The sequence below is a fragment of the Echiichthys vipera genome (assembly GCF_963691815.1).
Source record: "Echiichthys vipera genome assembly, chromosome: 7".
Taxonomy (NCBI): Eukaryota; Metazoa; Chordata; class Actinopteri; order Perciformes; family Trachinidae; genus Echiichthys; species Echiichthys vipera.
Window position 1 is genome coordinate 6578021 of NC_139832.1, and position 72089 is coordinate 6650109.

General features: G+C 42.2%; 1 protein-coding gene across 1 annotated transcript; it reads right to left on the reverse strand.

Moving 5' to 3' along the window:
* Window positions 1-5968: 5968 nt before the first annotated feature.
* map1ab (microtubule-associated protein 1Ab) lies at window positions 5969-24981 on the reverse strand. Its single transcript, XM_083916640.1, has 5 exons — window positions 24904-24981; window positions 24354-24491; window positions 12404-23957; window positions 11228-11460; window positions 5969-10236 (listed from the first exon to the last, which is right to left on the reverse strand). Exons 3-5 carry the CDS (start codon window positions 23802-23804, stop codon window positions 10081-10083), a joined length of 11790 nt encoding a protein of 3929 aa, XP_083772766.1. The 5' UTR covers window positions 23805-23957; window positions 24354-24491; window positions 24904-24981; the 3' UTR covers window positions 5969-10080.
* Window positions 24982-72089: the final 47108 nt, after the last annotated feature.

Consider the following 72089-nt stretch of genomic DNA (forward strand, 5'->3'; position numbering starts at 1 on the left):
TGTCTCCTCTCCTTGTCTTATTTACCTTCTTGTCTCATCTCCCCACCTCTCCTCTCCTCTCCTCTCCTTGTCTCCTCTCCTTGTTTCCCTTTTCTCCTCCTCTTCCTCTCATCACCCCCCCTCTCAGCCTTGTCTCCTCTCCTTGTCTCCTCTGCTTGTTTCCCTTTTCTCCTCTTCCTCTCATCGTTTCCTCCCCTCCCTCTGCCTTGTCTCCTCTACTCTCTTTGTTTTTCATCCAACACCAGAGGCCAAACTTCTTCCTCTGTCTTTTTTTCCTTGTCTCATCTCCTCACCTCTCCTCTCCTTGTTTCCTCTCCTTGTTTCCCTTTTCTCATCCATTTCCTCTCATTGTTTCCTCCCCTCTCTTGGCCTTGTCTCCTCTCGTCTCATCTCCTCACCTCTCCTCTCCTTGTTTCCTCTCCTTGTTTCCCTTTTCTCCTCCTCTTCCTCTCCTTGTTCCTCCCCTCTCTTGGCCTTGTCTCCTCTCCTTGTCTCATTTCTTCTCCTTGTTTCCTCTCCTCATTTCCCTTTTCTCCTCCTCTTCCTCTCCTCTCACCCCCCTCTCTTGTCCTTGTCTCCTCTCCTAATCTCATCTCCTCACCTCTCCTCTCCTTGTTTCCTCCCCTCGTTTCCCTTTTCTCCTCCTCCTCCTCTCATCGTTCTCCTCCCTTCTCTTGGCCTTGTCTCATCTACTCTTTTTCATCCAAGTTGAGGAGGACTGCCAACACCAGAGGCCAAACTTCCTCCTCTGTCTTTTTATTTTTCACTTTTTTTATTCCTTCCTTTGTGCAGAAAGAAGAACAGAGCGAGGTTCGACACACTGTTGGTCCGCTGATACTGGACCATCACAGATTTATCTCTTATCTGTTTATAGTTTACACACTTAAAAATGCTCTAAATGCACCGCACGCTGGAGAGGAAACAGTTACAGTGCAGAAAAGTACGCTTGGGATGATTTTGAAATGGTGTCATAAAACTATTTCTATTTATTTTATTTTTCAAATGATTATCATGTGAAGCACTTTGGGGTCTTGTCTGTAAAAAAATCAATTACACTTAATATTATCATTATTATAATAAATGTGTTAAATATGAAGCAATTGGCCAATACAGACCATCTGTTTGAACAGCTGTTTCAACGGGAATGTCCAATTTAATTTCTATTTTCCTCCAAATAGTGGGCGGCAGTATCTCAGTCCATAGGTGACTCGGCTGGGAACCGGAGGGTCGCCGGTTCGAGTCCCTGTATGGAGCGTAGACTGGTGGCTGGAGAGGTGCCAGTTCATCTCTTGGGCACTGCCGAGGTGCTTTTGAGTAAGGCACTGAACCCCCAACGGCTCGGGATGCCTATCCATTATAGCAGCCCCATAGCTCTGACATCTCTCCATTAATTGCATGTAGATAGGGCCTGTTTGTGCATGTGTGTGAACTTCGGGCGTGTGTGTGTGTGTGTGTGTGTGTGAGACCTGCGGGATTAATAAAGTAATTCTTCTTCTTCTATTCCAGCTCATTTTTTTTTAACTGTCAGCTGTGACTTTGGTAATCTGAGAACTGTTCCCCTCTGAAATCATTATCGGTCTGAAGACACCCTCATCTCCCTCATGTGTCCTGACGCCGCGGGGAGAAGTGGGACGAGAGAGGGAGATAAAAGAGGAGCCGTGCATCACCTGCTGTCATATATGCAGACTGTGTTACAGCATCAGGCGCAGCTGTGGATCCATCGAGGCTGGTTCTGGAGCCCGGATTGATGATTGAGACTTCCTTTAGTGGATAAATCCAGATAAATAAATGAGCAGAGCGACGTGTTGTCTCCAATAGTGACGACTCACGTCCCAGATTTACTGCAGACTCAGCACTGGGCGTTTCTTTTATAGGGTAGAGGTGGGGTTTCTAACCCCCGCCTGCTCAAACAGTCGGTGTTTTTAGACTTTTTATGGTTGTGTTTTAAAGTTTTTTCAACTGTGCGACTGTTTGTTTAAATGTTTTGTTTCAGATGAAACTGTGAGAGAAAATAGAGCCACTGTATCTTTAACTGTTCCCACTCAGTAACACTTTGAATGAAGACCACATCTGTGTACGTTATGATGACTATGACTTATTTTATTCACTATCTATGACACATGACTTTTTAAAAACGTTTTCAACACACTATACTTTGATGTTTTTGGGGGTTTCAACATGAAAAACAAGACTTTTTAGACCTTTTTTTAAACACATTTTTAGCGTTTTTTGACCTTTTTCGACTGTACTATGAGTTATTTGGCAGGTCTGTCAATATAGTGCGATGTCGCAGCTTCCCTGGTGGTCTAGTGGTTAGGATTCGGCGCTCTCACCGCCGCGGCCCGGGTTCGATTCCCGGTCAGGGAACTAGATTTTTGGAGTAGTCTGCTGGAGCAGCAGCGTATCAGCTGCATACAGGAGGAGGTTGGCTCCAATCTTGGATGCTGCCTCTGGTGGACTCAGTGCAGGTGGTGGGAGAGAGCAGGATGATGGACAAGCTGTCATCCCTGCTGGTGCAGGAGTCCCACCCCCTGCAGGTCACTCTCACAGCACTGATTCACCCTAAGTGTGTGAAGGAGAGAGGTACCGCAGGACCTTCTTTCCTGCTGCTGTCACACTTTACAATCAGCACTATTGACCTCATCCTGTACCCTGCACTGTGCAACATGTCTGTACTACGGTCACTTTTGTTTTTGCACTATTTGGTCATATTTAATCATATTTAATCATATTTAATCATATTTATTCATATTTATTTATTCCATACTATATTATTATAAAACAAACAAATCTATTTCTATCTCTTCCCTTTTAGTTCAATTTTATTACTTATTTTTGCTATTTTTTTTTATCTTATTTTGAAATATTCTGTTATCTTTTATCTTATTTTATCTTATTTTGTAATATTCTGTTTGTCTGATTCTGCTTCTCACATGTTTTCGGACTTTTTTCGACACAGTTTTTTGTTTTTTTCAAACATAAAAAAATCTGACTTTTCTTGACTTTTCCAGCAAACTCTGCTTTAACCTTGCTTTGATATATTTTGACCGACTTTCACAGTTTTTTCAACATATTTTGACGTTTTTTGACGTTTTTTGACAAATGTTACTGTGACTTTAATTTTCTTTCTATGACCATACTATGACTTTTTTTTTTTTTTACTTCTATCACTTTTCTTGACCTTCAGCAAAACTGTGCTTTAAATGATTTTCACGTTTTTTCCAACAAATTTAAAATTTGACGTTTTCTGACAAACTTACTTTCTTTTCAACCTTACAAAAATCTGACTTTTCTTTTTCTTTTCTTCAGAAAAAAATGCTGTTATTTCTCTATTTTTGACTATAATCTGACTTTTCTTGACTTTTCTCAGCAAACTGCTAAAACTGATCCAGACTCGTTATATTTTGACCGATTCTCAAGTTTTTTCCAACATATTGAATTTTACATGTTTTTACCTTTTCAACAAACTTTACTTTTTAGAGCAAACCAAAACATTTTAACTTTCTTTGGACACTTGATTTTTCAGCAGACTGTGCTGTAACGTTTTTAGACTCGCTTCATTTTGACTGATTTTCACATTTTTTCAACATATTTTGACGTTTTTTGACTTTTTTTGACAAACTTCACCATGACTTTCATTTTCTTTCTCTGAAACACCAAACTGTGACTTTTTAAAAACGTTTTTCAACAAACTATTTTATGATGTTTTGGGGTTTTTTTCAACACAAAAAAAGACTTTTCTTGACTTTTCTATGCTTTGACCTTTTTAGACCTTTTTTCCAACATATTTTGACATTTTTAGACCCTCGACATCCAAATTTTCAACTTGATATGGCCACCACAGGGTCCCTGGTGGTCTAGTGGTTAGGATTCGGCGCTCTCACCGCTACGGTCACTTTTGTTTTTGCACTATTTGGTCATATTTAATCATATTTAATCATATTTAATCATATTTATTCATATTTATTTATTCCATACTATATTATTATAAAACAAACAAATCTATTTCTATCTCTTCCCTTTTAGTTAAATTTTATTACTTATTTTTGCTATTTTTTTATCTTATTTTGAAATATTCTGTTATCTTTTATCTTATTTTATCTTATTTTGTAATATTCTGTTTGTCTGATTCTGATTCTCACATTTATCAACATATTAAATTTAGATGCTTTTTGACTTTTTTCGACACGGTTTTTAGTTTTTTTTTACATAAAAAATCTGACTTTTCTTGACTTTTATCAGCAAACTCTGCTTTAACCTTGCTTTGATATATTTTGACCGACTTTCACAGTTTTTTCAACATATTTTGACGTTTTTTGACTTTTTTTGACAAACTTTACTGTGACTTTAATTTTCTTTCTATGACACAGCGTACTGTGACTTTTTTTTTTTTTTTACTTCTTTCACTTTTCTTGACCTTCAGCAAACTGTGCTTTAAATGATTTTCACGTTTTTTCCAACAAATTTAAAATTCGACGTTTTCTGACAAACTTTTTTTTTTTTCAACCTTACAAAAATTTGACTTTTCTTTTTCTTTTCTTCAGAAAACAATGATGTTATTTCTCTATTTTTGACTAAAATCTGACTTTTCTTGACTTTTTCAGCAAACTGCTAAAACTGGTCCAGACTCGTTATATTTTGACCGATTCTCAAGTTTTTTCCAACATATTGAATTTTACACGTTTTGAACTTTTCGACAAACTTTAATTTTTAGAGCAAACCAAAACATTTTAACTTTCTTTGGACACTTGATTTTTCAGCAGACTGTGCTGTAACGTTTTTAGACTCGCTTCATTTTGACTGATTTTCACATTTTTTCAACATATTTTGACGTTTTTTGACTTTTTTTGACAAACTTCACCATGACTTTCATTTTCTTTCTCTGTAACACCAAACTGTGACTTTTTAAAAACGTTTTTCAACAAACTATTTTATGATGTTTTGGGTTTTTTTCAACACAAAAAAATTATTTTCTTGACTTTTCTATGCTTTGACCTTTTTAGACCTTTTTCTCAACATATTTTGACACTTTTAGACCCTCGAAATTCTTCACTGTGGCTATTTTGTCTAAATTTTCAGCGTGATTCCGCACCACAGGGTCCCTGGTGGTCTAGTGGTTAGGATTCGGCGCTCTCACCGCCGCGGCCCGGGTTCGATTCCCGGTCAGGGAACTAGAGTTTTGGTGTGGTCTGCTGGAGCAGCAGCATATCAGCTGCAGGCAGGAGGAGGTTGGCTCCATCCTGGGATGCTGCCCTGTGGACTCAGTGCAGGTGGTGGGAGAGAGCAGGATGCTGGACACGCTTTCATCACTGCTGGGATATTATACTTTTATTTTTTTGACTCTTCCATCAAACTGTTAGAACTGTTTTAGACACGTTGCATTAGGACAGATCTTCACATATTTTTTATATGTTTTTTAACTTGTTTTTTACATACAGAAAAGTCTTTCCTTTCCTTTTTTCTTCAGCAAACATTGCTACTATCTTTCTATTTTTGACTATACCATAACTTTTCTTTACATTTACAGCAAACAATGTGATAACTGTTTTAGACATATGTTCACATTTTATTACACTTGAACCTTTTTTGGACATACTGTACTTTGACTATTTTGCCATTCTCTTCTTTGCATTTTATGGCTTTTTAAACTTTTTATCACACACTTTACTATGACTTTCCTTTTCTGTTCATGACATACTATACGATCGACCTTTTGGGACATTTCTTATGATTTACTGTACTGAAATTGTTTTGAACTGTTTCATTTAAGTATGTAGTTACTCTCTAGCACCAACACACACTCTTGATTTATAGACAAATAAATAAGTAAAGAGACAAAAGAGACACTTTTAGATTTAAATGTACTTTAATTGATGATCACCAGGCTGTTTCCCTTTTACAATGAATCTGCAGTATTTCTAGTTTTACCAGTTAGATTTAAAGAGACAGAGAGATATTGAATATTGCGCTGAGGAAGAAAAACATAACTAAGATTAATACAATGCAAAAAGAGAGAGAGAGAGAGAGAGGGAGAGAGAGAGAGAGAGGAAGAGAGAGAGAGAGAATCAAACAGAACTACCAATACAGCGTCTTCTTAACAACATGTTCATAGGGCAAACGATAAAAGCACAGCCCAGTATTATATTACTGTAAGTCGTTTCAGTACCAGCTAAGACAATTAGCTTTTTTTTTTTTTTTTCAAATATACCTCTTTAAAATAGCGTTGTATTTTTTTTATTCATTTATTATTTCCATGTTAAACAATTACATTCAGGATTATAACTAAATAAATCACATGCAGAGAGTAGATGGACGGATGACACCATGTTGTGATCGAACGATATCTTCACTTCGATGTCGGCGCGGTGATGAATTTTAACCGAAAGATGCTTTTTTTTTTTCCGTTCTGTGTCTCGTCGAGCATTTTGTGTAGTTGTCTTGGTTCGAGGAGTAGTTAGTTAGCCGCTTTTTATCGTACTTTCACTAAAACCAGTTAAAATGAACAGGTACCGCAAGAAGGATCGTTTGTTAGAGCGCTCAGATTTGTTCTCCGCGGAGGAACGTGGACAAATCTGTGCCCGGTACGTACATGTACGCGTGGCTTTTGTTCAATTCCATCGATGGTTTTTGAGTCTGCATGTGTTTCAAGTCATTTTCAGGAAAAGGAAAAAGTTGCAGCTGCAGTTAGTACTATGTCTGTGTTACTGTTATTGTTTGTTTGTTTGTTTGTTTGTTTGTGACGGGACCTTTGTTGCTTTCTGTCACGTCTGAAACCAGACTCCTCTCCTCTGGAGCAGAACCGTACTCGAAATGACCGTTTTGTCAGTGTTGCTTTCATTCAGCTCTCCCTAAAGTGTATTTCTGTCCAGGCTGGTGTGAGTTTGTTTTGTTTTGTTTCTATTTTTATTGTTTTTTTTTCTCTATTGTTTCGATCCAGCAGCATTCGCGTGGTAGTACCAACTCTACATTCAGAAAAATAGATCTCCTCTATAGTGCATTCTGTACCTCGATACAGTTCAGTAGTGAGCGATTCACAGCGTTCGACTGAAGCCTCGACGATCTCAAGGCTGGGTATTTGGGATGTGCCAACTTAAAACATTATTCAAAGACAGAAACGCGTATCCTGGCTTTTTGGATCAGCCTCAGACAGCGTCGGAGAGCGGGGGGGCTTTTTGCTTGGGCGACATTTCGAACCTTCTCTGTCCCCTTGGTGTGCACGCTTTAAAGTGCCCTTCAGTAAATCATCTGCCTCCAGACTAGACTGCGTACTTGTGCGTGCACAGCTGTTTAATATACAATCTGCATCAAACTTAGATTCTCCCCAGTGGGATAAAAACAACAACAACAACAAAAAAGGTCGTCTGACTCATGAATCCTCCCAAGCATGAGATGCATCAAAGGCTTACACAGTGCATAATGGACATGTTTAATGTTGAGGGACGCCGGGTAGAGGGAAGAGCAACGGAGGAGGCTTTGGAAGATGAGGTATAAGTGTGAGCATTATGAGTTTTACAGATAAAGAAAATGGCACCGGTCCCAGGCTAGCACCAGCTGACAACACGCTCTAGCCTTCTGTGGAGTTTGTCCCAAATTTTCGGATCAGATTGAGAGAAAGAATTGAGTGACATTAAAACTCAGCAAGCGGAGGATCCTCCCTGCTTTTAGTTGGCAACGTTTTCACGATCGATCCGTCGTCAATAGAAATCCAAGCCTCCTCTCTTGTCATCACCCCGGTCCGACCCGTCCCCCGTGTCATATCAGCCCTCACAAAAACAAAACGAAAGTGTGTGATGAGCCATCTTGGCAGAAATTTCAAAACATGAACACAAAATAATCAGATTTGAGGAAAACTAAACCAGCTGTTGCTCTCAAAATAAAGAAATGAACGTATTCTACTCATTACTCGGTGAATTCATTGCGAGCACGTGACCGACTCCAACGAGCAGAAAGACTATTCGTACTGAGCCCGCTGGAAAGTCGCTCCCTACATCGCCGTCTGAAACGAACCGCGCCGCTTTATAAAAACAGCTACTCAGTGTGTGTCGTATATTCACACACACACACACACACATAAAACTACATCATGAGACGGTCCTACTTTTATATCCGCGTCCAGTGCAATCATAATCATCGCATTCATGCTCATTCTATAAATATTACTCTGGGATTAACATTAGGTAGTTGCTTCATAGTAAAGATGCCCCTCAGTCTGGAGGAACGTCATGTACATTGTTTTATAATACAATTAAAAGTTATTGTCTGCTACCACACTCACTCTCTGTGCTTCAACTACAAACAAAACTGTGACTCAGCTAAACGCTCAGAAAAGTACATTCCTATTTGGTGCAATACGTTGCTCGAAGACATTCATATTTGTTTGAAAAGTGGCTTTTCGGAGTGCGGAGTTGATCCTGAATTGGACGGCGGAACTCCAAAGTTATTTAGTGTACTATTTTAGCATGTGGATAAAGTTTGTGCGTGTACTGTATGAACTGATTGGTCCTCTACGTCATAGTCGTGTACTTGGTTTCTTTGTTTTACCCTGGTTTTTCTGACTCTGCTTCAAAAATGGCTGACATGTCCTTAAAACATCCCCCTCTCTCTCCGAAACCACAAGCTAAAGGCACATGAAAGAAGCCTCCTGTAACACCGTTCACACTCGCTTTGTTTCTCCTGTAAAACAACCCCCGATAATAAATATAAATATTGCAGGTCGCACTGGCGTAACGCTCCCTCTGAAGGGACAAGCCTCCATTGCTACATTTGTCACAGGTCGCTGCTTGTTTTGTTTTTTTCCTCCCCGTAGCTTCGTGATATTAACAGACGGTAAAAATGTAGCTGAAAAGGAGAAAAATGACGGATAATTAAACCTTCTTCTCAAATGCATGATCAAAAAAAAACGCTGCATTTGCCTCATAATTTGCTGCATCATCACAAAATATATAATTTATTTTAACATAACCTCTGTATTGATATAGAAACATTTACCCTATATGTATACTGGAGCACATACGACCAACAAAGAGCGTGATAACGACTTAAAGAGGAGGCGTTACACCCAGCAGAGATATGATTAGTGTACAAACAACGTCCTTCTGCCTGGCTGGCGCTTTTGAATTCACTCGAGCATAGACAGCCAAACGGTGTAGCAGCTATCTACACTATACCGCATTAACCCTGTGCGGTTCTGAAAGAGTCCGAGCTAAAACGCAAGCATCATGCACCAGCGAAGCCGTGAAAGCCGAGAAGAACGATTTCAAAACAGTCAACTTCAGGCACCTCCTAAGACTTCACGACAAATGACACTTTTTTTTTTTTTTTTTGCCTTTTTTATAACATCAATTTGTGTCATTCTTGAGTTAATCCAAAAGCTACTGTAGCGTGATCGGAACCGCGAATGATGACGGAAAAGTAAACTGAGAAAACGTTCTGCTTTTCTAAAAAAAAAACACTGTGCGTACGATCTAAACTTAAATTATTGATCACTGATTCATTTAGCAGTCATTTTGGAGAAGTTAACTAATATCAACTTCTGTTTTAACAGTGTTTTGGCACTTGTTTTTGGACCTTTGGGTGAGAAATCAGCCACTTAGGAGTCTTAAATGTCCGAGTTGCGATTTGAGCCGAACAGTTTACTACACCGTACCAATCTATAGTTTAACTGTGGCATTATGTGGGATAATGATGTCCATACGTCTGTGAGAGACAAGGCAAAGAAAGCGCGATCATGAAAATGTTTTTGAATTCTCTACCACGATTGTAAGTGCTAATACAAGAGGTATGGGTTAGGGCAGACGGTAAACCCACGGAAGCAAACAAACACAAAGGTATGTCGATATTTGCATGATAACCCCACTGTCACAGAGAGCGTAACCCCAGAGTTTTGACTTTGATTTCATCTAACAGAATCTAGTGTTTCTAGCTGCAGCAAATGCATTTGAGAATGGTACCGTGAGAGCAGGAAGCTTTGAAGAAGCAGAGAGAGCTGTTCCCTCTTTACCTCCAGTGTGAACAGATGACAGGGAGGGGGAGGATGGGAGGGGGGGATGGGAGGGGTGGGCACAGGGGGGCGTGTGAAGCTCAGAACTCGATCTTGCAGGCAGGGAAGGACTCGTCCTGCATGACTACGGTGCTGCTGGATGCCAGAACCATGATGTTCAGGTCCTGCTGCCTCTCGTGGGTCTGCTGGTACCAGTCCCGGGTCACCTCTGTGTCGTGGGTTGGGATTAGAGTCACCTGTGGGGGACACAAGGAAATAAAATCAGAGGGGAGATCGTTAGGAGCTAAATTCAAGGATTATAGCATTTCTTACCGTTCCTGCATGTCTCAGAGTGATTGCCTCCAAAGTCCCACCCTCTTCCCCCTGCCTGACCTTCGACGCTCCCCCGACACGTGCGCTGAGAGAAAAGCTGTGTTCGAGTGCAATGGGAAGTCCGAAGTTTCGGACCTACAACTAGCTCCAAGTGCACTGGAATGCCTGTCAAAGTGGAACCTCCTACTAGCGAATTCGGGGAATACTGACCTACCTAAAATTTGCAAGTAAGGGGTTCCACTTTCCACATTTCAGTGCACTTTGCACAGTTGGATTTCGGAAACTTCGGACTTCCTATGGCACTCGAGCGCAGCATGAGCAGCGCAAGTGAGACGGAGCGACAGATGACAGGCAAGAAGTTTGGCAAATCATTTTATTCGGACAGAATAAAATGATTGGTTAGAGTTTTATCAGAAATACATGAAAACTGAATATAAGTTTCAACACCTGGTGGATTTATGTTACATTTTAGTGCCAAACGCTTATTACGGGCATTTTAAGACTACAAAAGAAAAGTGTAAAAATGCCACAAAGGTAAGAATTGCCTTAAAAGAAAGGTTTGACATTTTTGGAAATTTCTACTCTCACAGGGAGAATGGATGAAGAAGTGCAAGCTAGTTACGCCCGCTCCATCACTCTTTAGACCTGTCAATGAGAAGAACAGCAAAAAAAACAAGACAATTTCCTCGCATCAGTGCAGCAGAAAAGCTGTCATTACACATGATTGCTGTGCACAGCTGTGGCTATCTATAGCGCTCATACTTCTACTTTATTACACCTACCTGCAAAGTTTACTTTCACTTTTCAGGACAAACTATATTATGACTTTTTCTGTCTTTTTACGACAAACACTGTGGGCTCACCTTGCAATGCAGATAATCTGAGAAACGAAAAAACACTGATGAAGGTGAATACCTGTAAATTGGAGCCCCACTGAGCTTTGCCCTCCAGCAGGGCATCCAGGACTCCACGGCTGGGCTCTCCGCTGCCTGGGTCGTTCCCGCTCACCACATAGTACGAAGCTCGCACTCTTTTGAAGAATTCCTGGTCCACGTTCTTGGCACTGCAGTGGTTGGGCACGTAGGCCAGGTCCACATAGACGGGGGGTCCAGGGGGGACAGCTGAGCTAGTTTTCTGGGTGTTGTTACCTAGAGGTGAGCAGATATATATATATAAAACAGTTTTGGAGGTGAAAATATCACTTGCACTGCAGTAGTAAACTTTCTATTCTCAACAGAACAAATTAGATTCTGTTCACTTATTTATTTATACAAATCAATTAAAATATTTCAACCGTAATGTATCATTGGACCTGTACAGAATAATGTCTGTACTGCACATCCATCACTATAATGTGCTCCTACTTCCTTTTCAAGTTATACTATAGAAAGAAAGAAAGAACGAGAGAAAGAAATTAACCGGTCAACAAGTGACATTGGCGTAAAATCAACCAAAAAGCACGTACTCCTGATGTGAGTTTAACACTTTAATATAAATAGGTGTATTTCAATAAAGAGCTTAATCTCATTTATATAATTGGAGTGAATTCAAAAACAGTATGTAGTTGTTTAGATTGCATTATGATTCAGGGCTTTTACACCTTTTCCTTGGTCAAATTCAAGCACTTTCAAGGTCCTTTTACCAAGCTTTTCCAGCACCTTACAGCTGTTCTACGAATACATACATACAGTACTAAAAATTATTAGTTCATGTTTTTCATTTCAGGCGCTGACTTATTCTATTTCTACTTGATGTGAGAGACGTGAAAGAATTGCAGATACAATTTCAAGCATTTTCAAGCACTTGATCCAAAATTCAAGCACTTTTCAAACCTTGAAAAAACAACATTAAAATTTCAAGCACCTGTTCGGACAGGTGATTTCTAATGTGTGTAAATGTGGCTAATGGCTCAAATTCAATTGGATCTTTGGGTCTACTAATGCAGCTGCTTCTAACTATTTATTTAGAAAAGTATCCAATATCAGTTATTTTTATCAGTATCTTAAAAAAGATTTTAGTTTAAATCGAACCAGGACTCATTTTGGGGGTAAATTCATGTTAATGTTGCAGTATGTGAAGATGCTAACACACCTGAACTGCTCTTGACACCATTAACCAGGCCTTTTCCCGGGTTGAGGATCTCGCTCCTGGAGCCTTGGGTCTCAGACATCTTGATCAGCCTGGAGCTTCGGTCTGTGTCCTTCCTCCTGAGGGAGGCTGATCGAGGTGAGGCGGAGTCCTTGGAAGTCTGCTTAACTGGAGTAGAGGATCTCTTCCTGACTTCCCCCTTACGAGCTGGGGAGGCCGACTTGGGTTTGCCCTTTCTGAGGCCCTTGGTGGTCTTGTGCTCCTTTTTAGTAAGTTTTTCTGCGTGGTCGTTGAGTAGAGCCTCTGGATCTACCATGCACACGTCTCGGTGCGGAGGGTGGGGATGAGGGTCCTTCATCGGGGTAGGTGGGGGGTCATGAGTCTTCTGAGCTGACCTTGGCGATGGGGGATGGTGACCACCCCCAGCTCCAGATAATTTGTCCACTGGCAGATGTTCAGCGTCTTCATCCGAGTCCAGGTTTCCTTCTGCTGTTATGGACGGACACTCTTCCGTTTCTGGGGGAACGTCAGAATCAGACTGCGAAGGCAACGACTCGCTCGCTGATGTCGGAGGTGTTTCCTCTCCTCCGGCTAACGTCACAGCCAAACCAGACGACATGCCGCCGGGCGGCTGGTAGGGCCCCTTTCCAGCGTCTCCCTGGTAACTCTGAGTGTGGGGGCGCCTCTGCTTGTGCGACCTTCTTTTCACAGAGTGTTGCTCCTGATCGTCCTCGTCCCCTTCCTGGGAGTGGTCACTGCGGCCGCCCTCGCCCTCCTCGCCCTCGTCACTGGAGAGGTGATGAGGGCTCGGGTTGATGAACGATGGAGAGAGATCTCCTTTGCGATGTTTGTATTCGCAGGAGGAGTAGCCTGGATGGGAGGCAGAGGGGGAGGAAGTGGCTCCGGTGTCCAAGTCAGAGGGACGATCGGCCCTTTCGGCTCCTTTGCTAGATGTTTCTTTTGAGGAGGACGTAGAGGTACTGTGGACACCGGTCATCCACTCCATTGCTTCCATTGCTTCCTCTTCCTCCTCTTCCTCATCATCATCGCCATAACCTGGAGGAGGGGCACTTGGGCAGTCGTCAGGCTTCTGTAGTAGCTCCCAATCCGATATACTGCTCCTTCTCCTCATCTCTAATCTCTCTGGTGGCGTCTCCAACAAGCTTTTCTCCTCAACTCTTTCTGCCTCTCCTTTCTTACCATCTTCTGCTTTCTCACACATCTGTGGATCAGCTGTTGTCTTCTTCTCCTCTGTACTGTCTTTACATGTCTTTTCCTCAAGTTTCTTTTCCGTGGCCTCACTCGTTTGCTCTTTTACCTCCGGTGTTTTCTCCCTTTTCTCTTTCTCCTCCTCTGTTTTGGACACGTCTGTTGTGGCACATGTGGTTTTGCTAGCTCCACTATAACTGAGTGAAGTAAGTGAGGCTATCTGCTGAGTTGTTTCCATCACCACGTCAAGTTTGGACACAACAGTCATAGAGGTGACGGTGACTGTCTTCGTCTCTGTGGACTGTGTGGTACTTTCTACCACATGGGACTCAGATAATGATGAAAAAGTCTCACTTTGCTCAGCTACTTTGATTTTTTGACATTCAATACGACATGGTAGGGTGCTGTCCTCCATTTCAAGTGTAACAGGCTCCTCGTCTTCTGATGACTCCAGGGAAACCTTGTCAGAGGAGTCAGCCCTTTGGAGGGGAGAGACATGAAAGCAAGCTTCTGATGTGGAAAAACTCTCTGGCACCATTACTGGTTCGGTGCTTTGTAAAGACGGGGCTGCAGAGGATGTTGTACTCTTAGTTTCTAGCATGTAAAAACTATCAGTGCTTGACCCTGTTTCCATTTCAGGCTTTGCAGAAATGCTTTGGCCCTCAGTCTGTTTGGCAGTGGTAGACAAGACTGGAGATGGTGGTTTGGTCTCATCAGACTGGCTGGGTAAAGACACTTGTGTTGCAGGTTTCGTCGTCACCTCCATGTACTCATCTCTCTGAAACCCTCCGTAGCAGGAGCTTTTAGTCTTGAACGACGGCTCTTCTTTAGCTAGAGGTACTGCAGAGCTCGACATCGTGAAGGTTTTGCCTTCATCTCCAGACTTTTGGCCCAAAGGGGCAGACGTTGAGGCTGACGACGAATAACTGTACGACGTGGAAGAGTATGTTGAAGTAGAGTATGTTAAGGTGGTGTATGTGCAAGGCGATGAGGCGGTTTCCTCATGTTTTGTGGTGATATCTAGGGTCTGCCTCTCATCTAGACTTTCTTCTTGGACGTCTCTTTGGCTGTAATATTTATCATCACTTGGCTTGAATAACTGTGTTTCTTTCCTCTCTTCCTTCAATCCTACTTGACTCTCCTCACTGTAAAAATGCTCAGAATAACCTCCAGATCTACTCTGTCCGATGTCGGCGTAGCTAGCACTTAGAGGAGGGGAGGGACTAGATGTAGCCTTGGCTGTGGACTCTGAAAGGTCAGGTGGCAAAAAGCTGCCTGTCAGGCTGCTTGTGGACATTGGATGAAAAGTGTCCTTTCCCAAAAAGCTTGGCGATAGAGACACTTTGTCGTCATCTTTTTTGGTGAAATCCTCTGCCGATGACAACCTTCTCTTAGTGGTTGATTCAGGCGATAAATGCTTTTTGTCTGTGCCCTCATCTTTTATTGTTTCAGGAAGTTTTGGAGCGTCTGATGTAGAGAAACTGCCTTCGTCCATTCTGGGAGCACTTGGTTCTGGTGACGGAGTAGTTTTACCTACATCTTCACTTCTTGTTTCAGGAAGTTTGGATGTTGTTGCATCATCTTCTTTGAGTGGTTTTGTTTCAGGAGATGGTGTTCTTTTACTCACGTCCTGCTTGTCTGAAGCCGAGGCCTCATCAGAGGTTGGTTTACAGACTGTTTCCAGTTTAAGGACGCTTGATTCAGGCAGCTGAGACTTTTTATTTGAGTCCTCTACCTCTGCTAAAGGAGCACTATCACCAGAGCTACGTCTGCACATTTCTTTTTCAGATAGCTCTCTTGCACCTTTTTCCATATCTACATCACTTAACTCCTCATCTTCCTCATCCTCATCCTCATCTTCATCATCATCAACAGTGAAATCTTCCCCTTCTACGAGTAACCTTTTGTCTATCAGGCTCTCTTTTCCACCAGGGAAGTCTAACATGGATTTACAAGAGGCAGAGCCGCTAAGTTGACTATTGTCAGATGCCAAAACATTATCGTCTATTTCGTGTCCTGAAAATGTGGCAGCAGATGCAGTCCTTGAATCACTTGGAGTTTCTTCTTTCTCTAAAGGTGAAGCTTGAGGTAAAATGTCTTTTTCTGCAGGTGAATGCCGACCAGATGGAGATCCCTCTCTGTCGTGAGCAGAGGACTCCAGTTTCTCTTTGAGTGTCTCGGCAGATTTCTCTTTCTCCTTTTCAGTTTCTCTCTTTTCTGTGAATTCTCCAAAAGCTACGGGAGGAGCGCAAACTTGGGTACCGAGTTCTGATTGGCTCCATGAGGGAGAGGGTGTTTCCTGTCTTACGCCTGCTGATTGAACAGCAGCACTAGTAGAAAACGTACCACTTTCTCCTGTCGTTTGAAAAGCTGCTGCTGCAGCACCTTCCTTCGTATCCTCTTTCTCTTTCTCTGATTTCTCAGGTTTATCCTCTTTGGGACTGAAAGAGAAAGACTCAGCGGCCTGGGACATTTTGTTATCATGCACGTCTGCGGATGAAAAGCTCTTGTCAACATAAGGTGTATCTGGTCTTTCTTCTCTCTCACTCTCTTCCTCTTGGCCTTTCTCTCTGTCTTCATATCTAGGTGAGGCACTTTGACTGTGGTGGCTGCTTCTTTCACTCTCTGTGAGGGAAACTGGGCTGTAGTCGACTCTACTAAAGGACAGAGGCTCTTCTTTGTACTGATCATCCAGGAGGAACATGGCTCCTCCAACCTCTGTCTGGCTCGTTCTTCTGTTATCATCTATACCCATATCAGAGGCGTGATCGAAATCTAAAGAAACCTCACTTTCTTCTCTAGAGTCCAAGTCATGATCCTTTGGAATTGGCTTTTCATACGGATCGTACTTGGACGCAACAAAGGTTTGCTTTTCATCGCTGAGGCTTCCACTGACCGCTTCCTTCTCTGAGGTTGTTTTTGCAGCGTCTGATTTTACAACTTCAGCGCGGCCGGCATCCTCCGAATCCAACATAAAATATGAACAAGGCTGCGATAGTCCTGGAGAAGCCACCTCTCGCTCTCCTTCCATCTCCCTCTCTGCTTCCTTTCCTGGTTTATCATCTAGCTTTGCCTTTCCAGCTGCACTGACCCCTGAGCTGGTCGGTGACGGTGTTTGTTTCTCTTGTTGAGGTGGTTCCTCCACACTCGATTGGCTCTCAGTGCTCGAGAGAGTAGAGCTCCTGGGTTGACTGTCAGTGCTAGATACTGTCGACAACGCGGCCTTTTTCTCAGTTGAGTCTGACGCTGGTTCTGCTTTAGCTGCCGGGATATCAGAAGCCTTTTCTTGTTTCGTAAGAGAGGTCGTCTCCTCCTTTGATGTGACCAAATCAAAGGGCTCCGGCTTGGCAAGTGGTGCAGCTGTGGTTTCTGTTTTCACAACATCTTTGCCTGCTTCAAGTGAAAGTCTAGGTTCCTCTTTGCCAAACTCTTTAGGGTCTTCATCAATAGAAGGCTCCTGCATCGTAAGTGTTGGTATGATCATTGTGGGCTGCACTGATACTGGCGCTTTAGTTTGGTCACTTGTCTGCTGTGTTTGTGAGGAGGGCAGACCCGCAGATGAGATGTCATGTTCTGATTTTCTCGGCTCCACTGACAAAGGTCTGGAGCCTGCTCCTCCCATGCAAATGTCCTCCTCCTCTTCTTCCTCCCTGTCTTCGTCGGAGGAGTGAACCACAAATGCAGGTTTGAAATCTGACTTGGATGCCATTGCTGTTTCTGCTAATACTGTCTGTGCAGGTTGTTTGGGTTTGTCCAGATCTTTCTCCTGTAACTCCTCCCTCTCCCATTTCTCCTCTTTAGCGTGGTCTGCATCAGAGGAGTCTTTCTCAGTTATCTGATGTGACTTTGTGTCGGTAGCATCCTTTTTTGTCATCAATTTTTCATCCTCGTCCGGTTTTGTCTTATCATCTTTGTCAGTCTCATAGGTGTATTCTTTCTCTTGTTCCTTTTCCATTTTCTGTTCCTTGCTCAGTTCTGCAACATGTGTGTCGTCTTTTTCTTTCTCCATCTTCTCTTCTTGATGAGTAGTGACCTTTGTTTCTACATCTTGCTCTTTTTTCTCCTCTTGGATGTGACTGGGAGATACACAAATGTCATCTATCACGGGTTTCAGGTGTTCACTTGATGTAGTTACATAAGTGTCTTGCTGCATCTCTGTCGATGTAGCTCCAGCAAGCTGACCAGAGGCTTCCTCATGTATATGTTTATCACTAACGTCACAAATATCATCCTTTTCAGTTATCTCGTCTTGCAAGGTCTGAGACACGGTAAGATCTACCTGTTTTTTATCATCCTTCTTAGATTCAGACTCAAAAGGAAAATCATCTTTCTCTTTTTTCTCATCTTTGGCACTGAATGTTGGATTGTGCATCTCCTTCTCTGTCTCCTGTTTAACTTCCACTGGGATGGTTTCAACTTTAGATAACTCTTTCTCTTTTGCGTCCTTGGATCCCTCCACACTGGAATCTGTTTCTTTCTCCTTTTTTGTGTCATCTTTTTCAGTTTCTTTATCTTTACTTTCCTCCAAAATGGGTTTGTGGTCAGAGATATCAGCCTTCTCCTGCTCTTTAACCTCCTGTTTGTCAGAAATGTCACTTTGTTCTTCCTCTTTGTCATCCTTTGTAGTTTTGACAGAAGTATCATCCTTCTGCTCCTTCACAGATACAAAATCAGAACTCTTTCCTTTTTCCATTTCATCCTCTTTGACTATAATTTCCTTATGAATCTCATCCTCTTGGATTTCTTTGGCCTCCTCCTTGGATTCAACATCAGATGTAACATCTTTCAACTCGACTTTCGTCTCCTCATCTGCAGGGGATTTTACACCAGCAGTGTCTTTGCTTTCCTCCTCCTTGGTAGATTTGATAGCAGAGATTGTATCCTTAATGATCACTGTATCTTTTTCTTCTTTGATGGGTTTGATAGCAACGCTATGATCTTGAACTGACACCTCTTCCGCAGTGACAATTTCCTCATCTGCTGCTTTCTCTGTTTTTTCTTCTATCGTTGATTTGATTTCTTTCTCCTTTTCGTCTTGCATGGCGGGTTTAGCAGCAAATTCGTCCTTGGATGTTTTGACAGTGGAAATATCTTCGCTCGTCATTACATCCTTTTCCTCCATCTTGACTGGTTTGACAGCAGAAGTGGCATCTTTATCTTTATCCGTTTCTTGCCCCTTTTCGTCCTCTGTGACTGGTTTGACAGCGTCCTTGAGGGTCTCTTTTGCTTCTACCTTGGTTAACGCAGCAGATAATTGATCATCTTTACATACTTTTGAATGCTCCTCCTCCATCTTGGTACATTTTATGGCAGCAGTATCGTCTTTACTTTCCTCTTGTTCCTTTTCTTCTCCAAGTGTTGGTTTAACAGCAGAAGTATCTTCCTTACTTTGCAGTTGATCCTTTTCTTCTGCCTTGGTAAGCTTTACATCAGTAGTATCGCCTTTACTCGTGTCTTGCTTCTTGTCTTCTTCTGTTGTGGGTTTAAAGATGTCGGAGTCATCTTTGCTTGTTGTCACATCTTTGTCGAGCTCCTTGGAAAGTTTGGTGTCAGAACTATCATCTTTACTCGTCTCTTTCTCTACTTCTTGCTCTGCGGTTTGCTTGGCAGCAGGAATTATATCTTTGCTCACCGTTGCATCCTTTTCCTCCACTGTGGTTAGGCTGACGGGTGAAATAACATCTTTACAAATCTCTTGCCCATTTTCTTCTTTCATGGTTACATCAACAGTGATGTCACCCATGTCTTTGTCCTTTTCCCTCTGCTCATCTGTAAAGGGCTTAGAGGCAGAAGCATCTAACTTTTCCATATCTTTCTTTTCCTCAATCACTTTGATATCTGATGTTTCCGTCTCCTTTTTCTTCTCATCCATAGCAGGCTCAATAATGGGCATGTCATCCTTCTTTACTTCTTTCTCCATCTCATCTTTAACAGGTTTGATATCTGGGGTTTGGACCTTTTCAATCTCTTTCGATTCGGTCTTTATTGAGCTATTATCAGAAAGATCACCCTTTTCTGTCTCTTTCTTCTCTTCCTCTTTCAAAATCTCACTATCAGGCACATCATCCTTTTTAAGCTCAGTTTCTTTAACCTCACCTTTGGTTTTGAGGTCAAAATCATCATCTTTCTGCTGCTGCTCCTCTTTGATGAGTTTGACCTGAGAAGCAACAGCTTCCATCGTTTCTTCTTTAGTAGTTTTGACATCAGGACGGTGGTCTCTTTCTGGCTCTTTCTGTTCCTCTTTAATGGCTCTATCAACAGTGAAAACCTCCTTTGCAATTTGCTCTTCTTTGATGGGTTTAATATCAGAGGTATCAACCTTTACTGCCGCTTTTTCCTGCTGAATGGACATAACTGCGCAAACATCTTCCTGGATGACAGATTTCTGTTTTAGCTCATCCTTGATTTGTATGACATCGGCGGCGTCCTCCTTTTCTTTCTCCTGTTCCGCTTTAAAGGTTTTTACTGCAGATTTATCTTCATGATCATCATCATCGTCTTTCTTGTTATCATCATTATCATCATCATCATCCAAGAAATGACTCTCCCTCTCTGTGAATTGACCTGTGACAGGCGCTTTAGGTTCTTTCTCTTTAAGCTTTTTGTCAACCTCTTCATCACGCTGTCCAGACGGCTGAACTTCTGTTAAAGACGCAGCAACAACAGGGATCGTTTCCGGCAGTTTGCCTTCATCTTTTGTCACTGGTGAAGCGTCTTTTACGGACTCCTTCATCACTGCAACCTCTTTTATGTCCTCCTCAAATGATTCGTCTAAAGATGTTGAAACTTCTGATTCCTTCTGATCAGCTTTCTGTTTGTCAACATCTTTTTGTGGTTCCACGTCGTCTGTCTTTTTAGTTTTGTCTTCAGCTGCTGTGACGACATGGAGGAGCTCCTCTTGCTTTTCCAGCTCCAAATCGGGAAAGACCTTCATCTTGTCTTCCACTGGTGACTGACGAAGAGGAGAGTGAGCTGCACTCGCTGGTCCGGACTGTGGAGGGGAGGCCATTTTCACAGTGATATCATCCGGGCTGAAGCAGCGGTCTTCACTCTCTGAAGTCACTGAGTCTGATCCGAAAGGTCTAGTCGGCACAACGGATGAAATATCTTTAGCTGGAACAGCATCTATATTTTCCTCTTCAACTGGTAGGTGGACTGGTTTGGTGTCTTGTATAGAAACTGGAGACACTGAGACAGCAGGCTTTTCGATATCTGCCTCCTTACTCTTTAATAATTGGGAGGAAGCGTAGCCCTCTTGAAGTTTTTCAAGTGAAATGTCAACATTAGGAGTTTGGTCTTCTTCCTCCTCTTCTTCTTCTTCTTCCTCCTCTTCAGCCTGAGCTTCAGGAGCTTGAGCTGCTGTCTTCACTTCCGTAACAGGAAGCTGTAAGTCATCTGACGGAGACTTGGATTGTTTGTCTTCTTCTAAAGAAGGTGGTGAAAGAGTTCCCGCAGAAAGGGGCTGCTCTTTGCCTTGGCTGGTGTCAGGCAGGGTTGGGAGGGTAACGGGGCTTTTGGGCGGTTCCTCAGCCGGAGGTGCTGCGACTGATGCCACAGATTGGTCTTCGGCGATAGAAGTCGGGAAGGAGGACACTTTGTCGTACTCTGTGATGGACGTTGCAGAAGACACATGCTCCTCTTCAGCCAGAGGAGCAGTGATGATGTTGGTGAACGCTGATACCTGCTCCTGCACACCTGGGATTAAACTTTTCTCGGACATAGCCGCGGCTTGTATCTCCCTCATGCCGTGGATGTTTACAAAGGACTCTGTCTGATCTGGAACGGAGATGTCGTAGTTACCGACGTCGTACTGAAGGTGCGGTATCCTCTCCTCCGCCTCCTCGTGGATCTCCTCGTCAGAGATGGTCTGCTCCGTCTCAGAGTAGCCGGGGATGGTCTCGTCTTGGATGTAGGAGATGGGTTCGGCTGCAGCGGCTCCTTGAACGACTGAGGTTATCGGAGCTGTGGCCCCTCCTACGTGTGACAGGTAGCCCTCCTCCTCCTCCTCTTCTTCTTCAGCTGTAGTCAGAATTTCAGTATTTTTTCTTTCAGTGATTATTTCTTCTTCAGCTGCATCTTCAGGTTTGATCTCTTCATCTGCTATTGCATCCAAATCTTCTACCTCCTCCAGTTCAGCTTTCTCCACTGCTTCCTCCTCCTCTTCCTCCTCTTCCTCCATTTGTAGCTCCTCTTTTGTCAAAACCTTAGCTGACAGGTTTTCTGATTTCTCCATTTCTTCTAATTCATGTTTCCTGTCAAGCCCATCGTCCTTCCATTTTGCTTCGTCTTCCTCTTCACCTATTCCCATATCTTCCTCCTCCTCCTCCTCTATTGTTTTCTTTTCAGCAGCGGGGGCCTCTTCTTCCTCCTCTTCATCTTCCTCATCCTGAGTGGCCGCTCCTTCGTCCTCAAACTTCTGAGCCTCTTCCATTTCTCTCTGTCTCTCGTCTTTAACTTCAGCTTTTGCTTCCGACGCCTCCTTTTCTGGAGACTTTGCGCCGGCTGGAACGTCAGGTACAGTTTCTTGTGCTTCCTGCTTGTCTTGGGAAAGGCTTTGTGCTGTCGGCTCACAACTGTCTGGAGGCTCCGCCGACACAGCCACAACTTCAGCTTTTTTCATAGCTTCAAAATCCTTGGTGAGGTCTTCAGGGGTCGAAGACACAGACGTGCCCTCAACCCCTCCGTTCACTATTGGTTCAGGTTGAATAGTTTCCTGTTTTGGCTCCTCGGGCTTCGGCTCAGCAGGTGAAGCCTTTGCTGCTTTGACTTTTCCAGTCTTTGCTTTACTTGACGCTTTAGCTTTGTGTAATGTCTTTCTGACTTCTGGTGTAAACGGTTTCAGGTCAGGCTTTGTAATTTTTCTCAGCTCTGGTTTGGATGCGTCCTTTTTTTTGTCCTCTTTGGACTTAACATCTTTCTTTTCATCCTTTTTAGCCGAATCATCTTTCTTTACTTTCTTGATCTCTTTCTTCTCCTTGTCCTTTTTCTCGTCCATTTTTGACACCCTTTCCTTCGAGTGCTTTTTTAAGGATTTTTCTTTGAGGAGTTTTTTCTTTTCTGGCACATCACTTTTAGATTTGATAGTTTTAGTAGGCTTTTTCTCCTCTTTTTTCTCCGATATATTTTCCTTGACAGAGTCACTCTTTGCCTCTGTGGCGGCTGACGTATCATCTTGTCCTTCAGTGTCTTTCTTTGAGGCCTTTGCGGTAGTCTTCGGGGACGACTTGAGACTCTCTTTGCTGTCTGTTCTTTGTTTTAGCTTGGTTTGTTTTATAACAGAGGGAGGAGCTCCGGAGGCAATGTCCTTTTGTGTGGCTACAGGATAGCGCAAGAAGTCAAGGTGCTTTAATTTTTCCAGCCCCTCCAGGATCTTGTTTTGTGGTGCATTCCCGGGGAACAGCACTCTGATAATTTTTTCTGCAGGGTTGGCAGGAAGCCAGACGACTAAGGCTGTAACTGATGTCAGGTAGGGCACAGATATTTCTCCTTCTTTCCCGTTGGGCAGCACAATACCAGTTTTGGCCTTGCTGTTGCCAGCCCACTTCTGCATTAAAAACTGCATCTCTTTGCTATCTTTGACAGGGTTGAGAATATACATGTCTAACCTGCCCACTCCCATCTTGTGGAACAGAGTAATTGGCTCAATGGTGTTGCTCACCACTCGACAGAGAGGCTCTGGTTTGATTCCTAGTTTGTTAAGGTACTGCAAAGTCAGGGAGGCTTCTTCGATGCTGCGTTTCACTTTAAGATTAGATTCGGACATACGCAGCTTCTCCGGCACGTTGAAGAATACCACCCCGAGTTCAGGAGAGATCAGGTTCTTCATCCAGTCGCTGTAGTTGATGGAGCCTTGGGACTGCTCCTCATCCTGTTCTGCTATCTTCCTCTGAAGCAGCCCGTTGATACCGGGGAGATTGTCAGCGCCGATGTGTGTGAGCAGAATTGAGTCAATGCGGTCCAAGTGACGAACCAGCTTCCAGAAGCACGACTTGCGTTCAGAGCCGCCATCCACCAAGATGTTGAAGCCGTTCACAGCAAAGAGAGCAGAGTCTCCTCGTCCGCCGGGAAAGATGTAGCAACACGGCTTGGACAGTTTCAGGAAGCCTCCGGACGTGGGTGGCTCCAGGAGGTCAAAAGACGAAGGGACGTCGACCGTCTCAGAGACGTACTCTGTGAACTCGGTGACGCCCTCCATCTTGGGAAGGACAGACTCAGGGTTTAGTTTGTATTCCAGAAACTCCCGCAGGGTCTGCTGCTGTCCCAGGGAGCTCCAGCCCACCTCCCCGCGGCAGGACACAGTAAGTGTAGCCTGCTGCTTGGGGGCTGTTGTGCCCAGTAATTCACTGACCTGCAGGAGGGACACACCAGGACACACCAGTCAGTGATGGATGCATACATGTGGGAGACTTACGTTGGTAAGATATGCAAGAAATACATAAAAATGAATAAAATATTCAACTTGCAGACCTTTATGTCAAGTATTGTATGTGTTAAAAATGTTTTCAAGAACCAAACAAAGATACATTTCATTGGAAGTTGAGAAAGTTGGGGACTGAATACTCTCCTTTGTGTATTTCTGTCCAAATCCGGTTGTTTTTGCCCACAGGAACAATAAAAATGCTAATAATGTATCACTGCATGTGTCTATCCTTTCATATTCAACTATTTTAAAAGTCAAAGCCATTCATGAATGTACAGCACCCATTTTTCATGAGATTGTTAGAGGACAGTAGATTTGACTCACCCCAGGATCAGCAAAGACACGCAAAAAGGTCTGGTAGGTGAAAACCCCAGTTTGAAGAAGAAGGCCACCGTGATCTGAGCTCTGACCGCTCAAGACCAGAAGCTTGTGTCCGGCTGAGTCTGTGACTAAAGACTGGATCTGGGACACAGAAAGAGGGAGAGGGAAGAGGACAGTTAAAGGAGAGACAGAGATTCCAAGACAGAGAGAGAGTCACTGGCAAAAGATGCACTTTAATTGTGTCAAGGTTGAGAAAATGTGGCAATTCATTCTGAAAAAAAATAAAAGAATGGAACGGAAGACGACCCACTCTGCAACCCACTCTTCCACTGAGCCACAGTCACCCCAAATATTGATGTCGGTTGCAAAAATCAAGTATCGGTTGAGCTATAGATAAAAACAATAATGACCAGCCTTGTAAGGAATTAACGGGTAAATGTGTCAGTCAAAGAGACGTACTTCAAGGTACCCTTTTATCAAATATGCCACACCATTGATATGTAAGTACATGCAACCAGTAGCGTCCCGTCGCTCAGAATACGTTGACATTTACCTCTGCTACGATGGTGTCTTCTGAAGGGTTGACAAGGACAACGGTCTCTAGGACATCACTTCTGTGGTGCAGAGTTCTTTGTCCTGAAGGAAATTGAAAACATCACGTTAGCATCTTTTATGAATAAAGCACTTTAGGTTTATTAGGTTCTCCATCAAGGCCCCAAGACTGGACGAGGTTAACAAGCTGACGACTTACAGACCCGACGTGGTAAACATCTTTAAGAGGTTTATGCTGCATTGTGCATCGTATTTGGGGCAATCACTGTATAGAGACAGGCAACCCACTTGTGCGTAAATGCAAGAACAAAAGTTGGAACAGGAAATAGGTCACTGATGAGTGAAGTTAACGTATTTTTAAAAAGCCATTTTTTACCCTTCATATAAGGTATCACACCTGGTTTCTTGTTCTGCAGTTTGTCCTTGTTTGGAGGATTGAAATCCACACACAAAAACAAAGGTAATATCACAGGATGCACTTCATTGTTTCCCATACATTCTTATGAATATTCATCATAATTATGCATCAGCACTTAATTCCTCTCAGGGGTGATGTTAAGCTTCTAATTCCCCTTTGTTTCAGCACAGATGCAGGCACTAATATTAGAGAGGTCTAATAATAGGGGGATCTCGGTGACTCCACAATCCACCGGGATCTTCAGAGCGTCCCTTGAGTTTGCGGTTCTTCGCCATTTTTTTTTTTTCAGGATCCGTGCCGTCAACATGTGTTTTCTGTGGAAAAAACCCCTCATCCTCGGCCTCAGATGCTTTGTTTTATAAAGAGACATTAAGACATTATGAAATTACAAAGGAGGATCATTAACAGCCAAGATGCATGAGTTTGAATGAAATTGATAAGAAAAGTAATTTCATACAATGAGGAAGAAACTCAGCTTCTATATCGAGGAGGTAATCAGTGCCGTATTTAAAAGTCTAGACCGTCTGTGAGTCAGAGGAACAAGCGCCCAATAAGTCGCTGTTATGTTACAGATCGCAATCACAGCCCTATTATCCGCCCTGAGCTCAAGATTGTATTTGACGCTTTCTTATTCCTCATCGAGCTAAAAGCCGCTAACGTTGTAACAGTGATCAAAAAACATGAGCTTAATTGAACGGTTTTAAGTTCCATCACATTTTCCTCTTATCTAGCAAATAGCCATCTGTGACATTCTCATATGAGCAAATGTCAGGAGTTTTTTATTTTTATCTTCTCTCTAAATTCAGATCATGAAAGCTTTGAGCTTTTTTGGGGGGTAAATGAGTCTGGTCTAAAAGTTGCATTTCACATTTTCAGCAGACACAACAATGATTTACGCGTAGAAACCAACAAGCTAATCCATAAATTCATCTCGAGCTGGTTATTATTATTCTATTCTATTATTCTTAATAAATATACTTTCTTAACGGGGGGTGGCACGGTGGTGTGGTGGTTAGCACTGTCGCCTCACAGCAAGATGAGGGTTTCCTGGTTTGAATCCGTAATGGGGCCCTTCTGTGTGGAGTTTGCACGTTCTCCCTGTGTCTCCGGGTTCTCCGGTTTCCTCCCACAGTCCAAATACATGCAGGTGACTCTGAATTGCCCATAGGTAAAATGGTTGTCCGTCTCTATGTGCCCTACGCTAGACTGGTGTCCTGTCCAGGGTGTACCCCGCCTCAGCTCGAGCTCCAGCCCTACGCAACCCCATCAGGGAAGAGCGTTGCATAGTAGTATTTTGTGCTTCTCCTAGAAAATGTTCAAAAAACACATCATTTTTTTTAAATGCTGCATTTCAGTGCCTTTCTCTTTCACACAAAACTGGCTGGGTTGTCTTATTTCACAGTCTGTAGGTTGGTGGGCACTCCAGATACTTTTAAACAAACATTTGGTTGGGCTTTCCAGGATGCACCCCTTTTAATACTGCCTTGTGTTTCTACAAAGTCCCCGGTTTATGTCTCATGTAAGGCAATTCCCTTCATCTTATCCTGTTTAAATTCATGACAGGCGCTGCAGCATACAAATACAATCCCTTTGTGAATATGAGCAGAAAGAACCGCAGCTGAACAGACGATGAGTGAAAAAACAGAAGGTCAGATGTAACAATAACAATTCAGCATCAGTGTTAAAAAAAACCCTGCAGATTTAAGTCAATTCCAACTGTCGCACACTTCACTCCATAAATGTCAAACAAACATTCAGAAAGCTTCACTTAAACAAACTAGAGGATGTGGCTCCCTCTGTTGATGTTGCCATAGCAACGCAGTGATGGCCATATGTTTTTGTCATGCTGCAGACACACCGCCGCAGTTCTCATCACTAATGTGGGGTAAAAAAAACCAAAGGTATTTTTACTCGGTTGCCCCTTAATGCAGCGAGCGAAGGAGAGGACAGTGATGGATTTTGTTGTTGATGGACAGAGATCGATGATACCCGTCACCGACCAAACGAACGCGCTGGTGCAGCAGTCAGGAGGAGTTCTAACACTTCAGCAGGTCTGCCCACAGGCGCGTCCGGTTTCACAGCGCGGTGACTAAGCTGCGAGGGCGACCGATGATTTGAATTGTTTTTTTTGCTTTCATACTTCTAACGCTGAGAAGAGCAACCTAGTCGATACAGATACTGGCGCCAGGGTAGGAATTTATAAATCCACTTTCAGAAGAATGAAGCGTCCCTTTGACCTCCCGCTGTGCTTTCCCCGGGTAAAACGGAGGAGAAGAGAGTGCATTAGCTGCGGTTGATGGCTGCCTGCGGGGCGACTGCTCGCTGACACTGCAGACTGTTACGACGTGATACTACAACAACAAAGACACTCTAAGTCAGACTGAAACGCTGCGGTTTCTCCCTGGGGTCGGTCAGGGAACATTAACGGTGCAGAGCGTCTGAGAGGACTGTCGCTGCCACTGCAGGCTGGAGGCCTCTGGGATCAGGTTCACTTTCACCCCCCGAACACAGCAAATGGACAGGAAGCTGTGGAGGTGACATTGGTGCACAGAGACTGTAAAAGGCCGTTAAATACTCAGATTTGTTTTCAGGATAGAAACATTGTTTGTCATGATGTTTGACAAAGGTGTTTTATTTAGCAATCATGCTTTAATTCTGCAGCTGCAACGATTAGTCAGTGAATCGATTAGTTGATCGCCAGACAATCAATCAGCAACCAATCTCTAACCCATCGGCTATGTGTCTCACTACAGTTTAGCCTCAGGGGATAACGGCAAATATTTCAGGCTTTGTCATTGGTCCGATTAGAAACTTGAGATGCGATAACAGAGTTGATGTGCATATGAGTGCAGATAAATAATAACAAAAAGCTGATGAAGAGCTAAATCGTCGTCAGACAAAAGCCAATGGATTCCATGACTGCACTTTTGCCGATGCGCTCCACCTCGTTTGCTCTCCACGCGGACTGGACTTTTTACCTGCATGCAACCAAAGCCTGTTTAAACGTGATTGTTTGATACTTCTCAAACTACAAACGCAAACCAGACCTCTTCCCCTTCCTAAATCTCGCCTACAGAGTCTGTTTATAGTGATTAATCAGCAACTATTACAAAAATAGACTCATCTTTGAAGTCATTTTTAAGTTAAAGTAAAGTGTGGATTATTGTAAATTTAATATTTTTGGGGCGAGCAAAACAAAACATCTGATCTATCACTTATAGCCTGAACCAACAGGCAGTGTGAATGGGGCTTTAGATTAGCTCAATTTAGCATTATTAGCTTAGTTTAGTTACTTGCTTGACTTAGTTATGCTTTGAAAATCAAAAAAGTTTGCAGCCTTAGATCCATGCTCGAGTCTCTCTTAACTGTTCCAAGGCCGAGGCTCAAAACCAGAGGTGACTGTACCGACGCTGTCGGAGCGCCTCGGCTTTGGAACGACCTGCTTGAGGCTTGAATCAGTGTCCTGTTTGAAATCACTTCTTAAAACGCATGTTTATAGACTTGCCTTCCTGTGATGCCGTCTCTTTATCCTTTCACCTCATTGCTCTTCTTTCTTTGCAAGCAACTTACATTAATCATCTAATACGCTAAAAAGATTTTCCTTTGTCCGATGCTGCTCCATCTCCCCCTCTTTTTCTATTACATGATGTGTAAATATGGTTTGTTGTATATGTTGTATCTTCTTGGCTTTTAATACAAATTATTTGTTTTGTTTATACGGTAAATATATGTTTGTATTTTGGTTTGTGTTATATCAGAGCACTTTGTAAACAGCTGCTTTTAAAGGTGATATACAAATCAAGCTATAATTATTATTACTATCATTATTATCATTATTATAATTATTATTATTATTATTATCATCATCATCTCTTTGGGCTTGAGGGAAGTGTGATGAGCATTTTAAAAGAGATATTTTGCAGCCGATCTCTGACGCTCTGATCCACGGGGACTTCTGCCGAGGTGACGGGCCAAACGCGTTGCCATGACACAGACCTGGATTAAAATGGGTAAAGTATCCTTTTAACTGTTTCATGAGGTCAAAGAGACCAAACACCCTCTGTGTGACAGTGGCATACGTCACACTGACACACACAGTTTGGTTTCTTACTTACACAAATATGATAAATGAGCTCATCCTAAAGAAAGCTGTCACACGGGGAAGACGGATGGATCTTTTGATGACTGGAGTCAAGGTGGGAATCGACTTTTCTCTGCAGTGCACCAGACACGCCTTGATGAGATACATCTCCACCTCCTACAGCCTTTTTTTTCTGCCTGTATTCAGAATATTAACCTTTGGTCTCAAAAACTATCAAGGATACTAGTTACAGGCGTATTTCAAGGAAGGTCTTCTGCAGCAGAACGACGTTTATTACACAATAAATAACACAGTCAGTGTCACTGTTGGGTAACACGAAGACAACTGTGGTATTCATGATAAAACTTCCATCATCGCAGCAGTCGTTTAACCCAAGAATCAGGCTTCCTACACATTTTCCATTTCTAGATCCCAGACTTTTCCAGACTCAAATTTCCAGACTTCTCTGAGGATTTTTTTAAGTCAGTCTTAAAACACCTGAATACCAATAGTTAGATGCTTATAATGTAAATGAATTCAATTCAATTCAATTTTATATAACAAAAGTTATCTCAGGACACTTTACAGAGCAGGTATGGTCACACACTCTATGACTTATTCATGATTTACATAGACCCAACAATTCCCCCGTAGAGTACAGTGGCAACGAAAACCTTCCCTATAACAGACAGGAACGTCAGATAGACCCAGCTCTGTGGAGGACGGACATCTGTCTGCACCGGAGAGAGGAAGGAAAGGAGAGAGAGAGAGAGAAAAGACAGACAGAGATAGACAAAGACAGACACACTTCCAGAGATGCAAGCAACTAAAGCGTAACAGTAACTATAATAATATCTATAGTAATGTGAATATTACTTACATGTTATGGCAGTTAATACAGCAGAATAGTAGAAACAGACACATCTAAGGTGATAGAACATGAAAATGATAATAATTATGGTGGCAAACATGATCAATGATGAGTAGGGGCAATAGCATCTACGATTCAGCAAGACACACCACTGATGGTGTTTTTATGGTTAAAAAAATAGTTTATAGTTTATTAAACTAGTGATAGTATATATGAGTAAAAGTGATAATAGCAGCAGGAGCACGGCAGCAGGCACCACCACGATCAGCAGAGACCTGATGGTTTTAAAATCCAGCTTTTAACACGTATGTTCAATTCTGACTGTATGCTATAGGTTTCAAAGTAATTACAAGGCCTTTTTTACCTACGTATTGTAGCTCATATAAGTGAATGAACTTCAAACTGAGACGTGTTCAACGCACAGCATTTTATTCAAGCTAAATGCTAAAAGAGTGAACTTAATAACTGTGAACCTGCGACACTACAGACAGGAACTGCGTGCTGTCTTATTGTGGTCTTGTTTTTATTGTGTTGCATGCATTCTGTATTTGTGTTTCTGCTTTGAACGCTGTGGTGTGATGTGTCCTGCGTCTTGAATGATGTTTTCCAAATTGATGTTATATATGCTATTTTGTCATGTTTGTTAACTGCTGTGCATGTTTTGTAGATTGCCCAGGCGAGTAACTTTGTAATTTTAATCAAATTTTTTCTATATTCTATATTCTGTTCTGTGTTTAGGGTGACTTTAACATCTGTCTAGGGACTACAGATGAAAAATAGCCTCTTGGCTAATTCTGGCGCATTTACAGTAATGTTATTAATGTGCACTGTCCCTGTTTTCAAATGAACTGAACTTCAAACAAAAGAAAAGTACAAGTCAAACATAAGTCTTTGCTTCACTGGCTTTTAGATGGAGTAAACATACTTGTAGACAAATAAAATTATTATATATTAAAATAAATCGTGAATAAAACGTAGACGACACTTATGGAAAAAATTAAATTAATGAGAATCGCAGTTGCACGGTAACCATGGTAACCTGACACCGTTCCACAGACACATTGATTAGTTTCATATCATCTACAGGTCGGCTCTGTTGCGTTAGTAAAACTTGTTTTGATTTGAAGAAGAAACTGTTTTTCAGCATATATATATATATATATATATCGATCTGGGATCGATGGCTGATCAGATAATATCATACTGGTCAATATTGTATTTTGAATTGGTCATAAACACAAAGAGAAAACATGTATTTTTTATAGGCATCATATAAATGGTATTATTAAAGTATTTTTCTGCTGCGACGCTTTCGCTGTGACAAAATCTGGCTGAAGACGGACAAACAGAAACACAAACTAAACAAAATACTCTCAATGACCTCTGTGGTAGTCCCCGCTACAGTCTACCAGCATTGCGCCTGGTCAACTTATAGAAATACGGCCAGCCTGACTGTTAATGTGGCATCTTTATTTATGATGTGCGACGTGCCAGGATATGGATTTAAGGCCGTGTTGTGGGAATTTTGTATATTTGTAATTCATAATCATAGTTTTGTCAGGTCAGACACAGATCAGTGTCTCCTCTGTCTCACCTTCTCAATGGATAATGCAAATAACTGCCTCATGATGATATAATGGCATATTTGTGCATCTGTGTTAGAGACCTTGTGATGAGAGAGGTTCAGAATGTTCAGAATTGTAATGTCTAAGGCATGTTTTTGATTGGTCTAAAGACGTCACCCAACCAAGGCTATTCGCGTCCTGTCTCTTCCCCTAAAAGACGAGATTTGGCTCATCGTCATTCCTGCTAGACTAACTTTGTGAGGACGCAGGGGTGAACGTATTTTTGTCTGCAGAGGAAAATGCTTTGGCAAAATAAACCACGGAGAAAAAAGCTGATCCTGTTTGTTGATCTTTATTGAAGAATCCATTTCCACAACAACCATAAATGTGAACTTGACCTGTTTATATGTCCAAAAAAGTCTTTATGATTCCAACCGCCCACAGAAATACTGAGTAATGCGTAATCCAGCAGAGGTCTTTGTATGAACTGACATCACACGTCTGCATGATCCCTTTTCTTGACCAAAATAAACGCTGGACGTCCTGTGCCCCGCTTCTGTCTGTTGACTTAGGGATCTTGGAAAGCGAACTCTTCACTCCATCGCTCCGCTCATAAACTGCGAGGCCCGGAGGAAGGAAGGTCATTCGTCAGACAGAACTCGGTTTCGGCTTATTCCGGCTCTTCCTCAGCTGACCTGTTTGATATAAATATCCGTGCTGAACTCCCAAAACGAGAGCGCTCTGTTTCAAAGACGACTAAAACGGAGCACTGATCGACCCAGGCCCAGCCACTGCACTGCTCCAGATAGCACTGCTCCACATTTACACGTGGCAAGAAGGGAGGGTGAGAGGGTTCAAGGAAATTTAACACATGTAACACGAGCGGTAGCTACTTCTATGGAGACTCTGATACAGTTCAATATGCATATGTTTGTTAAAATCCAGTTTAAGAAGTGGAGACCAAACTTTCAAATTAAAGTCACCGATGATGTGAGCACGGCATAAGATCAGTGTGTCAGAGCTTAGTTTCAGAAAGATGTCAGTGTATCATAAAGTACAACGCAGAGCTGAACATGATTCAGTACCAAGGACAGCTCCTCTTTCAAATGTTAAAGTCATTATTCGAGTGTAAGGCCAGACGGAAAGATAACATCCTGTCCCAAGTATAAAAACCAATGAGCCTGATAATGGATGGTGTTATGCTATGAAAGCCATCCACGTCAGCACACACACACAACTATGGTCAAAGCATTTAATGTTGTTTTAATGCAACTTTCCAGCCCAGAACACTGCAGAGAAAATGTCAATCGCTGTTTTCTGTTAGTGAAAAAGACGGTTTATAAACTTTATAAACTAAACTTTTCCTGGGACACAGATATAAGATATAAAGCAAATTTTCTTGCAACACATTTTGGCTATGACATGTTGCACCTTCCACCTTCATGTGGCATAAAGAAACAATATTTACGGTCTGTGTATATGTATAAATATATGATCTGTGTTACTGTTATTATCATAATCCCAGGGCTGTCTTTATTTACTTCTTTATCATCTTTTATTTGTCGTTTTTTATATTTGTAAGTGTTCCTGTTCCTTTTAATGTGCAAGTTAAATTTCAAGTTTTGCTTTTGTGGTTGCTTGCATCTCTGGGATTGTCTGTCTTTGTCTCTGTGTGTCTCCTTCTCTCTCTTTCTCTTCCAAAGACAGATGTCCGTCCTCCATAGTGCTGGGTCTGTCTGACGTTCCTGCGTGTTAAAGGAAATGTTTTTGTTGCCACTGTGTGCACAAGATTCTGGATTACTGTTTATAATAACTATAATAATTAGCGACACGGTGATGTGGTGGTGAGCACTGTTGCTTTACAACAAGTGGGTTCCTGGTTCGAGTCCCGGCTGGGGCCCTTGTCTGTGTAGTTTGCATGTTCTACCCGTGTCTGCGTGGGTTTTCTCCGGGTTCTCCGGTTTCCTCCCACAGTCCAAAGACGTGCAGGTGTTCGGTTCATTGATGACTCTAAATCACCCGTAGGTGTGAATGGTCTTCTGTCTCTGTTCGTCTCTATGTGCCCTGCGATAGACTGGCATCCTGTCCAAGGTGCACCCCGCCTCACGCCCAATGTCAGCTGGGATCGGCTCCAGCCCCGCGTAACCCCGACAGGGACAAGAGGTTGAAGATGAATGAATGAATTAAGTAATTACTACTACTTTTATTAAAGATAGTGCGACTTGTTGCTGCTCACAGGGGAAATCGTTGGGTCTTTAAATCATAAATAAGTCACAGAGTGTGGTCTTTACCTACTCGATATGTAAAGTGTCTTGAAATAACCTCTGTCATAATTTGGCACTGTAAATAAAACTGAATTGAATTGAACAAATAATGTTTTACTCCAAAATATGCTTTTTGAAGAATACTGGATTGAATTTAGGCCATATTTGGTTAATATGACATATTAATAACAGCAGAAAATAGCCACATATTTGAGGTGGGGTGTGAATTTTAAATCATGGATATGACCCTGCATTTGTTTATAAGTATAGAAATACATTTATATGTAAATAAATATGTTATTTATGTATTTGTGGTCATATATTGTTTTCCTTTTTTTATTACATATCATTTTTAATTATTTATTTTACATAGTTCTGAACTCAGTGTATTTATAATGTATTATAATTATTATTTTTCTGACACAATATATATTTTTCTGAAATAATAATTTGAATTTGATAATTGAACAATAATTTTATGCGAAGAATTTGTTTTTTTTTCATTATTTAATTGTGAAATAATACGTTTGGCTCTTGGAAAGTCAATTTGGGCTCATTTTATTAAAGAATAAAACTCATTAATGAATCAACAAAATGATGTATTCTAGACACATAGGGCACAATACATGTATTAAATAATTGTGTAAATTCAAGCTATGAGAGGTGGATGATGAGCATCAAATACTGCTAACTCATCGAGGACAACTGTCCCTGTGGGGCTCTCTAACGTGGCTGAGCTGACATCGAGCAAATGTGTTCATGTCTCAAGGATTTGGTACTTTCCACGAAACATTTCACACTTTAAGATCCCTGCTGGTACAGCTCAAAGAAGGGACGACCGGTGTGGTGTATAATTAAAATAAACATGATCAGTGAGGACGGCCAGAGAAAGATCAAGGAGGACGTTCACATCTCACATCAAAGACCATCCTTGAACAGGTTTATCCAGCAGGACCGACCGTGAACCATCCTTTCCTTGGCTCGTGTGATATATAACACTGTATTTCACTGGAAACAAAATGAAAAGAATTCCTTTTTGCTGCCCGACCGAATGTCCAAGTAACTGCAGCTTTTAAGAAGCGTTTGTTTTGTGTTAAATTAAATCAGGTAAAATTAAGGTAAGTAACGAGTTAATGACGCTGAACTGACGCCTGAGGCTTCGTCTTCATATTCACGTCAGATCCACTGAGGGTGATGGAGGCTGACATCCAAAAGTTATAACCCTGGTCTTTAATCTCATTTGCCTAATGTGAGCTCATTCCTTCCCTCAGACTGAGACCTATTGTCTGAGCTCGGAGATAAAGTGGTGTGAAGTGGGTTGGAAAATTAAAGAAGCCGGTACAGACGTGGCTGTCTCCGTGCTCATCTTCACCCACCAGTAAAGCCATGCATCAAAAACTACATTTGCATGTGTCTAAAAAGCGTCAAGACTGCTGAGTCACTGCTGAAATCTGCAGGGCTGGACCAGAAACACAAAAAAATCACTCTGAAATATGTCAGATGATCATTCACTGGTCCCAACAGCTATGACAAGCATGAAAATATGAACGATATACTGATTAATAAGCGTTATGTAATGATGGTTAATTGTTTATCTAACTGAACATCAGATACATGCAATGCCACCTGTTGTTTAGTGAAACTTCTAACTGTTAATATTTTCATTTTCATTTCATTACCCTTTATTTAACCAGGGCGGCTGTGGCTTGATGGCAGAGTGGGTCGTCCTCTGTTTGAGAGATTGGTGGTTTGATCCCCATCTCCCCCCGGTCCACATGATGAAGCGTCCTTGGGCAAGACACTGAACCCCAAATTGCTCCCCGTGCTGCGCATGGGTGTGTAAATGTGGTGTGAATGTTTAGATCAGATTAGATGGTCTGTAGATGTCCACTGCCATCAGTGTGAATGTCTGTGTGACCGGGTGAATGTGACAGACACTGTGAAAGCGCCTTGAGTAGTCAGATGACTAGAAAGGCGCTATATAAGTACAAGTCCATTTACCATTTAACCAGGACTATTCCCACTGAGATGTGAAATCTCATTTCCAAGGCAGTCCTGGCCAAGACAGCAACGTAAACATAGAAGTCTTACATTTAAAACCAAAACAACACACAACTTAACATGATAAATCAACAAAATAAAACAGCATTTAAAATAAAAAAAAAGCAGATCAGTGCTCAGAGACAGTGCCTGTGCAAATCGTGTTCAAAAAGTCCTTAATGCTGCTTTTGAAATGGTCCGCGCTGATGAGGGATTCCAGTTTGAAATGATCCTGTAGTTCAGGGGTGTCAAACCGATCCAGTAAAGGGCCGTGTGGCTGCAGGTTTTCATTCCAACCAAGCAAAAACACACCTGACTCGTCACACCTCGGACCAGGTGTGTTTTTGATTGGTTGGAATGAAAACCTGCAGCCACACGGCCCTTTACTGGATCACTTTGACACCCTTGCTGTAGTTTATTCCAAGATAAGGGTGCTAAATATGACTTCCTCAGCACCTATAATTCCCCCTCGACAGTTGTAGATTATTTAACTTGTCAACCCAAAATGAAGGAAACCCCCAGGACACAAACTTGCTCCTTGAGCCCAAAATCACTGTCATTAGTTCAGAGCAGCAACAGGAAGCCAGAGTCTTAGTTCCTGATGCTAATCCTGGTCCTGTGATTTGGCAGCGCTGAATGTTTGGACGTGCTAAGCCAATTAAAGCCTTTATGCCAGCTATAGTTAGTTAGCTTATAGTGTTTCTAGGGAAATAGAAACAAATATATGAATCCAGTATCCATTCAAACTGATTACAAGAATAGAAATGTCCAAAAAAAAGTGCTTCCCCATTACTTTCAGTTGCTAAATAAAAAAAAAAAAGCTAAATAAAACAAATCATGAAAGCATAATGGATAAAACAAGTGGCTGATCTCAATATAACACAACCAAATCAATAACACAGCTGTCAAAAAATCAATAAATATTTCAAATAATATAAACTAAATAAAGGCGTGAGCAAAGACAATTTGGGTCGCCGCCATCTTGGTTTTTTAAAACCAGGCGTGACTGAAAAGTTACAATTAAGTCAAAGTCCTTAGAATTTAACACATACAACACCAAAAAAAAAACAAGTCCATAGCTGCTTTAATGTACACAGTGCCGTGTGTACAGTATGTATCGTTTAGCCTCTATCCTGTCACTAGCTTGGCGACCAGTCAATGACATGGTAACCACGCTTCAAAGCATTGCTTGATTGCCTGTGTTTCTCTAAATGGGACTATAATCTACTAAATTAACATCATGCTGTATTGAAAAAGACTTGAAACTAGAGATTGAGATTATAAACTCAGTAGGAAAATGTTTACTGAAGAAATGAGAAAAGTGAGAAGTTGGGTCACTTTCTCATTGACTTCCATACAATTGGACTGGAAGAATGCAGGTTTAACACACTTCTGTTTTCTCATGGCTAATCTTCCTACTGAATACTTACCATGGAAAATTGTTGCTGATAAATAGTCAATGTACTTTGCCAGTATGGTGTTAAATTTAGTATAACTGGATCGCTCGGGGCTCGAGTCAAACAGTGAGCCATCAATCTATAAACAACACTTTAGAAGCAGGACACATCTTGAAACATCCAATAAATACCTGGTAAATGTTCTCCAAGGAAGACTGATGAAGCTCTTCTTTTAGACACTGATTAAAGCATCAATTCTACTAAAGCAGCAGATGCAATCTACCCTTTAAAGAACGTGTCTAGTGTCAGTTTACTTATAGTCATGGTTGTTTTTGTCAGTGATTGTAAGTGATTAGGATAAAATGTGTTTTTATTCACGACAAAGAAAGAAATGATTTGGCTGAAAACTTTGTCCTCGCCGGCTTTAAACTGGGTTCTTAAATAGCTCCAGCTTATTATCAGTGTATGAGTCATTAACACATGAATAAGGAGACGAGAGAAAAGAATATTAGCCAACTGCGGGCGAAGTACTTTACAAAATTCTCCGACCTTTTCAAGAGAACTTTTCACCTGATTTCACACTGGGATGAAGAATTAATCATGTCTGACTCACTAAAAGAGAGAAATCGATTGTAAAAAGACAAGAAAATGGAGGGAAGTGTCGATGAAAGAGTCGGAGCTCTTTGGTATTTCAGTATGTAAGTATTTCAGGGCAGACTCCGTAACACCAGCTATCCCAATCTCCTCCTATTTGTCCGCTCCCTGAAAGGCCTCTGAGCTCCTTTTTGCAAGTCTATCATTCAGTCTTTGTTGCTGCAGACTGCTATGGTGATGCCCTACAGCTCTCTCTCTCTCTCTCTCTCTCACACACACACACACACACACACACACACACACACACACACACACACCAGTCATGAGAACACTAATGTCTGCTACTAATAGTTTTCTCTAGAGCAGATATAATGGCTGATATTGGATTATGGCAAGATGACAAAAATATCACAGTACAGAAATGTCTGAGGTCATTTAAAGGGGACATTATGCAACTTTTTAGGTTCATACGTTTATCTGTGTTTCCTAACATTTTACGTGCTTTAGTGTTCAAAAAACATAATTTTTCACATACTGTCGTTCTTAATATACCTGTATTCACCCTCCGTTTTAGCACCTGTCTCTTTAAAGTGTAATTCCGGTGTATTTGTATTCAACCGTCTTTTTTCGGCCTGATGTGCAGCAAATCAGCCATCAAGACAGTTTTTCCGTTGATACTCGCTAACAGCAGGACATGGCTAACACTGAGTAGCTCGGGGCAGAGCGTTAAACTAGGCCTGTCACAATAAGCAATAAATCAATTAATCGCATGATAACTTTTCAAGGAGTGTAAAAGCGCCTTGAGTAGTCAGAAGACTAGAAAGTCGCTATATGAGTACAAGTCCATTCACCAGTTACCATTACACAGTGTTAGCCATGTCTGGCTCTCCGTGATTTCTCTGTTAAAGGGTGATCAATGAAAAAACTCTCTATGGTTTATTTGAAGAAGATGCTGAAGAAGACCATGAAATGCAAATTACACTTTGAGACCCCCTCCGCAAAAAGCCCAGTCTGCTCTGATTGGTTGGTTTCCAGATCTCCCACATCTTCGCAAAATAACAATGGTACCGAAGTCCTGACAGTTTCTCAATACGGACTGTGTGAGTTTATCTGTAGATTCAGCGTATTGATACCTACAATATTCATTTCTGCTTTATAATAATAAAAAAGACGAGGAAATCTCCTTTTTCAACAAAACGGGGCCTTCAATTACATAATTCCTGCCCCAGAGGGCACTGACAAGTTTATTTTTCAACTGTTAAATGTCCCACTTAGTGTGTATTACAGTGACGATTCTTGACCAACCAAATTGAAGAATTTCTCAGCAAAATAAAACACAATGTATAAAAAGGAATATTGGCCGATATGTAGTCATTAAATGTACTAAAACTCTCAAATATCACTCTCAATAGTGGCCTCAGAAACAAGTATTGGTCGGGCTTTTCTACTTTAATGCCCAAAATTTCTGTTACTAAGATAATGTTACTCTTGTTAAGAGTTTTGAAATGGCATTTATACCAAAATATACTTCAGTAGAACTAGAAATTAAAATTACATTTTATAACACATGCCTGAATTGCATGACCAATTAAGATACTAAAAATATCCCGTCAAAATAGCACGTTTAATAGTTTTTATGGAGCTCAGGGATCAGATAGAACCACGTGACTGTTGTTGATATATTGACATATAAGGCATTAATAATGAATAGTGTGATGGCATAGGTTACACTCACAAACCTACACACAACCAGCTGTAGATTAATACTTTGTTCATGTGATTGCTGCAGCGTCTGTCATTTCTAATGAACCAGTTTGTTGAAAGATCTTCATGATAAACTTTAAAGGAGCAGAAGAGAATATAATGAGAGCAAGAGCGAGAGAAACGAGCAGACCGACGAACCGAATGACCATCCTGAGAGTGAGGAGAAGCATGAAAATGCAGTGAAAGCTGCTGCGAGAAAAGGGCAGTAGGAGGATATTGGCAAAGTGTCATCGTCTCTTAGAGTCCGGCGTGCCAACCATGACATCACCGCTACCCCCTGCACTCCCCTCCCACCGTCTAAAGGCCTAAAGAGGCGCTCAAAGCAGCGTGAATTCAAAACACACACACATACAGACACACACTCTAAAGTACAGTACATGCTGCCAAAACATCACACTAAAATGTGTCAGACCATCTTTTTCAAGCCACCACAAACATTCCCAGTATAAATACCCACAGTGATGAGCTTCTGTGTTCAGGTTGCATCTAGAACAACAAGTCACATTCAGACACGTCGATATTTGTCGTTATTTAGCAATTATGCTGTAACGTTAAAGTATAGACCTCATAGTAAGAGACTTTTATTTTGAAGGGTATATGCTATCACCATGCCCCAACCACAGTGATTTTCTGGTTGATCCAATATGGAAGTGGCAAAAGTTACAGTGTCCACTAGGGGCAGGTTTCATAACAGAGCAGTTTCTCATTGACCCCCATGTTAAACAGGCCGTTTTCACAGCATCATTAAACCTGTTTGAGGCCTGGTACAAAAAAACATTATAGTCTGTATGTTTAGGTCACATCTCCATGACAACACTGAGGGGGGTGAATTTTTTGTACCAAGCTAGTTTTTATTTCATTGGAGGTTAAAGTTTATGATAATTAGGGGCGCGGCCTCTTCAGTGACAGCTAGCTGCTGGCCCGCACTTAAGCTCAGAGGTATGCGTCAGCCAGATGGACGTATCTCCCTCCCCACAACGTCACATACATGCCCTTCTTAGGTTAGAGATAATGAGGCGGAGTTAAAGTCTGACAAGATGGAGACTCCCGTAGGCGAGTACGATTGGAGCAAGTTGAGAGATCGGACTTGACGGAGAGGCTATGTCCATTGTTTATAAGTGTTGTTAATGTGCTTTTATGGGAATGAATAAGTTCTAATAGAAATTGTAGTGTTCTACTTAAAGGGACTTTCTGTGTTTAAACAGGATGTTTAGCAACATTTGCTCTTTTGCATTTTCTTGTGCAGATTTTCTGGGAATTTGGTTAAAAAAACTTTACTATTCTTGACTTTTTCTGTAAAAAGTTATATAACTGACTAAAGATGAAACAATACCAAAATCAGAAAAATGAATACCACACTTTAGCCTCCGGATGATCTCCGGATCGCTGTCTTCCGCCATGTTTTTATTTTTCATTGACGTAAAACAAACCAGAGTTGCTGCGTCTGCGTCTTGGAGACTGTTGTCAACTTTGGTTAATGCTGGACATTATTTTCTGCAAGTTTTTGGGGTAATCAAATGTGGTTTTAACAATATTTTGATTAATTTGAAACGTTAAATACGAGCACTTGGAATTTTTACCTCGGTTTATCATTAACTGTTTCATCCCCACAAGTGAGACTGTGTGAGTAGTTTATAGTACAGCCCATAGTTAGACAAATGCACGTTTAAACTTGAGAAAATTTCACCTTATTGCCTAAAAGCAGAAATAAGTTGGCCAAACTGAAGACTTTCTTACAGCTTATTTTCACCATTCAAGCTCTGACATAAATAAGTGTTGCATCACGCACCCACACACAATCACATGCCGATATCTTTTTCAAAAAAAGGACATTCCTCATTTTCATCGCTGAGGTCCTGCGGTGTCAGGAGAACGCTGCGATGATTATAAACGGGCTGTCAGCAATAAGTTGACGAGCAGGGACGTCTCATTCATCATAGTGACAGACCCGGGACGGGGTCTCTGGGTCAGACAAATGCAGGCGAGATGACAAACGTGAAAAATAAGTGTCGATTTGACCTTCTCTCAGACAATGACAAGATATTCAATCCCTCAAGGTGGGAAAGCCCAAAGCTAAGGAAGAGGGAGAGAAGAAGCTTCGCTCCCCTGACAGAAAAGACTCGAGGGATCACAAGCTCGAGAAAAAGTAAATGGGAAAGGAGAGGTGCAGAAATAGTGCCATTCAGAAGTCACGGGCTGTTAAAATGGCTGCAGAAAGATGCTATTTGTTTGGAGCTTTTCCTGCAGCGGCTCCTGAGTGAGAGGCATCGGCCCTCAGGGATTTACCCTCAGCTTAAGGTGGCTTTAAAACTGCCAGCGTGCGGGTTTAAGTTACTGGCTGGTCGCTTGGTAATAACAGCTTATCAGAAACAGCCTCATACAGTAGATACGTGGCCTTTGGTGCAAGATGACTTGGGTGCTGAAGTTTCTGTATTTGAATGGTTATACTGCAATTACACAGCCCTGTGTCTTGCAGTAGAGGCTCTCAGAGAAGCACAAGCCAATGTAGATCCAAATCTATGACATGTCGACAGGAACTAGAGCACAGAGCTTCAGCTTCCACTTTTATTAATCGGCTGCATTCAATTCAAAGTAATAATGAAAGAAAAGAGACGGTTTGTGTTCCAGTTCCTTTCTGGGCTGCAGCTACTAGATTGGGATCAACGTGCACACGAGCAGGCTTATTCCAGGACTATCCTACTTGGCATGAGGGGTGTTTTTCAATCTGCTGTTCTGTTTGCAGGTTTAAAGTCTGCAAGAGGATTTAAAGATTTAAAGGACTCATTATCGTAAAAAGTGAGATTTCCACGTCTTTTTTAAATTATAAAGCTGGGGGAGGGGCTACAAATACTGTTAGAGTATGACAATGCTTATCATACATCTAGATATGGTGATGCACAATCACAACATCTAATATTATACAAATACTAACTGAAATTTCTCTGACATATTTGAATGGAATATCATTTGAAGATTGCAGTTTTTTGTTATTATGATTATTTGTGTGCATGGCATGCATGTAAACGTAGCCAGTAAATAGCTGGAAAAACATTTATTTATTTATTTTCTCTGTAATTTGACTTTGTTTAAGTCTATAAAAATAAACTTAAGTACCATGTGGTTGTTTCATATAGACTGTTTACTTGAAATACCAGAAAACAGGCTGTACAGGTAAATTCAGACAGACGGTATGAGAAAAATGTGTTCGTTGAACCCATGTAAACGTGTCCAAATGAAAAAATGTAACCTCTATTTACATAAAAACTCACTTACAAAGACTCATGAAGGCCGAAACTACTCAAAGAGTTTTGTGTAAAAAGCCAGAGTCAGTCTGAGTTTTGTCACAGCACACAACAAACCAGAGACATTATTCGACATTACAACAGGCCCAAGTGAAGGAGAGGTTACCATGGACACCGGCTCGTCATTAGTTACTGTCTCCCTCCTCATTTGCATCTCCTGGTTCCAGAGCACATTCAAACCTGCTATGTTCAGCAAGATGAAGGTCCTCAAGTTAAGTGTCATCATTTTTTTTTTCAGTGTTCCTTGTCCATGTTTTGTCTAATGACTACTCCAAGCCCAGCAGCTCACTTAAAGGGACACAGAAAAAATAAGAAATTCTGTGGCATCTTAAACTCCGGTTCAGATCTGAGGAAAATAAATGTAACCTCAAACATCTCTCCTCATCTTCCTCTCAAACGCTCGGTTTATCAAAGTTGTTATTTTGAACTCTGACAGGTCAAGAAACAGTCAGAGAGCAGACACGCCAGAACATCTGAACGACTAAATGTCAGTAATAATCATCCTGGAAAACTGCACACTACGGCTAGTGCAGTGAATCAAAGTGTGGGTTAATATTTTGGTGGCCACTTGTCAAATCTCTTTTTGCGAAAGTCACCGCATTCCCAGATCTCAGCAATTAACTACTTCCTACTATTCTGCTGTATTAACTGCCATAACATATGAGTCATATTCACATTACTATAGATATGATTATAGTTACTGTTACTCTTTGGTTGCTTGCATCTCTGGAAGTGTGTCTGTCTGTCTCTCTGTCTTTTGTCTGTCTTTGTCTTTCTCTCTCTCTCTCTCCTTTTCTTCTTCTCTCCGGTGCAGACAGATGTCCATCCTCCACAGAGCTGGGTCTGTCAGACGTTCCTGTCTGTTAAAGGGAAGGTTTTCGTTGCCACCGTACTCTACAGGGGAATTGTTGGGTCTATGTTTATCATAAATAAGACATAGAGTGTGTGACCATACCTGCTCTGTAAAGTGTCCTGGGATAACTTTTGTTATGATTTGGCACTGTAAATAATATTGAATTGAATTGAACTATGTGATTAAAATATTACTCACAACAAAAGACGGCCAAAACACGAGTTGTAATACATCAACATAAGCCTTTTAACTAACATTGAAACCGCAACAGGATGTCAAAGGGACACCCTACTGTCCAAGTTTTTGGTAAGTTATATAAGAACAAAATGGAGGCAGAAATGCAGCATGTGTTGCAAATAGCTGTAACCAAAAGGCAAGAGGTTGATATATCACACTGTCTTGGCTCGAGTCTGGGTGTGTCAGACACATTGGATACGAGGTGGCGTCCCCTGTCAGCAGATCAGGCTGGACAGAAGGATGGAGGCTGGGGCCCTCCGGGGAATAACTCCTGATGGAAGGATCGATGTTTGCTGCTGATGGAGGGGAACGACGACACACACTGAGGCATCACCTCCGCACTCCGGCCCAATATGGTTGCCATCCGCATGAATAGCCGATCTTCAATGTGACTACTCTATTCTTCCTGTTTGTCTGTCTGTGTTAGTTGTTGTCATTCTGCCTTTGTTCAATATGTTTGTCAGGCAGTCAATTCAGATTTTTGTTTGTCCTTTTGTTCCTTTTCACAGTTTGATCCTGCACCCTGTGTGAGACCATCTTCCTTCCCTCTTTTTCTTGCTTTGTCATTCAGACTCTTCAATCTCTGCAGCTTTCCCTGTCTTCTTGCTGCATAATGATGTCCCTTAACCTCTTTCAGGTTCTACATCTATCCCTCTTTATTTCTGCTCTACCACCCCGGGACCGAAGAAAGAAAAAGAGAGAAATTGAACAAAAACATTTGGTTTTTTAACTCTGCGTGTCTCCCGATTCTGATCTGCCGGCTGTGTGTTTAAGACCCATCGTCTGTGGGTCGCATGGTTGCATCGGTTAAAAAAGAAAAGACAGATGGAGAGCTAACGTAAAGAAAGATGGAGAGCTCGTCAAGCAGAACGAAGCAGAGATAGAAACCGAATTGAGCGTCTGCACCTTGAGTCTATATTTTCCTTCAGAAAAACAAGGACTCTCATCTCAACAGGGGGGATCTGGAGGGAGGGGCGGAAGAGTTCGTCGCATTGGTCCGCATTAAGAGTCGATACGGTCTCTTTTACATAAGTATAATACAAACACAGCATGGCTTTTTTCTGCATATCTGTACGTTCTCTCTCTCTCTCTCTCTCTCTCACAGACTCCAGCAGCAGCAGGGAGAGCTGGCTAAAGCAGCAGAGCAAACAGGGAGGTGTGAAACACTGCAAAGACTGCTCACTACTGCATTCTCTGAGCAAGAACCTCCCCTCTTCCCTCTCCATTGTTGTCGACGAGTCCCAAGACTCCCGGCTCAGTACCCGTTCTCTCCCTACTCCTCTTTTGTCTCGTAAACTCTATCCACGGCTTTCAAAAACAGATATACACACATGTAGGTGTTTCACACAGCGGTGATGGTGATTTGTGGCAGGCTCTTGTTTATGTAACTCGCTCTTCTTCATATATTTATCGGCACGAGACAGGATGAACTATATTGTGACAAATTACGCAGCAATTATTAAAATGCTGTTGCTCGGACAAACATGCACCTCACAAGGGTTTGACCGAGGAAGCTTTATGAAAGTCAGGAACCAATATGTATGACTGTAAGCCAGTGTTTTGTAACGATGTTCTGCTTGTTAATGCCAATTGTCACACCCCCAAAAATACCAGTGCAGTACCGGTGTTTCGCCAGAGACAGCAGTTAAAAATGGGACACTAAGACAAAATCTTTTAGGCAGGTCAGCTTCTCCTTAAAGAGTAATTTTGGAGCAAAATCATCACATGGTCTATTTTGGCACTTCATACATCAAATAAGCCATCGAGACAGTTTTTTTTCGTGTAACAACTATTAACGGAGAAATATGGGAAAGTCGCTAACACCTGGAAATGGCTAACACTGATTAGCTCGGGCGTCACGGTAAAAACGTTTTGTTAACCACTAATGCTGCTCAAAATGACACCAAACCTCTGCAGTAGTATGATAAGAGTCCCTACACAGAAAACAAAGCACCAATGGGCTCCTTCCTTTAGGATTGACTTTGGTAATCGACTTGAATGGACTTTACTACGAGAGCAGCTGGTACAGGGGCCAGTAGGTAAGTCTTTCAAAACACTCTTTTAATAAACTCTGGGTTCACTAACTACGTTGTTGGTGCTTTGTTTTATGTGTAAGGACTCTTCTCATGCTACTGCAGAGGTTTAGTGTTATTTTGAGCAGAATTAGTGGTTAAAATAGCTGTTTTAATGCCTTCACCGTACTGCCCCGAGCGAATCGGTGTTAGCCACGTCTGGCTGTTAGCGGCTCTCCAGGATTTCTCCGTTAATAGTTCATACCGGGATTACACTTTAAGGTGGGGTTACCCAATAACTGGAGAAGGTCTAGAATGCATATACACATGCACCTTTAAATGAATTAAGAAACAAATATACGAATAAATATAGTATGTAGCAACTGGATCATGGACTTCATGGATGGGCTGCATATCTATATACAGTATTGATAGATAGATAGATAGATAGATAGATAGATAGATAGATAGATAGATAGATAGATAGATAGATAGATAGATAGATAGATAGATAGATAGATAGATAGATAGATTGATAGATAGATAGATAGATAGATAGATAAATAGATAGATAGATCAAAGGATGACCCGCTCTACCTCCTGAGTCACAGGAAACTGATGCACTGCTGCTGACACACTCACAATATAAAATATACAGTGCATATGCAGTACAGGTACAGAGAGAATATCTATTCATGAGAAGAGATGCAGTAAAAAGCCATGACATGACAAGGTAGCTGCAGTATGTCAGTAACCACACATCAACCAATGTACACTCTCTCTGAATGTGAGCCAGATAAATTAAGGCAAAACAGTAAACAGCAACAAAAACAACTGTGAAACTGTACACACAGCGGTGCTTTCAGCATATCAAATCACCTATCCCTTCAACAAATATCCAAATAGTCATATTCTTTGGTCCAGCCCTAGTTTTTACCGGTACAGCTGGTATATATTAATTAAAAAAAAAAAATGAACTAAATTATTTTTAGCTGCTATTTTAGTTTGCCAGTGTTTGATGGTTGACTTTGCAGACCGATTTGCAGACAGGTTTTCTCAAGTAAATGAGCCAGCAGCATAGTGGTGCCAGATCCTTGCATCGGCTCTATAATGTTCTCCCAGTCCATCTAACAATGCAACGCACTCCCGATGTCTCTGAACTACATTTCAGCATTTAGCAGATGCTCTTATCGGAACTGAGCAGGTAGGGGCTCAGTGTCTGTCCCTCGCAAAAAAACACTGCTGTTGAGGGAAGCTGGCATCAAAGCCACAACTTTTCTGCTCGAAGTCTGCCTCTCTAACAGCTCAGCTAGCCTGCTGGGCCTGCGGAGAGCAGATAATGGCAACTGGACGATTGGCTTTGTGAGAAAATAAGAAACGTCACACCAAGTTTGCAGTCACAGTAGTAGAAGTAGTGGTGGTGAAGCAGTGACCTAGAGCCAAAATAAGCTGGTCCCTGGACTTTGTAACATGCAGAAATGAGCAACAACAGGTCTTTTGGACAATTCACCGACCCGAGAGAATCTTTCAAAGTCCAGCTGGTATGCGAGAGAAGTTGGCTCAAGCCGATTTCAAGAGCCGCCCTCCGACTGCATCACATAATAATGTCGGTCACTAATTGGAACGCCATCTAATGCCCCCAAGTGAGCATTTATCCAGTGACATAAGACGGTTAATACTTTAATAAGGTGAGCTAATAAAGTATGTCAACGATCACAGTGGTCTGCAGCACACGCTCTGCAACAGGGGCTCTGCCAAGTGGTGGGAGAGCCATGGGGCCTTTAGGTGCTTTATAATGGTCTGTGGTTAAACACTGAAGAAATATTAATAGAGATGGAGGTGTATGCGTGTCGCACATGTGTACAGCTGTTAGTTATAATCACTGAACCTCATCTAAATGAGGTCTCTGCTCTATCATGTGATCAGTTTCCCCCAGACGCTCGCCTCCCCTCCGCCCGTGTTAAGCTGTCCAGCTAATCTGAGAGCGAACGCGGGTCATCGTCTCTCACAACAATCCCAAATCCTGCCAGCTTAGCAAATAAGCACCTTCTTGAGTGGCTCACAGTTGGTGATTTTTAAAACATGCAGTTGAGTGTGATAAGGCGAATTGTGGTGGAATAGTAACAGGATAAAGTCACCTGATGGACGACCTGCCACTTTCCCTTAAAAAAACAACAACAACCATTTTGTTTCCAGGCCTGAACAAGAGCTGAGGAGATTAGTCGATTAACCGTTAATCAGCTACTACTTTGATTACTAATTAAGTGTTACATTTCCAAACAATCAGTCACTTGTTCCGACTTCTACATTTCTTCTACTTTCTTCTTCTACTTCTTCTTTTGGGGATTTGCTTTCCTCCGGCTTTAGGAAATTACTCACACTTTTCTGACATTTTGTAGACCAACTATTCCTAATAATAATAATAACAATAATCAGCAGATTAATCATTAGTCTGTAGCTGGGTCCATACGCAGAATATTTGTTTGAACTGGGCGACCTCCTTGTCGTCAAACACCTGCACCGCTGAAGGGCAAAAACACTACACACCCACCAGCTCCAGGATCGGTTATTTCTAGCTGACCCTGACCTGAACTCCTCAGTGATTAATTACAACAATCACATTATTATTATTATGACTTAATATTAGTGGTGCACAGTGCAGCTCACAACACTTCCTTGTTATTGATAGTTTTAATAAAAGGACATTTCTTTAAGCTAAATGGTTTCATTTCAAATGTGTCGCTGTAATGCCTCCGTATGTTTACAGAGAAATCATTCATTTCTTCGTCTTTGCAGTAACTGAGTCGATGTCACTGTAATTGAGGGTCGCTCCTCAATGATCTTGAGTATAAATAAAGGTTGAATGAATGAAATGTTGGTAAGACTGCATTCAGTTTTAAACAAATATTCTATTCATATTATAAATCATATTAAGCCACCAGAGAGAACGGTTTAGAGTTTAGTCCACAAAAACATTGTTCTGATAACGATACCATGGGATTTAGTCCCAAATAAATATCTGCTTTAAAGAACTTTATTTATGTTCTTTTTTCTTTTTCGACTGACTAACTAGATAATAAAAGACAGTCCTCTAGCATTAATTCTCTGTTTACTTGTTCATGTTTTACAGAGAGTTTAACCTGAGATGGATAGATAGATAGATAGATAGATAGATAGATAGATAGATAGATAGATAGATAGATAGATAGATAGATAGATAGATAGATAGATAGATAGATAGATAGATAGATAGATAGATAGATAGATAGATAGATAGATAGATAGATGGATGGATGGATGGATGGATGGATGGATGGATGGATGGATGGATGGATGGATGGATGGATGGATGGATGGATGGATGGATGGATGGATGGATGGATGGATGGATGGATGGATGGATGGATGGATGGATGGATGGATGGATGGATGGATGGATGGATGGATGGATGGATGGATAGATAGATAGATAGATAGATAGATAGATAGATAGATAGATAGATAGATGGATAGATGGATAGATGGATAGATGGATAGATAGATAGATAGATAGATAGATAGATAGATAGATCGATAGATAGATAGATAGATATTCTATGTGTCCCATAGCTCACAGTACACACAATACGTACACCATAAGAAGAGATGGTCATTCAACAATAAAAGAAACATGAATAAATAACAATATAAATAAAGAATGATACAGTAATAAAAGACGTGAGGAGGTGGAGGGTGGATTTGGTTGGGCCTGGCACCAGAGCCAAGGTCAGCGGCCCCTGTCCACTACTGAACTGTTGAACAGCCTGATGACCGTAGGGACGAAGGACCTCCTGTGGCGCTCAGTCCTCCAGCGCAGCGCAGTTAGCCGCCCACTGTAACTGCTCTGCTCCATCAGGGTGTGGTGGAGGGGGCGGTTGGTATTGTCCACGATGTCAGACAACTTGGTCCACATCCTCCTCTCCACCACGGCCCCCAGTGAGTCTAGGCACCTACCCAGCACTGAGCCTGCTCTCCGGATCAGTTTATCCAGCCTGAGCCAGGGTACACAACACTGATATCGGACTGGTACTTGGTAACCCTAACCCTTCACGTATTGGAATCAGATGTCGCTGCCAAAAATTCGACCCCTGGCTCAGTGTCACTTCATCAGTTAATGCTCATATTTACATTTATTTATTTCTCTTTATCTCTCCCCTGAGATTTCTATCTTGTGCTTTGAAACATGCTCTTACTTTTATGGTTCGGCTACTCCATTAACTGGAACACTAGTCAATGTCTAAAGCTTTAGAGAGTTTAAAACTACACCAGCATCAACAACTCCCTCCAGGGCTACTGAGATCTGTTTCAACACTCTTCTGTGATTCTTCTCATCTCATCTCATCTTCATCCGCTTATCCGGGGTCGGGTCGCGGGGGCAGCAGCTTTAGCAAGGGACCCCAAACTTCCCTTTCCCGGGCCACATTAACCAGCTCTAACTGGGGGATCCTGAGGCGTTCCTAGGCCAGTGTGGAGATATAATCTCTCCACCTGGTCCTGGGTCTTCCCCGAGGCCTCCTCCCAGCTGGATGTGCCTGGAACACCCCAGGGGGCATCCTTACTAGATGCCCGAACCACCTCAACTGGCTCCTTTCAACGCAAAGGAGCAGCGGCTCTACTCCGAGTTCCTCACGGATGACTGAACTTCTCACCCTCTCTCTAAGGGAGACTCCACCCACCCTCCTGAGAAAACCCATTTCGGCCGCTTGTAAAAAGACCTTAGAGAATTTAAAAATCAATATAGACTTTGTTTTATGATAAAGGACTAGTACAAATGGTGGATGTCTGACTAGCACCTAAAACCAGAAGGTATACAAAGAAGTAAGGTGTAAGACTAAAGCCATTTTTCTCTGCAGTCATGTAGAAACTTTATGAAGAGTCAGTGTGGGACGTTAGGACTGAATCGTGGGAAGCAAATGCCAAACTGTGACTCAGCACTCTCACTGCAGCTACTAACTGTGGATTCACTGGCAGGCAGAGTAGCTAGTCATTCCTGAGTTGCCTCGCTCTGTGGTACTTACTAAACAAAAGAGCTTTAAAGTTTTATTTAAACATTTTAAAAACGTTACTATTTAATAGCAATGTCTCCTTTACTTTAGGCTACTTACTTTCAACTAAAGGGTAACGATTCCATTAAATATTTGATTTTAACATTTTTTTCAGCACTGACTGCTATGCCACAATATAACTTGGTGCACCTGAATGCACCGTGAATTTCCGAGGTGCTCCTGAATGCACCGTGAAGTCCCATTCATTGTTTGTTTACATAACTAACCGGGAAGGCATTATGTTGTCATATGGGTGATATATGTTTGTTTGTTTCTTTAACATTTATACAACGCGTTGGCTGCTTGATAACATGAAACAATAAATGTCAACAGGTGACTCAGCAATGTTAGCTGAGCAGCTCAAGTCAGATAGCAGGGCTTGACTTAGATTGGTAATATACAGATTCTCAGAATGTGGCGGGGCCCAGATTCAAATGAAGTTAGACATGAACTACTTTAGTACGAATAGTAACATTAAATCCCTGCCAAACACAACATAGAAAGCTGATTACAACGGTACAGCCAGTTCAGCTCGAGCAGAACGTTAAAGCAGGACTCTGTGACTAATACAATAAGAAAAAAACGGGTTTCTATTGTAATGTGCTTCATATTCATTGCAAACAGAGTCATGGACTGATGAGCAGCCTCCTGGACCGTCAAACATCGAACCTCCACACCAGGAGGAAATCTTTTATGACACATGATTACAGAAGTTGACAGCTCAATTTTTATCCCCAAACTAAAGTTGGGATTAGCACGCTGCAAAGTAATTACTGAGGCACAGCCATGCACGCAGACAATCACAGTTTATATCACAGAGGCAAAATAATCTCGCATGCAGACAGTCAGTCAATCAGATCAGACACACACACACACACACACACACACAAACACACACACACACACACACACACACACACACACACACAAACACACACACACACACACACACACACACACACACACACACACACACAGGCTGGGTCAAACCACCTTTGCTGAGTCACTGGAAGCATCTAATCCCAAGAAACCAATATGAGAAACTAGAGCAACCTATTACATGGCGATAACTCAATAACACAGGCTAATACTGAAAATAACAGCTTTTCTTGGCATCATTCGTCATCTCACAGACAGCCCACAACACACAGACACACACACACACACACACACACACACACACACACACATAGGGTTGGTTTCACTGCAAAGGCAACGGCAACATCCTCGGTATGAATGAATCATCACAAAAACAGTTATCTATGTTAGAGAACAAATGATGGCTTGGTTGTTTCGCAACCAAAACATGTACTGCGTTCTATGACACACACACACACAAACACACACACACACACACACACACACACACACACACACACACACACACACACACACACACACACACACACACACACACACACACACATCCCCTCTTTGCGCACTGAAGTCTGAACCTGCACGGTCATTTGTCTTCCCCTGGACCCAAACACAGCCGGGAGACTGACTTCATCCCATTACCAGCAACATGCCAACTGGAAACCATAGCAATGGCACCAGTAACACCGAGCTGTTTTGTACTGAGGTCATCACCTGCATGTAAGGTTTTTCTCATATCAGTGATCCATATCGGCTCACAGTGACTGGGCAGAAAAAAAGAATGCTCATTTTAGGGAACCAAACCTACGTCCCAAGATCTCTCTATCTGCTACATCACCATCCAACCTCTTATCTCATATATTCAGATAATACTGTAACTGATAAAAGTAGGTAGAGGCTGCACTCTTTTCCCAAAAGCTCATACTATTTTGTGCTTAATCTGCTGGCTCATGCACAGAATATTTTCCATTTTCACGTAGGTTATATGGCACCATGGCCTAAATAATCCCGTAACTGTGGATAAAGCAAGGACTTGCTGAAATCCTGTCTGAACCTCACATGTCTCCTCTTTATGTCAAGGTAGATTTGAGAGGATCGGTTGTTAACGAGTTTATGCTGCCTCATGCCCTAATTACTTCCAGACATGTCTCTCTCTCTCTCTCTCCCTCTCTCTCTCCATTGCACGACATCAAAAACACACTGCGCATAAAAAAAGTACATGTTTCGTTCCTGAATGTTGGATGTTAGAGATCACCTCACCAAACCAGCCTTCTTAGAAAGGAAAAGCGACTGACACGCAGTTGTTTGAGAGTAAACGTCACGTCTGTGCGGAGAGAGAGACACCAGAGCTGGGAATTCAAACAAACAACATAAAAACAACAACAGGCAAAATACGCAGCGGCCGCTCCAAAGCATCCCACTCATCCAACTCCGCGCAAACACACATCAGCTGCGCTATTTCAGAAACAGTTTTACGTACCGTTATGGATGAGGAGCCAATTTACCGGAGAGTTTTGTGTCTAGAAGCCGGAGAGCAGCGTCTGGCGGTGCGTGTGTGTGTGTGTACGTCTGTGTGAGTGTGTGTGTGTGTCAGGCGGAGACAGGAGGACAGAGGAGGAGATTTGGCACATTTGGAGAGGAACGCAGCCTGGTGGCGGAGCGAAGCGCACCGGGATGCGGCAACATCCGTCTGCAGACTGCCGACCAGCGGCGTGCGGTCCAACCAGGGAGGGGCGCACCAGGCTCACACACTGCACCAGCTGTAACTCATTCACTGCCGAAGCCGGTGTGGGTGGGTGGGTGGGTGGACTGCTTTTGTAAGCAGAGGGAGAGAGACAGCAGCTCTGCGAGTGAGTGGTGTTATGCACCATATCTCTCAGCGCTTCATAAAAAACAGCTGTTGTCAGTCAGTCGGAAATTGTACAAATGAACCCATGAGAACCATCACAGCAGTTTATGAATTAGGCAGCAAACTACACGTCAACTGCGCTCACAGACACAATAGTTCTAGAAAGACAAAGAGAAAAAACAACGCAGCAAATTAAAAAATATGTCAAATTAAATTAGATAGACATATGAATATTGTGAGGGAGTAAATGTAGAAATAGACTAGAACTTCACTTGGTAAAGAATTAGCCAGACACACTGCTACCATGATAATGCAAAAGTTATTATTTATATATATTTAGTTGAACCAGAGGGAATACATTGTTATTGTTACTTGTTCATCTGTACAGAAATCCACCTACCAGGAGCAGTTCAATCAAATCCATCCAATCACCCTTGGGACGGTTCATTTTGTAACAGGGACAAACTTTGAATTTGTCCTAAGCCTCGCCCTCCTGTGGGTCTGGAGCCCACTTTGTTGGGCAACCACTTACTTGCAAGTCACCTCAGGTTTAATATAAATACTGACAAATATACCTTTATGTATATGGGCAAAAGTATCTGGACACTTCAGTCAACATACTGTTATAGTTTGGGTCTTTGCCACGTTAATTCCATCATCATCCATCATCTGCAGGCATCATCCCTTAATCTTAATGTCACAGCTAGGGATGGGAATCAAGAAGCGGCTCCATGAAAACCGATTCCAAAGTGTCCGATCCATCAGAATCGTGTGCCTCCGAGCTCATCAATTCCTATCATCAATGCCGGCAAACTTTTCTGACATTGACAAAAACAATGACACCAAACTTGTGCGTCTACACTGCTGGAAAAAGAAGGAGTCATGTATTTGACACTCTACGCACGAGTGCCATTGTTTCCCAACGGAGCACCACGTCCAATACAGACGGTAAATATTCGGTTATAATAATAATGGCACCACGCAGGCAGGCTTAGCAGTTTTTTTTCTAAACAAAGAAAACCTCAACGGAAACGAATGCTGTTCAAATATCCTCTCATTTCACCAGCAGTGTGTTCAGACTAAGAGATAAAAAAAAAAACAATTGTGCTCGTGCTGAAACCCTGTGTTGGCCCATATTTTTCAATATCAATCAATAAGGGAATCAATAAAGAACCTGACCGATCAGCAGGATCGATAACAGCACTGGTATCATCTCATCTCATATCATCTTCATCCGCTTATCGGGGTCAGGTCGTGGGGGCAGCAGCTTTAGCAGGGGACCCCAAACTTCCCTTTCCTGGGCCACATTAACCAGCTCTAACTGGGGGATCCTGAGGCGTTCCCAGGCCAGTGTGGAGATATAATCTCTCCACCTGGTCCTGGGTCTTCCCCGAGGCCTCCTCCCAGCTGGACGTGCCTGGAACACCTCCCTAGGGAGGCGCCCAGGGTTCATCCTTACTAGATGATCCTGAACAACCTCAACTGGCTCCTTTCAACGCAAAGGAGCAGCGGCTCTACTCCGAGTTCCTCACGGATGGCTGAACTTCTCACCCTATCTCTAAGGGAGACTCCAGCCACCCTCCTGAGAAAACCCATTTTGGCCACTTGTACCCGGGACCTCGGGTCAAGCTTTCATGACCACAGGTGAGGGTAGGAACCAAGATTGACCGGTAGATCCAGAGCTTTGTCTTCCTCAGCTCTCTTTTCGTCACCACGGTGCGGTAGAGCAACTGCAGCACCGCCCCCGCTGCTCCGATTCTCCGGCAAAACTCACGCTCCATCGTCCCCTCACTCGAGCACTGGTATCAAGAACATTAAATCCCATTACAGCATACCATTAAGAATTCTATAAGCTTTGTTGTCACGGTTTAGTGAAGGCTTTTTCCTCATGCACAAAGGTCCAGGTGTGGAAAAACTTGACTGGTCTGCACAGACGCTGACCTCAAACCCCTCGTAACACCTCTGGGATGAACTGTAACGCTGACTGTGAGTCGGGCCTTATCTCCACACATCTATGGCAGACCTCAGCGCCTCTCTAATGCTCTTTTGTCTGAATGAGAGCAAACCTCTGCAGACGGGTTTTAAAGTCTTGTGGAAAGCCGTCTTATACGAAGCCCTTTGATTCTACAATCCCATTTAATGTCTGTGTGTCCGGGTGTACGCTCTGAGCATCCAGTGCCATCCTGGGTTAAGAGAGAAAGATAATTCCCAAACAACAGTCCCACCTAAACAGGCTTAATCATAACGCTGACACTTAATGTGTGCATAATGTCCACCCACGCACTGATAAGTTTGTATTTAGGTGTTGACTCACGTTTTTTGACAACCAGGAGCCGCCCACTCTCTCTCTCTCTCTCTCTCTCCCTCACACACGTTCTCTTATCTATTATACCTCTCTCCACCACACTGTGAAATAAAAATAGCTTAAAACTAATCATAAAAGTAAATAATGACAATGTTTACGCTTCAGTTAATGATGGATTTGTGTGTGTGTCTTTGCGGCTGTGTTTGCTCTTTTGGTTATTATATACAATCACGCTTGTATGCCGTGAATGAAATACTTATTATGTGTTGTTGTTGTTGTCATTATGTATCGTCACGTACATGTATTTGCTCGGTGTGTTGATGACTGTTTAGTCCCACGAGTACACTGCACCAACTGCCGTCTATAACTGTTGATAAATCCCCTGAACACACACACACACACACAAACACACACACACCTCATCTATCTCTCTATCTCCTTTGTCACTGGAGTAAAAGCTGTCAGCTGATCGGGTCGCCAAAGCCCATTCAGTAGATGTTGAGCCCACACCTCTCCACTCACTAAGCCTGCCTTCTCCCCCCGACCAGCCAATGAGAGGAGTCGAGGGAGCGCCTGACACGTCTCTGAACAGATGAGGTTGCAGTCTTGGCAACAAAGCATCTTAGTCGTATCTGTAAATGGACAGAGATAGAGACAGAGCGATGCTAGCCTGGTTCCACACCACAACCCACATCTCAAATGTTGTGGAGGGATGCAAATAAGTGTGGTTTAGCTCTCATGAATGACTGAGGAGCAAAGCAATCAGTAACTAAAAGCTGAGTCATAGCCAACAGTTGAATCACTGTGCTGAAACACTGCTCAGAGTTGATCAGACTGCATGTCTGTAACCATAAAATAATACAAACATGTTCAAGATTCCTTTATTTTATATGAGAGGTTATTTTGCATTGCCAGCAGACGAGAACAGTACTTTCCAACCTTTTTTATGTTTCTTGGTGTTGTTTCATTTTGCTTGGGCTCACGTGCGCTTACATGCACAGCAGTAACCCGAAAATGTTCTTTCGTCAGTTCAGGGAATACCAGAATATTCATGTTACCCCCATTTACATGAGTGGGGGGGAAAAGGAAACTGATGGGAGTAACTCGACCTCCTGTACAGTAAGTGGCGCTCCGCCAACATACAGCTGGTCGTAATACTTCTTTTCTACCAGTTCACCTCACAACTTGCCAATGCAGGGGGAAAATGGCCGACTTTTGGACGGAATTAAGACGGAAATGAGTTTTATTGTGTCCTCCCTCTGTTAGAAGGTTACGTTGGTCACGTTGTTCTTGTTTTCACGTTGTTTCGGCGCCGTTGCTTCCTGGTTTATTCTATTTCTGCTTCAGAAACTACTTGAGTAGAGTGGGGAGGGGGAATTATAACCGACGGAGCATGAATAGACGCGTAAAACTATCTTAACCCAGGAAGGCTGTTTACATGCACGAATAATCCGGGTATTGAAGGAGCTCTCTAGGTCTGTCAATTGGGGTATGAGACCTCAGATTTTACCCGGGGTACGGTGTTTACATGCCGCTTGAGAAACCTGAGCATGCAATATAATCTAGTTTTTAAACTGCAGGTTAACGCACTGACTGTGTAACTATTTAAATGTTTAAATATACAGACAATATTACTATCTCACTTCAAGACTGAAGTTGTACCTTCTCTGCTTGACTACCCCACCTTGAAGTTTTCATTTGATCACTCTCTGTGCAGAGCAAAACATATCAGAACAGATGGCGTTTCTACCGTCACTATTTCATCTCACCTGTTGCAGTTAAACTAAAGACAAGAGTCATTTCACCCGCTTACAAAAACAACGATCGAGCAGGAGCATATCTACAGTATGTTTTCCAGCTAAATATCCTTTTAATATGACTCTCTTCAAAGAGGGGTTTATATTCTCAACAATGAGGGTCCCTGGGTCGATATGTTAAACACATCCACGTACAGCTTACAGCCTACTGATGTTATCATCCTCAATACGCCCTCAAAATATCTGCAGGTAAGACCATTGATATCTTCACAGTGACTTAACAAATTTCTACCATTCAAACTACACTTAAAACATCCATCTCCCTTGGTTCTTTTGAAGTTTGAACGGCAAAGAAAGCTCTTACCGATCTCTCACAATAAGGGCCCTGGGAGCACAGGGACTGCCGAATTCAAGCCACTCGGATATCGACCTCATGTTTGAGATAAATGACAGATGTTCCTGTGTGCTACACTGGCCTCGGTAATAGAAAGACTAGGAGTATCTGCCAAGGTCTGATGCTTCCACCCTCCAGGGAGGCCATTTATGATGTGTGGAGCCCAAACGATGATATTTTCCCCAAACATCTCTCTCTCTCTTTGTTCTCTTTGAAGTAACTTCGAAGTCGTCTCACTTGTGCCGTAAAGCCCAAACATTAGGTATTATTTTTATTCATGAAAAACAACCAATTGTGAATAGAGCTCATGAATACTGGATGCCTTCCTGTTGTCACAAACCACATCTCGGTATTCTTCGTTCCTTTCCTTCTTGTCTGTTACTTTCCATCTCACCACCTCGTTTCTCTCTCAAAGTCCTTTTATACATATCTTTTCCTCTCGTTCCTATTTTCTCGATCTTTCCTTTCCTCACTTATACCACCTCTTTAACTCTCACTCACTTTCTCGCTATCCCTCAGACTGCAGTGATGGCAAGCCCTGGGATCAATATCAAAGCGTTGCATAATTCAACAGCTGCCTCAATAATGTATGACGCAATGAGCCACTTTGGAAGGATGCCTCTCTCTCTCTCTCTCTCTCTCTCTCTCTCTCTCTCTATCTCTCTCTCTCTCTCTCTCTCTCTCTCTCTCTCTCTCTCTCTCTCTCTCTCTCTCTCTCTCTCTCTCTCTCTCTCTCTCTCTCTCTCTCTCTCTCTCTCTCTCTCTCTCTCTCTCTCTCTCTCTCTCTCTCTCTCTCTCTCTCTCTCTCTCTCTCTCTCTCTCGTCTCTCTCTCTCTCTCTCTCTCTCTCTCTCTCTCTCTCTCTCTTAGTCCGTCTCACTTTCTTTCTGTCTTGCTTTGTCTTCTTAAGTCAGGTGAAGTCAACCTGCACAGCTGTTTGCATCAAAGACACAAATGTTTAGCATTCAAAACAATGAAAGTCCGTTGGCAGTGTTCAGATCTGTTCCCTGCATGCGGTCAGTTTCATAATAAGAAGTGCAGGTGGGGGCTCAGAAAATCTCTTGTAATGTATTCCTCCTGTTGCTACAATAACGTAATGGCTTAACATAGAGAGCAACAAAACACGAGATGAATCAACAGGCTGTGTATCTTCCTCACCGCTGGCACTTAGGAGGATTTCTCAAATATAACACTGAGTAAGACTAAGTATCTGCTGTAGCTGGGACAATTCAACACACTGGGATCAAAACACTACAGTCAGCACAGTGTAAAGACAGTAAGAGCACGTAGTCATTATTCAAAGAGTTTGTACATTTCTTACTTTCACAGTAGAGCAAATATTAGATATGTTTTACCTGAAAACGTCCTTTTAGATGTTGAAAGATGGACTTTCGACAATTCTTTGTTATTTTTCTTTAGGAAGGGGGTTCGATTTGAGGATAACACTGATATATTACATGATAACAGATGCACATCCTCTCTTTTGCCCACATGGGGAGAGCTACGCTGGTGAATCGTCTCAGAGAGATTACAGGGGAGTAGTCCATGATGACGCTGCACTTTAAGCACTGTTGGATTAGCATTAGTGTACACATACAGCTGCACACTCACTCAGGTCCACTCAGCACCTACTGGAGCAGTTTTACCATCACCAACCCTTCAAATGCAAGGGCTCTCTTCAACTAAACCGGTTCAAACAACATTATGCAACTACTTAACCTTAAAATAACGTAAATAACTTGTAGCGATTTTGTTGAAACTGGATCATATTTTATAGAGAAAATGTTTCCTGGTTTTCCCTCTGATGTCCTCCAGCTTTCTGCGATTTATCAAGTTTCCTGATGTACAGAAAGCTTCACTTGCTGCTACTGTAGCTACCATAGACTGGATATAAGTGAAGCCAAAGTATCTTGATCGCCCCCTGGTGACTGGCTGCAGTATAAGTCGTGAGTCCCGCCCCCTCCATGTTAGCGGATTAGCCATTGGTCAAACTAAAAAAATCAAAGTACACCTCAAACACATTTTTCCCAAAGATGGTTTCTGTCGATGTAGGTCATTTGTTATTACACAGATATTTGTGTGTTTGTTTTTCTTGTAAAATTGGTTTTAATTAGCTATTTGATGCTAGAAATCATCAAATTTGTAGAAAAATAGGTTGAAACATCATAATTGACAGCCGTGATCAACTCGCGATTGGTCAGATGGCTGTATGGACGGGACTTCGATGGTCTGACTCTACTGCCCGATCTCTATACTCTAACTCTGGTAGCGGCCGTTTCCAGGATATTTTGGCTTCACTTTTGTCCAGTGGGAGGAAGTGGAGCTGCATCGTCCATCTTTATGTACAGTCTACGGTAGTTACTGTCAGCTCGTTAGCTCAGTTAGCCATGCTGCCAGGGCTGTGAGCTCAGAGCACTTGGAAAGTGTTACTTCTAACACCGCTCTACAGACACCATGGCAGTGGCTAAATGACCAAAGAGGACCTGGACGGAGGAGGCTAAGAAGAGAAAAGGAGAGAGTGACTGAGCAGTAAATACAGTAAAGATTCAGTAAACACTGGCTGTTAGTCGTTGGCGAGAGCTTCGCAAAGGCTGAAAGACAGACGCAGAGCCGACCTTCTCACTGTTTGACTAATTAGCTGAATTGCTATGTCCTGTGACTGATGTTTTGATGTGTCAGCAAAGTTATTGACTTATCTGAAAGTTGTTTTTGATCATAAGTACTGAAAAAATGTGTATAATTATTAAAAACAGCTGTGTACAAGTGAATTGCACAGTAGGGGTGACAAAATGCAAAAAATACCAATCATTATAAAATGTTGCTTTAATGTCACAGCAAGACAGTTTAATTAGACGTTTCCTTGCCTTGCTAGCAGGGATATTTGCAGCCACACTGTGTTTGTGAGGCTAAAGGAGAAGGACTTTACTGTGTCTATTAATCATAATGAACACAATTCATTTGAGGTTTCTTGCATTAGCATTTTATTAGCAGTCAGTGTGTGTTCTCTCTTTATTCAGCGCTGTGTGGATTTACTTTCTTTAAGTTGCAAATTCTGAGGAGCCGCTGGGTGAACACTGCTAATTCTCATTTCTGTTTTTTTTTTAATGACATCCTCAAGGATCAACAGAAACACAGGAGGAAAATCATGTTTTATTTTATTTCAGAGTGGCATGGCAAGTGGCACCGAACACTACGATACCCATGAGCATCAGCTGTCAGGGACACAGAGAAGAAGCCAGAGGCACAAATGATAACGATTGTTTATCAGATATCTTAAAAAGCACATTGTTAAGCTGCGTTCAAAATCGTTCCCTATCATGGAAGTAGTGCACTCTATAGTGTGTGCGCCATTTTGTCGCGTTGTTTGAATTCTCCCTGGCAGGTTTCATAATAGAGCATTTTCTCATTGACCCCCATGTTTAATAGGCTGTTTTCACAGCGTAATTAAACCTGTTTAAGGCCTGATACAAAAAACATTAGTCTGTATGTTTAGGTCATATCTCCATGACAACACTGAGGGGGTTGAATTGTTTTGAACCAGTCTAGTTTTTATTTTATAACAAACAACAAACAATTTGGGATCCAATTGTAAGATACTGTTCCTTCTCCTGTTTATTAGCAGAAGCGCCATCTACTATTAGAGTTTTGCTATTCCTAATGATATACTATTATTTTTGCATTGTTATTGTTCATATAGGCTGAAGAACTGGTTATTATTAAGCTCACTCTAGTCTGGCTTTTTGTGGTTGACTTTTTTGAATACTTGTGCATGTGTGTTCAATTAACAAAAACATGCCCTGTGAACTTATACACTCAGTTAAAGCTGACAGCTGCCTGAGGTGACAAGTACATTTTTTGCAGAAACACCTCACGCTTATATAAATCTGTCAAATCCCCCTCTACAGAGTCCTCTTTAAAGGAACATAAGAAACAGTAAATGTTCTAGTACACAGACAACGGAAGAAGCCTTTCCAAATCGTATGAGGCACACCCACGACATGCACCTGTAGTAGATAGCACCGTGCTTTATCTCCCCTTCCATCCCACTATTTAGGGCGCGTGTGATGAATCCAGAAACTCTGGATGTTATTCCTCCCCATACCTATATATATATATATATATATATATATATATATATGGATTTATATTTCTGGGACCGTAGACCTAGAAAAAAACCTCTTCTACTTCACATTTCTTTCTATTCTCTATTCGCTGAAATGAAACAAACCTGTCTGATGTGTTCAGAACTCATGCAAGTTAGCATTTAGCTTCACCTTTAGCATTTTACCCATGGGAATAATTCTGAATGATACAACTTGACAACGACATGAACACTAGAAACAAACATTACATTTTTATGTCCCACTAACCGACGGGTCCCAGTGGCCCTCGTGAACGTAAACTCTTCACCCTCACTGCCTCCAGGCTCCGGTGAGTGTTTTACTAGAAAGCACAAGACAAGACGATGTGCAGCCGGGCAGAAAGAAACGAGTCGACTAAGCGAAAAACTGCCTTTGCACACTGGTTCAGCTCGGGGCCTGTGAAATGGAAACCCACAGCTGCTCAGATGCTGTTATAACGATAGCTGACGCCACGTGCATTTGTGTGTGTCCACAAGAGCCTGCACATACAGTACTCACATAAGCATTACTGTTCTTGGATGAGAAAGAGAATATGTGTGTGTGTGTGTGTGTGTGTGTGTGTGTGTGTGTGTGTGTGTGTGTGTGTGTGTGTGTGTGTGTGTGTGTGTGTGTGTGTGTGTTGTCAGCAGGTCTGTTTAGAAAGTTTAAGTGTCCCAGAAGTGAGTCCGTGACCTCTGCTTGAAAGAACGCATTGCTGAATCCCACTGAGTGATGACCCCTCCCCACTTTTCCCCAACACACACACACACACACACACACACACACACTCAAACACACAAACAAACACACACACACACACACACACACACACACACACACACACACACACACACACACACACACACATACACACACACACACACACACACACACCCTTGTTCTCAGGCTGTGACAAGGTGAGAGAACAGAACTGCTGTGTCACACTGAGGGTCAGGACACTGTTACACAGCAAAATGAAAACGGTGGTTACCTTGAGTGCTGCCAACACAGCTGGGACGATGACGATGAAGAGAATCCACGAGTAAGCTTCCACTGGGTGATGGTTTAACAGAGCTGAATACTATTTATATTATAAAGTACTTACTGAAGTGATACATGGATGAACTGTGCATCACCAGTGCCACAAGTTTATGTTTTTTATCTGACTAATTTAATTAGATCTTGATTTTATTGTTGTCATACCACTGCTGTACTAGCATGTTTTTTAAATAACCAAGTCACCTCAACAAAAACCTTTATTTTGTGAAAAAAGCATTGAGCAAAATTAGAGAACTGTGACCATTGTGTCAGAAGGGAAGATTTAAATTATGTTTTCTTAGGGTTGTGGGATTCAAATTGAATAGAAAGTGTACTTCCTTCCTTCCTTCCTTCCTTCCTTCCTTCCTATTTGTTTCTGGATATACGGTATATGTATACGTTTAAGAAAAACTACCCTTTTGAATGTATTTTTCAGAATTAATGTGTATTATATATAATTCATTTCTTATATTTTGTGATATTTTAAACACATTTTTATATTAAATGTTCTTTGATGGATTTCTACTTTTTCCATTACCTCTTATAATATTTTTGTATATTTTATTTTACGTATCCTTTTCTTTTCTTTAATGGAACCTTCCTGCAGAAGTATTTCACACGATTGTACTCGTGTAACCGGAATGACAATAACCATCTTGAAAAAAACAGAATGTATAAATAAAGTGGTTCGTTTGTTTAAACAGAAGTAGGTCAGAAAAACAGATGAGGACGTGCCCTTCAACAAAGCGATGGAAGGAATCTTTCCAGCGAGCAGATGAAGAACTTGTTACTTTTTTTTATAGGGTGGGATAAAAATGTTGCATGTAAACTTAAAGCTACTTAAAGCAGATAAATGTGAGGGCGGCGCTGAGGCCATTGAAGGCTAATAAGGTAATTATGTAAAGAACAGTTGTACAGTGTCGGCCCCATGCTCAAGTCATTGATCAATACTGAGACTCAGCACAACAGCGTGCACAACACTGACAAATAAAGAGAGAAATAACGCTTTAAAAGAGATTTTCCTGCAAGAAGAAGAAGAATTACTTTCCCGCAACGGGGAAATTTAATTTTTTCACTCTTATTATTAATCATGTTACACACACACAGGCCCAAAACACACACATACAATTAATGGAGAGATTTTAGAGCGAGGGGGCTGCCAGTGGACCGGCGCCGCGAGCAGTTGGGGGTTCTGTGCCTTGATCAACAGCACCTCGGCAGTGCCCAGGAGATGAAGTGGCACCTCTCCAGCCACAAGTCCACGCTCCATACAGGGACTTGAACCAGTGACCCTACGGTTCCCAGTCAAGTCACCTATGGACTGAGCTACTGCCGTAATGTTGCATTGAACAAATATGTCAGAAGTTGAATAACGAGGACGGTTATTACAGAGTATTCTGTTTTACGAAGACATCTGGGACTAAATAAAAACAGCAACCTCGTGCAGAAGTGAGGAGTGTAATGTCAATATTTATGACTAGTTATTGTGCGGCCCTATATGAGAGGAAAACACCAAGGAGTTAAAAAGTAAGTCCCATCTCAGGAGTCCAGAGACATGAGACGGAAAGCGGTGGAAATGAAACGCCGACACAGTATCCTGGCCCGGGGGGAAAGAGCTTCAAGCTCCCCAACCATAACTTCTGCTGCCACTGTGCTCAATCGATTGCTTCAAGGCAATCTAGTCGAGCTTACCAGTGATGAAAGTGTCTCCATCCCACCAATTTAGAGGAGAGAGACATCCAGATTGACACAGGATGAAATATCTTAGAAGCAGGAGGTGATGGGCGATGGGAATAGGAAGGAACAATGGCGCCATAAACCTGAGAAACAGGGAAGTTATTCGTTTTCTGTGGCTTCAGAAATGTGTGCAGCATGACAAACATCACGGGTTAGTGGAGGATCTAGTTCAGTGTGAGTCTGTCTTTGCATGCATGACACAGAATCCACTTGTAACGGCATGAACTCTTTTCTATTTTCCCCAAAACGACTCTTTCAATCCGTACAGTGTTTAAGTGGTGACATAACGCCCCGGTGTTTGAATAGATCTGAGTCAAAAAACGCTTCCCTGTCGACCAAAAGCTGACTCACTGAAGAAACAAGTGATTGTAAAAGCTTTGCAGCTTCGGCCATTGTTGTGTGTTTTTTTCCGACGGAGCGTTTGGACCCAGAAAATATATTTTGAAAGTATTAAGTTACGTCAGACTTGAGAGAAGTATAATTCTGGCGCAAAATCCTCCCATGGTCTTTTTTAGCACTGCCGTAGTGTCACCAGAGGGGACCTCGCGATTTAGAAATGTCCCTCTCACGTCTGTGTTTCTTGAGCTGCATTCAAATTTACTCAAATGTAGTGCTTGTCCAATTCAATCCAAACTTATACAACACATTTAAAGACACTTGACCAAAAGGGTGTACAGTTAAAGATACCAAAAGACAAAAAAACAACACAGGAAACACAAAGAAAACCTGTTCAAAAGACAAAAGGACAGTATTGTAATATAGAAAGGCACAGATAAGATTATAATTGATCCCTCAGAACTAATATTATCACGTGACCTCTGTGTTTGGCTAAACATGGTGGGTCATTTGCAGTGGTCCCCAGGTAATACTAACCCAGTGTGAATACCACAAACTGATAAATCATTCACCCAGAGTGCTGCTATATCTTCAAACTACAACATCAACTTTCGCGCTGGATATATAACAGTAAATACTAATTAATTAGTCCATCTTGCTTTCCTTAACAACCGCTCTAATTTTGATGCAGATTTCAAGGTTGTGTCGAGTCATCGTGAGTCAAAACCTTGATTTTGTTCTTATCACCTTGTGTAACCCTAGTACAGAAAGGAAATCTAATATTTACAGTCTCAATGGTAAACGGATGAGATCAAATACAGATCATCACATCAGAGGATAATGCTCCATAAGTACGGCTCAGCAGAAACAGTGTTCTGTAAATACAAAAACAAAACAGTCTGTTATAGCAGAATATCCTCTGAGTCACACTTTATGGTTGATGATTGCTAATCATTCTCACCTGTTTAACATATCATTTACAAAATATATTCGGATTCACCCTGTTCTAGGTCGGGAAGCTGTGATGCTTTATCATCAAAGCCTGAAAGAAATAATGGACGTAGCCACCTTCATGTCACCCGTTGGTTTGTTGGCTACCTTGAAACCTGCATTTCTGCAATAAAAACATGGCTGTCCCAGAACTTCCTCAAACTCAACAGTGACAAAACAGAACTCCTCCTCATTGGCACCAAATCCACTTTAAACAAAACCGGACCCATCTCACTTAACATTGACAGCTCAATCATTTCTCCCTCCCCCCTTGCACGCAACCTTGGTGTTATCCTGGACCCCACGCTCTCCTTTGATCCCCTCGTCCGCTCCATTGTCAAGACCTCCTACTTCCACCTCCGCCGCATCGCCAAAATCAGACACTGCCTCTCCCCCCCTGCCGCTGAATCCCTCATCCACGCCTTCATCTCCTCACGTCTCGACTACTGCAATTCCCTCCTCACTGGCATCACCTCCCATTCCCTCCATAGACTCCAAATGGTCCAGAACTCTGCTGCTCGCCTCCTCACTCACACCCGCTCCCGTGAACACATCACCCCCATTCTCTACACCCTCCACTGGCTCCCGATCAAACAACGCATCAACTTCAAAATACTCCTCCTAACCTTCAAAGCTCTCCACCATCTGACACCACCCTACCTCTCTGACCTCCTTACCCCCCACCGCCCCTCCCGAGCCCTCCGATCCTCCTCCTCCCTAACTCTGACCATGCCACCTTCCAAACTCAAAACCTTCGGACACAGAGCTTTCTCTAGAACTGCACCCCGACTATGGAACTCTCTCCCCCAGCCCATCCGCGACTCTCCATCACTCACAACATTTAAATCCCGTCTAAAAACCTTCCTTTTCTCTCAAGCCTACAACCTCCCCTACCCATAACTACATTCACTCCTGGCCTCGTGACTTGAGACCATGAACTCATTAGGAAAATGTTTACTGACTGAGGTAATAAATCAAGTGAGAAGTAGGCTTATTTTCTCATTGACTTCTATACAATCAGACTCTTTTAGGAGCCAGTGGAGTTGCCTCCAGTTGGACTTAAGAGAAAATGCAGCTTTAAGGTACTTCTGCATTAACTTCACGTTCCAGACCGGGAAACTACATCCAATATCTTTTGCCGTTATAATCTACATAAATCATTTTTGACCTACTTTGGATCAATTGTCTTGGATCTGACCAGTTAATTTTTTTAAGGTATATTTTCAAGTGAGCTGTATCCACACGGTGGTCATTCCAAGAACACAAAGCACAAATTGATATGTCTGTGAAATGATAATTAACATAACTGGTTTCCCGTAATGTGACAAATTGGAGATAATAACGTACCCATCTTTTTTATTTTACCACAACAGCAGGGGGTGGAACCACAACTGGGCTAAGCTCAAATCCTGTCAGATCACATTTTTCCCTATCTCTCCCCCTCACACAATCCCCTCATGGCTATTCTACTGCCTGTACAAAGAAATAAAAATGGTGGGTGGACAGACACGGTCAGCAAAAACATTGCTAAACCAAATAAAATAAAATGATGACACCTCACTGATTTGTGGGTTAGACGGGGATGTGAGCATGCAGCTTAAAGGCCAGGAATTTAGTACAGATTACAGCTGTTTTAACTCATTTTAGTGCCTTCATATGAGACTTTCCCTCTCCTGTTGAAATAGATCTCAAATCTTAGAAGCAAGTGTTTCAAAGTTCAGAGCCAAAGTGCAAATACTGCTCTAACCCATGAGATAAGAAAAGTGTCAGGAACCCAAATGAAATGAGAGCTGAGCAAATACATGGAAGGGATTTTATTTAAAGTAATTAAAGCGATCTATCACTCAGACTTGAGGTGCAAAAATATTCCTTTAAGCCTAAAATGATGAAGCGAGAAAGAAGTTTAAGAAATAACCGGAACGAGAGCTTACAGGAGATGTAGAAGGGAGCGTGGAAGATTTGGGAGAGGGGATGTGACACAATGGGAAGAAGAACAAATGAGCAACGTCCTTCCTAATATTCAACACTCTCAAGCCCATACGTCTGTGCGGACCAGTTTTCCATCCATTCTTTATACTTCAAGAGACTAAGTTTTTGGAAGATTGACCATATGGTGAAATTTTACTTTAGATATCAAGGTAACGATTAGTAACTCAAAGCTAATACGTTAGCGCAAGTTTGAGCGATAACAGATGATTAAGCTTCCTCCAAAAGTAAGAAGCCGTTCAAATAAGTACTTTTTCTTTGGATGGTCCGTTTAGTCATTAACCACAAAGATTTAACACCTTGACTTCACCCGTTAGTTTGTTGGCTACCCTTTTTGCAGCCAGGTGATTGGAATTTGGCCGTCGCCATCTTGGTATTTTGGAGCCAGAAATCACCAATTTGGTCAACAGGGCGAGGCAAGTGACTTTTCAATGGCGCTGCACTTAGCTAAACTCTGAAGGGTAAAAGTTTTACTGTTTTTCAGCCAGGTAACGTGAATCCTCCATTGGACTATTGCTGGCGGGTCAGTGGAGACCTCTCGACGCTCGCACCATTAATCCACATGTACTTCGGTGACACAGAGCTGGTTGAAAAGTGGCTCTTAGCAACGTGCAACCACTGAACTATGATCGAGACATTTTAGACGGCCAAAACTTTACAAATCAACTCTGACAAAGTGAAAACACAGCGTTAAAACGTTAACAATGACAACACCTAAAAACAAGCTGGATATGCATCGCATGCTCTCATTGACAGGTCGCCGTGTAGCCCCGCCCTAAAGCAGCCGTGTAGGTTTATTTTACTTATCTCAATTTTAAGGCAATTTAAACATACATATTGTATTATATATAATATATATATAATATATATAATTACAAGGACATGTTTGATGCCAGTTTTCCTCTTCCCATGATTTCTTAAAAAGAGTGGGACTGCATTCATGACAGAGAGCGACCAACACAGCTCCGTAACACAAACACAATGTCTCCTGTCCGTCCTCCAGAAGCCGCAGCCTTCTTTCACCTCAGGCGTGATATGTCGATAAAGTTCACGCAGCCTCTTTAACCTTTCATCTCTGGTGCCTTCGGGGTCTTTCTAGTGTCATCCCATTCATGCGAGGGAGAGGTCGCTACGGCAACAGCCACGAAAAAAAGGCATGGTTCCCAGAGGTCTGGAGGAAATTGTCTCCACCATCGAATGTGAATCTTTAATCACTCTGTGCCGCCCTAGGGCCATCTCTCACCTCTACCACATCTTTATCAGACAATGCCATGGAGATAAGACTTCCTTGTGTGTGTGCTTGTGTGTGTGTGTGTGTCTGTGTGTGTGTCCATAAATACTAAATGCTGAGGGTGAACTCAAGAACAAATAAAAAATGGAAATTGGTTTCTAATGGATTTTCGAAGGTAGAGCTGCAACCTGGAAACAGTTTTCTTGACATAAATCCCCTGTATTCATTCATTCATTCATTTATTGTGTGTGTTTGTGTGTTTTCATTTCCAGAGGTGAAAGATTCACGCAGAAAAGTTAGAGAAGTAAGACTAATCTAAGCAATATATGACTGCCTCCATGAATGAGCAGCAGATGATCGTCCTGGAAGCCTCTTATTAGGGACTGGATGTCTATAGTGTTTCATGAGCTCCCTGCCTGACTTATGTTACTGAGTTCAACCTGTGTGTGTGTGTGTGTGTGTGTGCGCGTGTGTGTGTGTGTGTGTGTGTCTGAGTGTGTGTCTGAGTGTGTGTAGGAGGGAGGATCCAGATGTAATGATTAAATTGAGTTTATTCCCACTGTTTCTTTTACTTTTCCCTTTCTCTCCGCCCACGTCTCCCTCAACAAGAGGAAGAGACAAAGGAAAGAAACAAAAAAAGATGTGATTTTTCACATCTCACTTCAAAGGATCTCTGGACCTTTGGGACGTTAAAGCCCGTTAAAGCCCAACTGTAGTGCTAATTAGCATTTTCAGTGCTTTGTTCAATACGTTCCATGAGCATCTCAGAGAAGCACCTGCTCTGACAGGATATGTGCAACCACTATGAACTGCATACTGTTGTTAGTGCTAGTCTCAATGTACAGTCTGTACTAACGCTGTTTTTAAAAGGTGTTAATGAAGCGTTTTTGTCATCTGTCAGTCGTCTGTAAAAAGGAACTATGTGCTTTTATTAGTATCATTGATGGAAACCATGTGGAAGAAAGATTCAACAGCAACACAAACAACCTCTTCTAAAATTATCATAAAGTTGAATGACTGAAACAAAAATGAGAGGGCGTCTGAGGGCGCACTCACACTGTCCATCCGTACCGTGCCCCAGGACGTTTCAGGGCTAAAGTCTAGTTCTTTTGACCAGTGTGAGTGCAACCGTACCGTGCCTAGGCGCTTGCTTATCACGGACCGTTTGGGAGAGGTGGGCTTTTGTAAAGCACGTTTGCACATGTACAAGCACGGGCGTGCACACGTGTGCAAGCACGAGGCCTACGGCGGTTCTGATGTCATTTCCTGTGCGCCTGTTGGGACATAGAAAAAAGAAGGAGGGACCATGCGCGGACATTTAAAACAATGGCGGCGAAAGGTTCACGTTTGTGTGATGCGGAGGTGGAGTGAGGCCACCAACGGATCAGAGGGGTTTTCATGAGAAAAAGTTGTGAAGTAACAACCTTTCAAAGTAGTATTTCAAGCCTTGTAAATGCACCAAAACAACGTAATTGTCATTTTTCCTATTGATGAAAAGGCGTTGCGCTGAAGAAAGACGTGATTGTAAAAGCTTCACAGGTCGGGCCATTGTTGCGTTTGGACCTGGTAATAGTATTTTGAAAGGGTGTTACATCAGACTTAAAGAATGGATAGACTAATACAAAAGTAATCCCTGTCCATCATCACTTATGACCCACTAGAAGTGTGTGGCGGTGTCTGTATCTGGAGAGACCCCGCCCTCTGCCTGTATTTTCTCTTTTCTCCTTATTTTGCTGTGTGCGGGACGATTATAGGCGTCAGCAAAGAGCCTCTGGGCCCTGTGTGGGTGTGTGACCCCCAGCCAATAACAGCGTGCAGGTTGTACAGCCCTTCTCAGTCCAAATACCGCTGTTTTTATAAAGCCCAGGCACACTTAAGCATCCGTATGATACAAAGCGAATAATCGGTTGTTATTACGTAGCTGTGTGTTTTATGTCTTCCTGTGTGTGCAGAGAGGGAGAGAGAGAGAGAGAGAGAGAGAGAGAGAGAGAAAGAGAGAGAGAGAGGGAGAGAGGAGCAGAGGAAAGACTGAAGCACATAAAAACACAGAGCCATGAGTTGTGCGGGGAGTGTTTGTGCTGTGTAA

Coding starts and splice junctions, on each gene's coding strand:
- map1ab (XM_083916640.1), bottom strand. CDS start 23,804: ATGGAGGGCGTCACCGAGTTCACAGAGTACGTCTCTGAGACGGTCGAC. Junction 11,461..12,403: donor TGGTGTCAAGAGCAGTTCAG/GTGTGTTAGCAT, acceptor GCTCACCTCTAG/GTAACAACACCCAGAAAACT. Junction 10,237..11,227: donor AGTGGGGCTCCAATTTACAG/GTATTCACCTTC, acceptor TGTCCCCCACAG/GTGACTCTAATCCCAACCCA.